This window comes from Bidens hawaiensis, unplaced genomic scaffold (genome assembly GCF_021521415.1).
Source record: "Bidens hawaiensis isolate Kalapana, Puna unplaced genomic scaffold, B.hawaiensis_p1.1 tig00020887_1, whole genome shotgun sequence".
Classification (NCBI taxonomy): Eukaryota; Viridiplantae; Streptophyta; class Magnoliopsida; order Asterales; family Asteraceae; genus Bidens; species Bidens hawaiensis.
In genome coordinates this window covers 59-71672 of record NW_027493214.1, presented here as the reverse complement: position 1 = coordinate 71672, position 71614 = coordinate 59, and the positions used below count along the sequence as shown (strand labels likewise).

The following is a 71614-nucleotide window of genomic DNA, read 5'->3' as shown; positions in this document are numbered from 1 at the left end:
GCTCACGGTGTCTGTTTTGCAGGTCATCAGAAGAACCATCTTTGCCGGACTTAACCCTCGTGGGAAACATCTATTTAACCCCCAGATTATCCGTAATCTGCCCGGGGTCGCTTAGTGTTTCTTCATTGACGCCATCCGTGGGACCCGAACCCACGACCATGCTACGGGTTGTCACATGACCCGGAGCTGCCACGGCTTCACCACCCGACCGCGGTGAAGGCGAACCCGGTTTTGGTGTTCCACTGTGACTATCCGATCCGAAACCAGTTATACTTTGTTGACATAATAAGATTGTGAGAAAGATATCTACACCATTTTGTGGTGCCATTCCAGAGTTTAATGTTGTGGGCTCTTGCAATGGGTTGTTGTGTTTGTCGGATTCGTTATACGGTGAACCAGTTTACGTGTTTAACCCCTTTACTAGGAACCATCTTGAGCTTCCGAAATGTAGGCAGTTTAAAGACCAGGAGTTGGTGTTTGGGTTCGGGTTTCATCCGGGTACGAATGAGTACAAGGTTGTTAGGATTGTGTATTACCGAACCACGGTTAGGTTGACTCGAAATAATCGGAGTTACCCACGGTCTGAGGTTCATGTGTTAACCATTGGCAACCCAAATAATGTTGGAGATGCCTTGGGAAAGTGCCGTACCAGCTCGACCGACAAGCGAAAGAAGTGGTGGTGGTGAATGGGAGATTGCATTGGGTGAGCCGCCCTGGGCGGCTCAATGGGCTTCCAGGTCGAACGATTGTGTCGTTCGACCTGGAAGACGAGCAGTTTAAGCTGGTTTCCAAGCCGGTTAACCGGAGTAACTACCACCTGGCGGTGATCGATGGGTGTCTGGCCGCAGCGGTGTCGTGTGGATACGGGAAGTTGGAGATTTGGGTGATGAAGGAGTACGACGTGAAAGAGTCGTGGACGAAGCTTTTCAACATTCATGGCGCGTATTTGGCTAAGGTTTTAAGTCATGATTATCGGATATGGCGGAAGGCGGTTCATGGGAAGATGGTTAGGGTTTTGTGTGTGTTGAAGAGTGGGGAGATTTTGATGGAATACAGAGGTGGAAATTTGGTGAAGTATGATCCTAAATGGAAGGAGTTTAAGGATGTTGTGTTTCATGGGATGCCTGAGTTGTTTCAAACAATTATACATGTTGGTAGCCTTAATTGGACTCATACACCAATTTAGCAAGTCATTGAATCTTGCTTAAAGTAATGTCTGCATTATGCATATAAATCTTTATACATTCATGTAATATCAAAAAAAAGTTTGTGCCTTTACTATATATGGTAACTTAAGTACTAAGCATTTGCTATTTACAAACATATATGCATATTAATTACACTCTACATGTGGTAACCTAAGTCTTCAGACAAGCTGATGATTTCTTGATCCCATGCTCCTCATTACTGAAAGTTTAAGAAAAAAAAAACAAGCTTTTAACTGCGAAATATCAAGATTTTTTAAACCCGTATACGAAACGAATGATTATATAGAAAAGTAGCAATCTTTATTGAAAAAAATATATACCATGACAAGAACAGCAATGTGCACGATGATGCGTCTAGCCGGCAATATGGTTGGCTAGGTGTGCGCCTGTGCGGTGCAACCCATTATGCTGGACAATGGTCATGCTGCCGGTTCTGAGGAGAATCAACCCGTGGGTTAAGCTAGTTAGCCGGTGTGAGCGGCTATACTTGACCATTGGACCGTCAACCAGACTCAAAAATACAAGCTGCAGCCGAGTGCAGCTGTTCTTCCTCAAACGGCTTTGAAACAAGCCCGTCCATCCCACACTTCATGCATTCTTCATCCGTAGCCTGAATCACATCGGCTGTCATTGCTAAAATAGGCGTATGCCAGTGACACCTTGTCCCATACAATTCCATTAACACTTCACCAGATTTAATCTGTTCATTAACCAAACTCTCTACCCTGCGAATTTGTCTAGTAGCTTCAAAACTAAAAGCAAACAACAAAATCATTATATTAGCGTATTGAAGGGTATTTTAGACATTTGAGAAATTTGACAAAGATTTTACCCATCCATTTCTGGCATTTGGAGATCCATGAAACAAGCATTAAAAGAGTGAGGTGGTTTAAGCCTCTGTAAAGCCGCCTTGCCACTATCTACACAAGTGACAATAGCTCCATACTTCTTTAACGTGCCTTCCACCACTCGCCTATTTACAATATTATCATCAACCACCAAGATTTGTTTATCACGTAATAGATTCCCGAGAGTCGATTGTTTTCTTAATGTTGCGACTCTATTGGTTCCTAATGGAAGTGTTTCTTGAAAGCAAGAAATCAAGACACTTAATCTTAGAGGCTTTTCCACAAAAGTTGCCACCAAGTTAGCCGATTGTAACTCATCTATTGTAGGATTTATAGAGTTAACCAATAGAAATAGTTTGGTGCTACTTTTAAGGCCGCGAAGAAATTCAAGACCGTTTTCGTTATCCCACACTTCTTGCTCAACAAGAATCACTTCAAAACCAGACGAATCACTACAAAAAAATAAAACTAAAACCGTTAATGATGTCAAAAATGAAACAACCGTTACTTATTTTGGGGGGGGGGGGGTGTTCGGTTCAGGTTATGTTTTATCTCCAATGGGTAAAGTTCAAGAAACATTAGCTAAAAAAAGAAAAAAAAGGTTCAATTGGGTTGACCTGGTCAAACGGGTCGAAAGTCACCCAAAATGTAATTTTAACGTATAAAACCTCAAAATCATTTAAATCTGAAAAACTAGATTATTATTGAAAAAATGCAATTTTTAATGATATTTTAAACGGTTAATTGGAATCAGTGGTGTGCATGAAACCGAATAAACCAATCCGAAACTGAAATAACCGAAACCAACCAAAAACCGACGGTTTGGCTTTAAGTTTTTCTGAAAAGCCGATCCAAACTGAATTTATAGATTTTCATTTTTTCTAATTTTGAAGTTTAAATAATTTATAAGAATTTAATGTATAGTGTAACCCAAATATTTTAGCCCAAATAACAATCAATTAATTATTAATTAACAAAAGGACTTAGGCCAAAAATCATATTCTGGGCCAACTTTTTTTGGCCCGAAAATTCAAAGCCCAAATGGCAAAATCAGAAAAATCGAACCAAACCCGAACCCAAACTGGGCGATTTTCAAGAATAACCTAAATTCCGGTTTTTTGGTGCAATTTTAGCCCAACCCCGACTCATGCACACCCTTAAATGGAACACAGTTTGACCTGTTACCCAACTCGCCCAATCCGCCCACTTAACCACCTATTTAACTAACCTACCTTTCTGACAGGTAAGACTGTGCAGAATCAAAACTAGATGTGATCTCGACTGATATTCCCATTCTTTGAAGACGGTATTTTGTGACTTCTGCTCTTATATCTTTCTGATCAATAACCAACGCCTTTAGTCCCCTAAACTCTGATACAGTTGGATGATACTGTTGCAGCACGTTATCAACCGAGCATGCTTCCTTTTTCAAAAAAACAGCTGTGAACGAGAAAGTGCTTCCAGTACCCGGTTCACTAACAAAACCTATCTCACCGTCCATTAAACCAACCAACCGCTTGCTAATGCTCAAACCGATCCCAGCCCCACCATAATTTCTTGATGGTGAGCTGTCAGCCTGCATAAAAGGCATGAAGATTCGGTTTTGTGCGTTTATAGGGATTCCCACACCTGTATCTTCAACAGTGACTAATATTTTGATCTTTTCAGATCCGTTTATCAAATCTTTGCAGCTCAAATTTTCAAAAAGTTCCCAGCTTTTCTTCCTATTGACCACTGGAAGCCCGCTTAGAGTGTCGCACGCTAAGTTTAACTTTGACCTGTTCAAGATTTTTCTTAGCATGTCATCCTTCATGTCGGTTGTCCGTGACACATCAGCTGCTAGATGCACTGACACAAATATGTGTCCTCTATCATGTGTAAACTGCAAATTAAAACATATGTGAATGAAAGAGCATAAGTCACATTATTGTGTGTTAAATGTAATAAAGATGAGAAAAGATGCTAACTTTATGTGAATTAGCAACCAGATTTGTGATAATTTTCTTGAAACGAACGGGGTCTCCAACGACAACTTCAGGAAGTTGATCAGAAACATAAACTGCAAGCTTCTCATCCACAAGAAGAAAGTTTTAGTTTTTAATTATAAAAAAACATATTATACCAATAAACTAATAATAAATAGTATAAATAAAATAAATGGACTGTTTAACATCTACCTCGATTCCTTTTTCTTGACATTTGGTTGAAAAAGATAATATAACATCATCAAGAATCGTGTGCAACTCAAAAGGGACAGCTTCAAGCTCAAACCTTCTGGATTCAATCTTTGCTTGATCAAGAACCTCATTAATCAACTTTATTAAATCTTTTCCACTAGCATGTGCAGTTTGTGCAAAATCCAACTGTTTTGCGTCAAGATTTGTGTCCATAAGCATTTGCAGCATGCCTAAAACACCGTTCATTGGAGTCCTGATTTCATGTGAAACCGTTGCAAGAAACTACAAAAAGAGATTATTTATATAATTATGGTCAAAAGTCAAAAGTCAAAACCAAAAGCAAATATGAAAACTGTTGTAAAATGTATATGCACCTGAGATTTTGCCACATCAGCAGCTTCAGCACGATGTTTGAGCTCCATCATTTTCCTATAATCACGCTCTACTGTTGCAATTCGGTTAATAGCTGCATAGAAGATGTGACCAAGAAGAAAAGTGATTATAAGCACTCCACCGGATGCCAGTATGGCGTTCCACGGTGGAGAAGGCTTCTGCTTGAACCTGTTAGAAAACAAAATCCCATAAAGATGAGAAGTTGATTCAAGAAAGCAGGGCATAAAAGTACGGGTGCATATGAGCCGAGCCGAGCCGAGCTCGAGCATTCCTAAGTCAATAGGAGCTGAGATCGAGCATAGTCAAGCTCAGGCTTGGCACGTTTGCACCCCTACAGAAAAGGCCTAAATTAAAAAACGCATAACTTGGGCTAAGGGTAGAATTACATAGTCCATTACCAGTCGACGGAGTGTTCTCAACGAGCTGGTCCATGTGACAGCCCAGCTGTCAGGCCCATATTCCACCATTTAGGGTTCAATTTCACCAATAAAGCTTTTCCCTAAATTTTACAAGCTTCAACTCTTTCCTTATTTAGCCTTTTTCACTGATTAGCATAATTTACATTTTATTTTATCTTAATTTTAGTATTTAATAGTTGATTTGGAAATTCAAAAATTTGGCAAGCCTGCCAAATTTAGAATTTCTTTTATATGCCACCTTATGTAATTGTTTTAATGATTCAGAAATTTGGGCAAAGTTAAAATATAAAGGGAGACAAAAATGAGAAGTGTGAGAAGGATTTGTGGCCACACAAAAAACCCATCAAAAAAGGATTCAAAAAAATAGTAATAAAATCATAACTCAATATATAAACAAATAAAAAAAACATCAAAAAGTCAAAAATGTTTCCACCGTCATTCCCGTTCCTAAAAAAACGACAAGAAGACACAATGCCGAAAATGAACAAACAACACATTGATAAACAAAAAAAGACATAATAGATCGCAAAATATAGCATAATGCCGAACAAAATATGACACAATGTTGAGTAATATAACACAATATCAAGAAAAAAAGGCACAATCAACAACGAAAATAAGCACAAAACACAATGATAAATAAAAAGACACAATGGTCTTTTTCACTCAACATTGTGTCTTTTTCGAGGTTTTTTTTTTCTTTTTTTTAGAACGAGGAAGACGGTGGAAACGTTTTTGTGTTTTTAAATTTTTCGTTTTTGTATTAAAATTTGAGTTATAATTTTTTTTATTAATTTTTCATTTTTTCTTTTAGAGCTGAGGGTCTCTCTGAAAACCACCTCTCTATTCTATTGGATAGAGGTACGGTGTGCCTACATCCCACCCTCTCAGACCCTACTTATAGCTTTGCTATTGGCGGGATCCATTGGGTATGATTGATTGATTGATTTTTTCTTTTGAGGGTTTTTTTTTTGTGGTTATAAATCCTTCTCATCCTTCTCATTTTTGTCCCCCATTATAGAATAACTTGACCCTCATAAATTTATCAATTTTGATTTGAGAATACTTCTCTGTGTTTCTTTATAACTTGCTTCCGCTCTGCGTCACATTAAAAGGAATTGTAGTAGGCCCGGACTTGGCGGTGGTGTCCTTTTGAAATTAAAAAAAAAAGGTCAAAGAAGTTAGTAAAATATATAACCTGCAATGCATTTCATGCTTCCTAGCAGGATCACCAAAATCAAGATTATTAATACGAAGTAAACCCGTATCAATCTCATCAGGACCATACATTCTAATGGCTGCAGAAACATTTGTTGTGTCATAAACATTGACAACTATAGTCTGTTTGCTTGCTAGCTGGTGTAGAAGCTTATCAACGAGTGATGGGACATCATAAGATGCACCTAGGTACCTGTTACATTAAAAAGTTCTCATTTTTATGATATAAGGTAAATCTTTAATCAATTATATGATGTATTAACATCAAACCTACCCCACAGTTGCCGTGATTCGTTGTTCGGGTGTAGCATCTTGAAGAAGATGAGTGTTGTAAACAGAAAAAGTAAGCACAACTCCTAAGTGGTTTGATTTTAATAGCTTAAAAGGAGATGTCAAGACTCCTTTTCCGGATGCCCTTGCTCGCAAGATATTTTCGCGGTCTTCCTAAAAGATGGTGAAAAGGAAAATAAAGACAACAAGTTATAGAATTTGCCATATATTTTTTGTTTTCAAAGTATAACTTGATGAGTGATCCTGGCCAAGAATGAAGCAAGTAAGAAGACCAAAGGTGGAAAGTTTGGCAGGTTGGGCATGTAACTAGAGGTGTTAAACGGGTCGTGTTCGTGGGTTGGCGGGTCCAACGCGACACGTCCCGAACCCGAAAATCATGCCAGAGTGAATATCGTGGGTTGACCAAACGCGACCCGTTTGACCCTAAAGATTTTATTTTTTATTGTTTTCACATATTAATACTTTTTACAACAAAAAAATACAAATTAATGTAAAACAATTACACTTAAGTTATAAAATCTTATGTCAATTTTCTTTTTTTGTTTTGAGTTTTGGCATAAGCTACCCAACCAATTTAACTTATTTCATAAAAACATTTTTAAAAAACAAAACAAAAAACAAACAAGTTAACCCACAAGCCCGTCAAATTGACCCAAACACGACCCATTTAGCTAAGCGGGTTCGACCCGAAACTGGCTTGAAGTAGTTTATACCAAATCCAAACCCGCGAATTTCGTGTTAGACTTGTGTCGTGTCAGAAATTCACACAAATGTAACGGGTTAAAATGGATTCACCATTTTGTTCAAGCTTAATAAATTTCTCATAATTAACTACTGTGTAAAAATATGATTACAAAAATCACTTAATTTCAACAGAACCTAGTTTTTTTTTTTTTTTTTTGAATAATTTGATTTAGAAGGTATCATGCATCTAAAGGAGACTTTGAGCAACTTTTGACCCGGTTCGCTTAAAGCTGCTTCTTTTACCCATTTTATATAAAACAAGACATGTCGACCCATCATATGTAAAGGGGTCAAGAATTTGCCACCTATAAAGGATACCCTTCTGAGCTTGATAAAAAATGATACCTTTCCAGACATCATATCAATAGAGACAATATGAGAAACGGTATCCTGAGATAAGATAACCAGAGCATATTCATCATGAACAGGGGAAGGATCAAGATTCGCAGGATCACAATCTTGAGCCAATGTTTGGTCTTGATCTTCAGTTTCCATTTTCTTTATTGTCCATCCATGTTCTTTCTCAAACTTATCTCTTTCAAAATGGCGCACTCTCAGAGCATACGCAACACCAGTAGTTAACGGCCTCTCAAAAGACGTTCTTTCTGTGTATTCCCCAAAAGTTTTCTACAAAAGCATAACATAAACTTATAAAGTTTCTTAATTTAGAATGTTTTGACAAAAGACAACATTAGATAGATGGAATGATTACTTGATCGATAGCGGGAGGTTGTTTCCCATGATAGAAAGTGGATACAAGAAGAGAAAGTGCATGAACATGGTTCATGCTCACATTGAATTGATCTTGCAGCATTCGTGCACGCGCATCACACATGCTTGCTAAAGTTTCTTTTCTTCTTAATTGAATACCTTCGTTTAAGTACCAAAATAACCAAATTGATAGAGTAACTCCAAATAACACGAATAGTACTAGAAGCTTCTTCATCCACTTTCCAGAACTTCTCGTATGCTCCTTCGTCTTCATTTTATCTTTACGATTCGTCCACAAACAAAGAATCGAGGAACAAATTGCAATTATGAAAAGAGCCAATATGCATACTTTCTGGATATCATTATCCTCACTTGCATGTCCCATAGAAGCTTTATTATCATGCATAGGGCATTGACCCCACATTTCCACATTTTGTTCATGATATGACACTTTTAGAGAACAAGAAATTTCATGCTTTGTTGACATATCATTTCCCAATTGTTTGGTACATTTCAAAGTGGTTATCTGAAAAACACCAATAATTAATAGTACAATTTTGTCATGACATGTTTCTAAAGTCTCTTGTAGATTACATGTGTTAGATGACACAAATTAAATGGATTTCACCTATTAAAAGGCATTAATGAGACATTCTAAATCCATGCTTATTAAATTAATAATAACTATTCATTGTCACGTGTCACAATTCTGTGAATCGAACCTACTTTTTTCGCTTCTCTTATTTCACATTTCACCCCTTCGTAATATATAACTTTACAATTTCAAAACTAAAGAAAATTTTCATTATTTAATATTAGCTTTATTCAACCAATGTGATACACAGGCTTATAACCTAGTGAGCATATAAAACTAAATTCTAGCACCATTTATGGATTATAAGTGTTTCAATCATCCTAAACAAGTAAATTTGTTAAAAATTGTTTGAAAACCTCATCATCATCGTACTCAGTATATCCCACCAATAGCATAGCTATGGTAGGGTCTGAGGAGGGTAAAATGTAGATAGCCTTGCCTCTACCCCGTAGGAATAGAGAGGCTGCTTCCAGTGAGACCCCCGGCTCGATAGTTGCATCAAGCCTTGGACATAAAGCACATAACACTCAACCATCAACACACCGGCCGATTGGTGCATGTACCCTTGTCTTTCGGCTATCAACGCCACCACATGATGCCTGATTAACCTTCCGCCACTTTTAACGTTATTTTCACGAGTTAGTAAAATAACGTCAAAGTTAGTGCAATTTCGCTTTTGCCCACTTGAGTGTTCACACATATATACATTATATGCGCGCACCGCAAGCAGGGAAATTGTTTGAAATGCATAAATCAAAAGGTGAAAAATATAGCAAAACTGAAAAAACCTGATCTGATTCAAAGAATGATGAAGCTAGTTCATGAAGAAGGTCTTTGCTGGCATTAAACTGTTCAACCAAGACCAAAGAATCATCTTCACATATCCCATTTACCTCCATCTTCTTCACAAAAACACCACTAAACAAATATAAACCAAACCCAATTGCAGCAACAAGAACCCACACAAAAAGCAGCAATCTTTTCCACTTCCACCCACAATTAGAACCTCTCAGAGGCTCTTTAGCCTTCCTCATCTTTAACCCAGAAATCTTGCAATTTAAAGACATTATCACAAACACCCACTTGGGTTTCTTGATAAAAGCCTTGAAAATCAAGAACAGCGGGAAAGATGATGTAAAGTTGGAATCTTTATGAGGTAAAGATGAATCTTGAAGCTAACCATGGTCACAGTTGAATGATATAAGCCTATTGCAACCAAAGATGATTGGTGAATATCAAGAAACAGAGTATTGCAGTGTCTGAAGCTGCAAAGATCAATAAAAATCACATCTTGTGAGTGGAATTGGGTAAAAACAGGAACAAATTGTGAAGAATAAAGACAAGAAATGAAAAGAATGAAGTAATTTTGGTGATATGAGGTGTCTAAGAACAAACCTTTTTTTTCTAACAGAGAGAAGAGTGTATGATTAGTAAGTGAAAACTGAAAAAAAAAAGTCAGTTGGTTTGTGGTAGTGAGTTAAAGCTTAAATATAATAATATTTATGTTTTTTTTTTAATTCAACTAACCTGCTTAATAAATAAATCATGGCTAACAGGGGTGAGGGTTTACAAATTTCATTATGCTCTTACGCATTAGGGGTACGGTCTTACAGCGGTTGAGAAGTCGACGTTAGACATAGCCCTGAAATGATAGATTTACACTTGAGATTCTTTGTCGTTCAAAAAATAAAGTAGTATTTGAAGTCTTCACTTTCAAAGAAGGAGAGTAGCTATTTAATTTTATTAACTTTTCATTGTGAGGGTTTGTGTCGTCTTGTTTTGACGCTTTTCATATACGTTTGGGTTGCGGCTTCTTGTGATGTTCTTGGTTTTATTTTTTTAATAATATTTTATCTTCCCAAAAAAAATCTATTTAACACTAAGTACTAACTTAAAATAGTAACAAAATCTAATGATTAAAATAGTATGTTTCTGATTTTAAGTTTTGCTAGATTCAACTTATAACAGGAAACATACTGTTTTAAAGTCACTCTTTTAAGTTTTGTTAGACGAATAATACAACTTAAAAATTAAAATAATTAAAACCAAATCTGAGAATTGAAGTCACGCTAGATTCAGTTCATCTACAACTAGATTCAAGATTTAATTCAATGACAAAGTGTTTTGTGATTAAAGCTTTTTTACTCTCTCGGTCTCTGTCTGTACCTACATGCCTACATCTACGTGTCTTTCTCTCTCTCTAGAAATTAAAACAGAAATAGGACTGGTTGGGGACTTATGATTATCTCATCATCCTGTGGAAGATATATTTTTATTTAATTTTTAAAAACAAATAATGCTCCAAAAACAAATAAATTATGAGTTTGGATCCAAGTTTATTTGAAAATTTAAACACATGTTTATGATTTATGAATCATGTTATTTCAATAAACATTTAATATTAATACTAATTAAATAGGTTTGTTTCTGGTTAGGTCAACATGACGAGTAATTTTATTAAAAAAATAGTTCACATTGCTTTAATTATTCGTCTCAATAATTTGTTAGGAAAACTCCAAAAGACCTTTTTTTAAATATTTTTACGGATTTTCTAAAGACACCACCCCAATTGCTAAAACACCGGCCTATACGCCGCGTATATACGCGGCGTATAGGCCGGTGTTTCTAGAAAACCCCACCAATTTTGTCTTATTATGTTTTTTTTTATTTTATTTCTTTGTTATTTTGTTATTATTATTATTATTATTATTATTATTATCATCATCATCATATGTTGATTATCTATTTAATATTTAATATTATTTCGGTTAAAGATAGTTAACACATATATATACCAAAAATCACTGTTATATTGATAATCTATACAAATAAAAGAAAATACGACAACTCATCATCGTACTCAGTATATCCCACCAATAGCAAAGCTATGGTAGGGTCTGAGGAGGGTAAGATGTAGACAGCCTTACCTCTACCCCGTAGGAATAGAGAGGTTGCTTCCGGTGAGACCCCCAGCTCGATGGTAGTTTTGCATCAAGCCTTGGACATAAGGCACATAACACTCAACCATTGGGACACCGGCCGATTGGTGCATGTACCCTTGTCTTTCGGCTATCAACGCTACCACATGATGCCTGATTAACCTTCCGCCACTTTTAACGTTATTTTCACGAGATTAGTAAAATAACGTCAAAATTAGTGCAATTTCACTTTAGCCCACCTGAGGGTTCACACATATACACATTATATGCGCGCACCAAAGCAGGGCATATGTTAATACGACAACTAAAACATAAAAATCTATAGGAAGTCCTCCATGTTCATGCACATGCCCTTGTCGTGGCCCCCAAGGCCCCGGAACGCGTCGGCAACGTCGGCGTTGTCCTATCCCCTGCGCCTCGGCCTCGAACCGTCCGCGACATCCACGTCGTTGCCCCGTCCGAGTCTCACGCCAGACGTGCTCGCCTCGTGGTCAAAACTGGGAAGGGGTGGCGGTGGCACGCTGTAGGGCTGTCCAGACAGCTCCGCTACCCGACTGCTAATAAGCCAGTCGATCTGGCGCGACATCTGCCACATCGCCAACTCAAGGGCCCGCAACCTGGCGTCGGTGGCGGGACCCAGACGCACCGCGCGATATGTGCGTGGAACGTGCTGCGTCGGCCCCTAACAACAAAACAATATAAATACGTTTAATACGTTTGGACGAATTAAAAGAAACGATAAAACGATAATATATTAAAACGTACCTGAGATGCGCCCGGATCCTTACGTCCGTCACCACCGTCGTCTGAATCCCCGTCGGCCCCCTCCCCCGCTTCGACAGGTTGATGGACAAGCTCCACCTCCGGTGCCGCGAGCGGGGGAGGCTCGACTAAAGGCACCGGGACGTAAGGCGCACGTGCCCCCGGCCCGGCCACCAGTCGCTCCTGCGGGCCATTGGGCCCAAGGAATGAACGCACAATGTGCATGCCACCGCAACGGAGGCGGTCCAGCTCGCTCGGAGGGGTCGGAGCGATACGCAGGCCGTCCACCAGGGCTCCATGGCCCAGAGATATCGCAAGCTGGGTGACGTACCCGCCACCCATCAAGGACCCTCGTCCCTGCCTGAACAGGTAGCCGACAAAATAGTCTGCAAACCCCCTAGCTAGGTTGCAGGGCGTGTGAGTCAGCAGACACCTAAAAAAAAACAGGTCGTGCAGGCTGCAGTGCTCCGCTCCCTGGTTGCGACCCGCGATGGACATCACAATCAGCCTGTGAAGGTACCTGTGTAATATAAGATAATATAATTTATTAACAATAATATAATATAATATAATATAATATAATATAATATAATATAATATAATATAATATAATATAATATAATATAATATAATATAATATAATATAATATATATTACGTTATACTAAACAATACAATACATTTTTAAGAACGTACCTGTGCAGCGGGTCCCTAATAGCCGAGACCTTGGACTTGGTGTCCAAGGGCCTATCTCCGAAGTCGTGATCGCTGATGGACCGCCACCATACCCGCAGGGCGTCCTCCGGCATCTGGTGGATGCTCTCCGTGTATATCAGGCTGCGTACCTCCTGCTCGGTGTATAAGCCTAGAGCAACCGCGAACTCCTCCATCGAGAGATGGACGTCCTGCCCGAACATGCGGAAGTAAACCTCCGACTGTGTCGTATCGGCGCCTGGCACCCTCATCTGAATCTCTGGCGTACCAGACGCGCAGGGCATAATATAATATAATATAATATTGTAAGGCCCCGTTCCCACTTCCATTCTAGTATCTCCAACGGCTGCATCTTTCCATAAGGTTTTTAGTGTTCGGCCTTAACCTGTAGGCAAGTTAAACACTTACCTACATAATCTACTACTTCATTCTTCATACCCGGCCACCAGTAGTCCTTCTTCAAGTCTTGATACATCTTGGTAGATCCTTGATGAATCGAGTACCGAGACTTATGGGCCTCGTCTAGAATTCGACCTCTAAGTTTCCCATGTCGTGGGATCCACATTCGGTCAAACCTGGTCTTTAAACCATGAGTATTATCTATCAACTCGTTCTGCTGGCCAAAAATCCTTTCTTCATCAACCCTTCATCTACCAACACTTTTGACTGAACCTTGCTGATCTCTTCGAAGAAATCTGAGTTGATTATCAGCTTATAAGACTTTACTATCGTGATAACTTCTGTGTTCTTCCGGCTCAAGGCGTCAACAACCACATTAGCCTTTCCCGGGTAATACTTGATATCACAATCATAATCCTTTATCAGCTCTAACCACCTTCTCTGCCTCATGTTCAGCTCTTTCTGCTCAAAGAAGTATTTCAAACTCTTGTGGTCCGTGTATATATTACACTTGGTACCATACAAGTAGTGTCTCCAAATCTTAAGAGCATGTACTACAGCGGCTAGCTCTAGGTCACGCGTCGGGTACGTACATTCGTGAACTTTCAATTGCCTAGACGCGTAAGCTATGACCTTCCCTCGTTGCATCAACACGCAACCTAACCCCTGATATGAAGCATCAGTGCAAACTACCAAATCTTCTTCTCCATCTGGCAGAATAAGGATTGGAGCTTGCGTGAGCCTCTTCTTTAGTTCTTTAAATGCCTCTTTTTGCCACCTACCCCAATCGAACACCACAGTCCTTCGGGTCATACCTGTCAACGGTGCGGCTATCTTAGAGAAGCCCGGAATGAATCTCCTATAATAGCCAGCTAACCCTAGGAAACTGCGTATCTCGGTCGGGTTTCGCGGAGTCTTCCAATTCTTTATCGCTTCGATCTTGGCTGGGTCCACAGTAATCCCCTCTGAATTGATTATATAACCTAGAAACTGCACCTCTCGCAACCAAAATGCGCACTTTGAGAACTTTGCATACAATTTCTCCTTCTTTAAAACCTCCAATACTTCCCTCAGGTGCTCAGCATGGCCAGACTCGGTCTTTGAATAAATTAATATATCGTCAATGAAAACGATAACCGTCTTGTGTAACATCGGCCGACATACCCTGTTCATCATGTCCATAAACGCCGCGGGAGCGTTGGTTAGACCAAACGACATCACAAGGAACTCGTAGTGTCCGTATCGCGTCCGAAATGTTGTCTTAGGGATGTCCGCCTCTTTCACCTTCAGTTGATGGTAACCCGATCTAAGGTCTATTCGCGAGAACCAACTAGCACCTTGCAACTGATCAAACAAATCATCAATCCGGGGCAACGGATATCTATTATTCACGGTAAGCTTATTCAACTCCCTGTAGTCGATGCACATTCTCATACTCCCATCCTTCTTTTTAACGAATAACACCGGCGCGCCCCACGGGGAAACACTCGGCCTTATGAAACCCTTGTCGAGTAGTTCTTGCAGTTGGGACATCAATTCCTTTATCTCCGACGGCGCCAAACGGTAAGGTGCATTCGCAACGGGCTATGCTCCTGGTATCAATTCTATCTGGAATTCCACTTCTCGCTCCGGTGGTAACCTCGGAAGGTCCTCGGGAAATACTTCCGGGTAGTCACACACTACAGGAATGTCTTTCACTTCCCTCGTCTCGGCCGTAGCTTTGACTACATACGCCAGGTAGGCACTGCACCATCGCCTTAACAAACCTTCGGCTTTTATCATCGAAATGACGTTAAGCCCTCTACTTTCTCTATCACCATAAACCGTTACTGAACCACCATCCGAAGACTTCAGTCTTACCAATCTACTCCTGCACACTATCTGAGCTTCAAATTCAGACAGCCAATCCATCCCCAATACCACATCAAATCCTCCTAAGGTTAAAACATACAGGGTAGCAGGGAATTCGTGTCCTTCCAATTCTATATTACAATTCTTAACCGTTATCATAATTCTAACTGAGGTCTCGTTAGCGGTTTCGACCATAAAAGTTTCAGGCACACGACAACATTTCATCTTAGCTGTCTTACAAAACTGGGTAGCTATGAAACTCCTAGTCGCACCTGAGTCAAACAATAAGGAAGCGGGAATACCGTTTACTAGAAATGTACCTGTCATGACGTCTGGGTTCCGTTTGGCTTGCTCTTGCGTCAACATGTAGGCTCTGGTCCTTGGCCTAAACTGCTCAGCATCCTTCTTACCGCTTCCCCCAGCGTCACCTCAGTACACTCTCTTGCCATATGACCCGTCTTGCCGCACTTGTTGCAAGCGGGCTTGGCATTACAATCTGGAGCATAATGCCCCACCTTCCCACATCTGTAACACGCATTTGATCCCAACCTACACTCACCGCCATAGACTTTCCCACACTTGCGACAAACGTCGGCACCCTTTCCCCACTTGCAATCACCACCGTGCATCTTCCCACAAGTATTGCATGCCTGCATGGCTTTTTCTCCCACACCTTCTGTTTCTTATCCTTGGGGTTCCACATTTGAGTACCAGGACGCTTGGAAGGAGCGACCCACTTCTTCTCCTTCTGCTCTTCCACCACCACATCATCCACAGCCAGGTCATCATAAACCATTTCTGCAAGTTCGACAGCATAATCAAAAGTAGCGGGTTTACTAGCCCGGACAAAGGTGCGGACAGTTTGTGGTAGTCCCCTCAAATAGCACTTGATCCTTTTCGTCTCAGTTTTCACCATGTCAGGGACAAGTCGGGACATGCGATTGAACTCAGTGGTGTACTCACGGTGTGTCATCCTTCCTGCCTTCAGATTCAGGAACTTCATCTCCGCCCTTTCGACTTCAGCATCAGCACAGAACTTCTTCATGACCATTTCCTTCAAATCTTCCCACTTCATGGCCTTGATCTCAGCAGCAGTCTTCCTTTGCTCCACTGTCTCCCACCAAAACATAGCTTCATCCCCAAACGACTAGGTAGCAAAACCCACTGCTTGGTCGGGGCTACACTCGCTAATTCGGATAACCTTGTCCATTGTGGTTATCCATTGGAGGGTAGCGATTGCATCCCCTGTACCAGAAAATTTTGGCGGGTCACAACCCTTAAACAACCTGTAGCTGCACCCACCACGGCCTTTCCTACCATCATTGGCCTTCACAGACCCACCTTCACTTGATCCCTCTTTCTCAGCCTCTTCGTCCTTTTTACTACCCTCTCCAAACTCCTCAACAGTTCCCACACGACTCCCAGTTGGCTTTTCCTGTTGGAGATGCTACAGTGCAGCAGCTACTGCTTGAGTAATAGCAGCTTGAATCGCCGGGTCAAGCCGATTCCCTTCGTCTCGCACCGTCACGCTTTTGTCTTCGTTAGACTCGATAATCGGTTGCTCGGGGGCTACTTGGGTAGCACGTGATCTACCACGGCGTCTCGAACTTTCTCCTTGCCCAACAGTCTTCTTAGTACCAGCCATTCGTATTCTATAGGAAAACACAAACGTCGTCACTACAGGAAATATTTAGTACGAGGATAGTAAGGGTAACAGGTAATAACAGTGGCCAGTTGTGATTAGCTGATCACGTTACTCTCCATGTCCTTTACACTTCCCTTTGTGACTCCACTTGTGCTAGGTTCTATTTATAACAATTAGACAATCGTACATTTCACATCGTCGCATAACCAGCATTTCTATATCTAGTTATTTAGTTAGCTTTCTTACTCATTCTTTACCGTACACAAGATCATGATCAACATGCACAAGATGATTACTTTCTAAGCTTTCTTGGGAGACACATGGCATTATTGGACTGGCATCTTCTTTCTTTTCTTCCTTAAGTCTCATTCTCTGTTCGAGTCTAAGCATGTAGGATGCTTATTCTCTCGAACTTATGCTCTGATACCAACTTGTAAGGCCCTGTTCCCGGTAACCCTACTTTGGTGTTGGATTTACTCATAAACACAGTTCTAAAATCAGAGTAAATTAAAAACTTCGCGGAATAATTAAAAACTTCAAACATCACATTACAAAACATTCATTCTTGTCTTAACATACAAATTGTCTTTTCATAAATAATTAATTAAAACAGTCATAACACTTCATTATGGATGCCAGTCTCTTCAGTCCATGCCCTGTGTCCATCCTTAAGCCAGCTGCCTCAACCTATTTGTCTGCGTGCATACTAAAAGTCAGCTACGCTGAGTGAGTTCTAGTTAATCATTTAACATACAATACATTCATACCCTTACTCATACGCATCTGAAGATACGTATTCATACCTTATTTACTCTTACTTCTTTCATACCAACTTTATATACATGCACATGCGCTTACATACTTTCTTTCATAAGGCCTTGTAATTTTACCATAGGCTATTCTATCTTTACCATCACAGATATTATTAGGGTCTGGTCCCTTCTGTCTTAGATATTATCAGGGTCTGGTCCCTTCTGTCTCAGATATTATCAGGGTCTAGTCCCTTTGTCTCCAATAACCATACCTGTCACGTCACTCGATCATACATTCATTTTCATTCATGCATACTTACATATCTTCTGGTCATGTATATACGTATATGTACATATTCATTCGTATAAACATTCCATAATAACATTCAATACTCAGTCATACATATAACATACACTTACCACTTAAGTTAAGTGTATTAACAACTATCACAAAGGAGTATGCACACAGCCCCAAAAACATAACGGATAAAAGGGCTAGAAACTCACGTGAAGTCGGTTTCTCTCGCCGTTAATAGTAATGCCCTTCTTTAGCTGTGCACGGCTAACTGTATAACGCATTATGAGTGTCAAATATCCATTACTACTACTTCTTACATCTAAGTCAATGACACCCTCAACTAACGGGGGTCCGGGGGCAGCGCCCCTGGTAGCGGGGTCTAGGGGCGGCAGCCCCTAGCAGGGTCCAAGAGGCAGCGCCCCTGGCTGGGGTTGAGCTCGAAAAAATTTTATTTTCATTAACAGTCCTTTAACAAAAATGCATCAGAAAATGAATTTTATAAAATTTTGCATGGGAGAATTTCGCTTCGCATGAAACTGTTTCGCTTCGCATGGAGCTGTTTCACTTCGCATGGAGCTGTTTCGCTTCGCATGATTGTATGATGCGAAATTACCTTTTTCGCTTCGCATGGCTTATGCGATGCGAAATTCTTCTTTTTCTTCGTTTTTATCATTTAATGGCCATTTTACTTCATGACTCTTCCTTAGGACCTGATTTTTACTCTTTTCCAACTTTCGACACATTCTTACCCCATATACCTGGTCCTGAACCCATATCTCTCATAATCCAACGCCACATTTTCATCTTAAAGTGCACCCAAGAGGTTATAGCTTACCAAGTTTATATTTTTCTTACATTTTACAACCCGATCTATCATTATATCTGTTTGCATGATTATTCTAACCATAAAACTTAACCATTTAAACCGAAACCCACCTTTTGCTTCGGGTTCGAATCTCAGATCTGGACAATACGTAGATCTGGACGTGATTCTTGTTGCTTGACGATGTTAAACACGATATTCCACCCTTCCTTGGCTTGGATTTTAAATCTGAGTGCTAGAGAGAGAGAGTATGTGTGTGTTTCTTGAGTGTGTGTGTGTTTGGATGAGAAAAGAAAAGAAAGAAAGAAGTGGGTGGGTTATATAAAGGGGGGTTTCATGGGTCCCACCACCCATTCCCAATTCCTACTCCAAATATTATCCAAGCATTTAACACACGACTAACTTAACGACACACAGTTAATAACAAAACTTTTCGTCATTTATTATATAACAAAAATTTGGATGTTACAAATATAATATAATATAATATAATATAATAAAAACGTAACAATGTGGAGTAAACTTACGTAACGCGTATCGTGCAGTAAACCTCCAGTGTCAGCTCTCGGTGGGCTGATAGTGGCATACTGAAGCATCGACTCCAGGGCGTATCCTGTCTAATGTACTCAGCCGCCCGGTGGTGAGCGTCACAAGACTCCAAAAACGACCAGGATATAATCGTGCTAGGAAACGGGTGCATCTGGCGTAGGCGAAGGTATCGTGTGTGGGCGGGAGAACCCTCATCAAACTGCACATGAGGGTAGGTGGCCAACACGTCGTCACCCTCAGGGGGTCCGCGGCCCCGCCCACAGCCCTAGCCCCGGCCACGGACATAGCCCTAGCCCCGGCCACGGACATAGCCCTGGCCCCACCCCATCTGCTCGAGCTCGTCCTCAATCTCGTCGTCCACAAAGTATAATAATAACAAATAATAATAATAATTATAACAATAACAATTACAATAATAACAACAACAACAATAATAATAATAAATACTAATAATAAATATTAATAATAATATTTATAATAATATTAATAATAATATTTATAATAATATTAATAATAATATACGTATATATATAAGCCGATAATTCTTTAATATACGCAATATGAACAACTTAGAATACCCCCAACTAAAAATAAAACTAATAAGAAGCCTAAGCTTAAGCTTAGTGATGACTGATATGTGTTCGAGTGAACACAACTACGGTTGTCAGTGGTGACCGGCGGTCAAGACCGTTGGAGTTCAAAGAAATCGAAGAGCCAGATTTGAGATGTCGATAACGAAAGCAGCCAAGAAATTGAAAGTTCGTTTGGAAATGCCAGTTTTCCCAAGTAAGCCACTGTAACTGATTGAATATGCCCATAACGAAACCAGCCAATAATTTAAAAGTTCGTTTCGCACTGTCAATTTTCCCAAATAAGTCATGCTACCGAACGCCCTTTATCGAATTTCCAATAATAATATGTTATTGATAATTAAATAATATTAATATTAATAATAATCATAAATAACATTAATAATAACAAAAGAAAAGAAATAAAAAAAAAGGAAAAAAAACCATAATAAGACAACACTAGTGGGTTTTTCTAGAAAAACTCACTAACATAACCAGCACCCGTTTGATATAATACAATATAACATAATACAATATAACATAATATAATAAAATAATATTATATTATATTATACAATACAGTATACGAACGTACCTCCGAACGTCTTGCGTCGCCGCCTAACCCCGGCATCTGAATCTCTGGCGTACATCACGTACCTAATAATAATAATAATATTTTAGTACTAATAATAATATAAAAATTAATACTTTAATACTAACAACTATATGTTTAGAATAAAAATAATAATAATAATATAATAATTAATATTATAATAGTATTTTAATATTATTATTTTAATAATAATAATAATATAATAATTAATATTTAAATAGTATTTTCAAATTATTATTTTAATAATAATAATATTTTAATAGATACAATAATAGTATTTTATTTTATTAACAATAATATTTTCATAGCAACATTATCTTAATCATAATATTAATATTTTAATAGTAATAATATAATAAAAATTTTAACAACACCGGTAACAGTACGGGATATTTATTTTAAGTTTCGGAGGCCCTGCGAACTTGGGTTACCGTAAAACGGTCGGTGCCTAGACAAATTTAAAAGTAAACCATTCACCAAATCTCTGTCCTAATATCTACAATTATGTCCTAACATGTACTAAATAAAGATAAAACGAAACCTGGTTTAACTCCGACTGACCGTTAGCACCGTCCGGCATCTCCTCGTCTGACTCCAGAAACATATATGGTTGTTGGTGTTGGTTGAATGAAGAGGGTGAGGGTGAGGGTGAGGGTGAGGGTGAGGGTGAGGAAAAAAAAAAGAGGAAAAGTAATGGTGGAGAGGGAGGGGAGGGAGCCGGGCTCCAATAATAAACAAAATACAATACGCGGCGTATTAGGGTACGATCCGACAACTCTATGACAGAGCCAGGCTAGGACGTCAAATCGTACCATAATATGCCGCGTATAGGCCTATACGCAGCGTATTCATGGGTGTGAAGGGTGTCCCTAATAGGACCCTATTTTTATTGACCTCTTAAGCACATGTTAGAATTGAAATCTTTTTTGAAATTTCTTTTACCATAAGTAATGTAAAATGTATAAAAAGTAAATAAACATTTTTTATGATATCAGAATAACTAGATGTTGCATCAAACACATATAATGAAACAATCAAAGACACTTCACGAATTAACAGATTGGAAAAATCCATTAAGAAATGAAAGTGTCAAACAAACCTGAAATGGAAGTCTAGATTATCAAAGAAACTAGAAATCAATGTCTCGAACTCAAAAACAAATTTAAGATTGTATACATAAGATTATCATTAAGTCAAAGTGTATGGTTGCCATAAATCAAAGTAAGATTGCCTGGAGAAATTGACCAAACAAATATCCCCTCACAAGTAGAGTTGTCCAAAACCGACAAGTGGAATTCAGGACATATTACCTGCAGATGTACGGGGTCGAACGCACCCCATTAAAAATTAATAATAATTTAGTGTCATATATGCAACGGTGATACATGAGGTTGAAAATGTAGTTGCACCATTTTTATCACTCCGACGACATTAGGCTTAAACATTTTGTTTATGATCAGACATTATCATGGTATGTTAAGTTAATAATGTGTGCACGAATGCACGATAATATGGTTGCGATAATTTAGCGACCGGTGTTAGCAACTATATACAATCTTGACAACACTAACGCGGTTTGGTTGTATATGTTTTCCGAAAAACACTACTATGAAAAGTAAATATCATCGACGACACACTACCACTGATGAATCCCACTAGAAACAAAAAGTAAAGAACAAAAATACCTATAGTTAATTACCAACAGATCTGAAGAAACACTAGATCAAACTGGATAGTCAGATCGGGTATTTCCCCAAGTGTGATTATACTGAAGTGCTATGAGAACAGATCCAAGTTAACGCCTGCAAAACAAAACACCGTTGAGTCTCTTTACGAGAAGGACAGAGTGGGGGGTCTTCCCGTAACCACCCTCCGGCGTGAGAATCAGTATTATATCTTAATCGGAAATAATACGAGTACCGGTATATTGCGTAAGGCGTGAGAGTGTGAATGGATACCTCGAAGAGATGATCTTCGTATTTATAGCCGAAGGTAGAGGGAAGGTGATTGGTGGAGTTGTCACTATCAAGTTATTCCTTCTCTGCCTGAATGGACACGTGTCGGGCCTTTATTGGATGTGACAGACTGGACCCGTTTATGGTGTAGCCATTATCTGTGCACGTCATGGGATGGCTATTACGTGTCCAGGTGTCTTCTTTCCATTGGCCGATGTCGCTATCAGGAGGTTTTGAGGGAATCTTCTAGAAGTAGTTTGTTACAACTGCTCTTCCATATCACGATGAGTCCCTTGAGTTATTTGTGGATTCCTTCTGCGGATGCTCGTGTGACCGTCCGCGGGTTATGATGGAGTTCCACGAAGTGTCTTGGGTTGTGGATGGCTTTACCAATCCACTTGTTCTTCGCTCAGATGTCTTTTGATGATCCGCGGGTTGGTTGATAGATCCGTGGGTGGCGGATGTCTTTGACGATTCGCAGGTCGGATAAGGGATCCGTAGGTAGCTTTGCTACCATCCCTCTATAAGATCAATAACATATATCGTCAACTATAGGATCAAAGATTTTCACCCATGACATATGACTAAGGCTGTCACTTTTACCCGAAACCTGAAAAAACCGGTACTCGAACTAACCCGACCCGAAAAACCCGAACCCGAGAAAAGACTAACCCGAACCTGAACCGAAGTAATTCGGGTTGGTTCTCAGGTTTGATTTATAAGTTTCGGGTCAACCCGAATAAACTTTTAATTTTGAAATTAAATATATTTTTAGGTACAATGGGCTTAGTCTTAATCACTAAAGTTATCAGAATCTGATCCTAATTGACATGTCGTTCCGACTATTATGGATCAATTGTTTATTGTTAATTCATGTTTTCCGTTTATTATAAATAGCAACCGTAATCGAGCAACCAAATCACGTCTGATTGAAGACGATTAAAGTTCGAGTTAGTTACTTAGTTTTACTCTTCTTTTGAATTGTTTTATGACTTTTTCAAGTTATGTTGACTTATTATTTGATTATTTGTGTTACAAGCAAAGAAGAATATGCTGTTTTAATTTAGCATTGAAGTTTTTTTAAAATTTTCTGTTTTTTGTTTCATTTTCTAGGATACTCGAAACCCGATTAACCCAACCCGAATTACCCGAACCCGAAAAACCCGTGAGAGATTTGGGTTGGGTTTCGGGTTAAGATTTAAAACTTTGAAACCCGAAGAACCCGACCCGAAAAACTCGAAACCCGAAAAACGAACCCGAAGAACACCCCTACATATGACGTTAGTTGTTTTCAAATGAATATTTTGGTGGCTAGTGATGACGAAGGATGTATGAGGAGATGCCGAGGATAGCAGACGCCAGTTGGTGTGCTTGTGTAAGTGGTGGTGGCGACCCAATGATTTTGGTGGCCTAAAGCAAAATAATATGTATGGGGCCTTTTTTCCAAAATATATATAACTATTTTCCTTACTATCCTAACATGCCAAAATATGATGAGATTAATAAGATTTAGCATGAGATGCTATGTTAGCAACCCCAGTTCAAACTCGACGTCATTATCAAACAAATAAAAAGAACTATAGCATAAACCAACTAATTAACTTAGTAAAATTTTCTAAGGATAAAAAATACGGCAATAATCAACAAAGCACAAACCAAATGTAATCGAACGAAAATCATGCATGACTTTAGCAACAACCGAAATAAATGAGATGAAAATTGATAATAGAAAAATAAACCAACTTTTAAAACCTTGACTCATTAATATTCATTGATTGTGAATTGTGATGGTCGATAGGTTCTGAAAACAGGTAGGTGATTTCTCGTCTCTTCTCCAACAATGAAAAAGGTAATGCATATCATAAAAAAATAATATAACATTCTTAGAACAATCATAACGGCTAAGTCTATTTTTCTAATCAAATAGGGAACAAGTAATTCATTAGTCATCATGTATACAATATATATATTATTTTCTTTGCTACTCTACTAGTATAGTAAAATATATATATTCTTTGCTACTCTACTAGTATAGTAAAAAAAAAATGCTCAGTATGATTCGAACACAGGCCTCTAAGAGAAGGAAAGAAAGGAGCATGCATACCATTGCGATGCACAACACTAATTTGATTAAGCTGCAAAGTATTTCTTAATATGAAAGGTAAAAGTAAATTTTTTTTTTTCAAAAAATAAGGCCTTAAATTTTGGGGGCCTAAAGCTAGGGCTTTAGTTTCCTATACTATTGGGCCGGCCCTGGTGGTGTGGGTGACAAAGAGTAGGTGGCTGAAACAAACAATGATCATAGTTTAAGTTATGAAGTTTTGTAATAGGTGTTGTCTATTATAATAGAACAAAATTAGTTTGTTGTCTAAGTTGAGGTGATCCAAATGGGTAATACCACACACATATATATAGTTAATATTTCATGTCACTCACCCTTCCAAAGTTATGGACTTGCAATCTACTAAATCTTGTTCACTCCACATTGCTTATTTCATGACATCAATTCATTTTTATCCTCTTATTCCTCGTTGGCTTTTGCTATGACTTACACTAAAAAGTAACACTATAAATTAAGATAACAAACAGAAAAAGAAGGCCTTTTAATTTCTACAAACGAAGAGAAGTATCGACATCAAGTTCGTCAACATTAATATTACGTGATGTGCTGACTGCTACTGAATCTGGACAAGAAGTCTCTGAATGGTAGAGTGATATTTGATGGTTGGCATTCTGTTTTCTTTCCATATAATTCAAGTCCAAGAGAAAGTGAATCTTGAAAAGATGGTCTTGTTGTCATAGTCGTTTTGTGATGGACCATTTCAGGGTGCAACAACAAGTTTGATCGAATATAATACTCGGTTTGGCTCATTGTTTCCAACTCAGAAGACAACTTTAACAGCTCCATTTCTTCTCTCTTCTTTCTCATTTTCTAAATCTTTCTTGTAGGAGCGCAATGGAGCAAGTTGCACCGTCACCACTTACCGCCACTGGATCACCATGTTGCCGCCCCATGGAATGAAGGGCCATCATAAATATTTAAAAGAGTATGAATATGATGAAATGTCTTGTTCAAAATATGAGAATGAGCCTGGTTTATTTAGGTGACTTATTAGTTATTATATATATACCATTTGTTTGTTTTGTAGCAACCTTTTGTAGATTCTTGGCGGTCCTGGATCGGCAACAGTTGCACAAGATCCAACGAGAACGAGCTAGGAAGATCGTGTAAGTTAAAGTGATTTGGTGTATATGAAAGAGTGTTAAGCATTTGGAAGGGTGTTTGTAAAAGAATATATATGAGGTAAGGTTTGATGTAGAAGATGGTAAAATGTCACAATCTACCAAAAACATGCATTTTGTTTGACCACCGCGTCTAGATCAGTATATCATCCATGAACACAATGATCGATTCTTCGAGCACCACGTCTAGATCAATCAGTATGCCATCCATGAACACAATAGCCGATTCTCTAGCATCTTTTGGCACTTTTGGTTCTTAAGATTCATTTTAACATGAACTAAATTGATACATTTTTAAATTAAAACAACATGTTTTGACCCTCACCCAGTTTAACTGACCGCTAATATTTTGCTAGTAAAGAAATATAATTCAAGATGGTGTTTTCTTGATTTTGTTTTCTATTTTGGGCAGGTGATGTCTTGTTCCGTATGGTCGAAGATAAGCACAAGTGCTAAGATGACAAAAGTTTTTGGTGAATCCTATGCTGAAATTAAGATGAACCCAAACGCTTGTTACGTCTTGGTTCCATAGTGTTCTCCAAAGCTAATTTGTCTGGATGCACTTGTACATGTACCAAAGATTTGACTCTTCATTCTTTTTCTGCCGTTCAAAAAAACGGTTTAAACCTTCATTGGAAGTATCAAATGTGTTCTACTAGCCGTAATTAGCAAGTTGTTTCCATATTTTTATTGAATGTACAAGTGGAATGTTCATTTCATTTTTATTTTGTGAAATCAAAGTTAATTTTATAACGGCCAACAAACATAGAATGTCTAGGTACTACGTTGAAAAGGACTGAATTGACTTGACCCGATCTAAACTTTATAGCATCCCATTGTTAGAAACTTAGAGTATCAAAAAATACCGAGAGCCTAAGAAAAAAAATCAGGACACCGCTAATGAGCAAGATATTAAATGCAAGTGAGATTACATCAACAGTAACTAAATTTATTTACCGTTTAAAGTATGAGTTGCAAAAAGGCCCAGCCAAATTACGTAATGGGTCGTATTTAGTTCTAGTCAAAACAAAAGAAAATAAATATAATCCAGATCGATCAACCCGTATCTTAAACAAAAGCTAATCCCTTTAAAGTTTATACTACACAGAAACCTCCATAACCTATTCTCTCTCTCTCTCTCTCTCTCTTATGGTTTTATTTAATTAAAATTAATGAATATGGTTTTTTGGTTTACTACAAATTAAGATTTTTTTGTCTTTTTGGAACGAATTTAGGGCCAAAATCAAACCTTACTTGGGCCATATAGCCCGTAGTACACCCATGAGTCCATGACCAAATCTTAAATTTTTTATTAAAACATAAGCCCACATAATAAATGGGCTTTAAACTCATTTCACTCGCACAAAATCTAGCTAACATAAATAGAGCTGAAAAAAAAAAACCCGAATCCGGAACTGCATCCCAAAAAACAAAATCGAAACCAGATTTTTTTATACCTGGGTTTTTATTATCCGAACTTGTACCCAACCCTACCCTTAGGGTACGAATAGGGTATGCGTTTTAGTATCAGGACCCGTACCCTGAACCGAACCCGATTTGTACCCGCTAATACCCAAAAACCAGAACCGATTTCATACCTGAATCCGGAATTTTCCAAAACCCGAAATTACCATAGAAGTACCTGAAAAATACCATAAAAAATGCAGTTCTTTAAAAAAACGCAATTTTTGGGTTTTTTCAATTCTTGAAAACTGGGTACCTAACCCGGTCTATTAACTTTCCCGAACCTGGTTTCATACCCGTCCAAGAAAAACACTATTTTTTGTGCACCTCTAAATAGGGATAGCAAAAATCGGTATAATAACGATTGGTACCGGTATCGAAATCGGTACCGATTTGGTCCCGTCGATACCGAATCGATATCAAGGGTTTAAGATTTTGGAACCAGTACGGTACGGTACCGGTATTTCCTGAATTTAAAAATTTGCTATTTTCGGCATCTGGATTTTCAGCACCTTACCGAGCTCATCCATACCTCCAAACATAAACAAACCTGACTGAGCTCCAACGACATCACTGCTCGACGTTTGCCATGGTAACTTATCTTTCTTTAATCTGTCATTCGTTAGACCTTTCATCTGCTTGTCTCGTCTTATCGAATTCAAATAACCCTTTTAGTTGTCCCGGAGATGTAATTGAAGCTTTATGTCTAGGGTTTGATTCAGTTTTGTCATATCATTGATCTATTATAGGGGTTTAATTTATTAGCTAATAATTTCTGCTGATAGTTAGTTGCTTTCGTTTGCTTCGTTCGAGTTTTTAGGCGTTTCCAGAGGTCTATTTGATCTAGGACTGGCAAACGGGTCGGGTCAGAACGGGTTACGGTTGGAGCGATTCAATTTTAAAAAGGGTTATCTTGGTACGGGTCAAAATGGGTTGGTTTAAAAAATGATTCTTTTTATATTACCGTACGTTTTAGCTTTGCTTATGGTTTTCGGCAGCGGTCCATATGTGCGTTCAGGCCTCGGTCGAGGTGCACAAAACAACCGGTTCCAGACCCAACCCGGCGGTTCCTACCCGGAACCGGACCCGACCCTACCCTACCCTACCCGCGGGGTATGGACCGGGCTTTGGGAACCGACCCAGACCCGGTGGAACAGGTTCCGCCAATACCCGGTCAAAACCCGACCCTACCCTACCTGAAACCCAGAAAAAACCAGATGGAACCGGTCAAAACCCAGTCAAATACCCGACTATACCCGGACCCGGTTTTGACTTTTGTTGACTATACCCGGTTCCGGTTCCTGAGAATACCCGGTTTGTGCACCTCTAGGCCTCGGTTACGCGAGTTTAAACGGCCGTTACATGCTTTTCGGTGTTTTGGTGATCTAGGGTGTTTTACTGGCATCTTCATAAAGTTTGTTATAGCATAGCTGCATAGTTGTCAATAGCGACAAGCTACCTATACGCTATACGTAGCGATAGTGATGTCGCTATATCATGTTTAGCGATAAACTAGTAGCAATTTTTTTAAGCAGTAAATAAGGTTTTCATTCACGAAACTTTTTTTACAGCGGGATTGGTGGAGTTTGCTCGAAAAAATGTCTAAAAACTCTGTTCAGGCTTTTCAGTTACTATTTATCAGATTGCGGGGAACTCCCGCTTCGCAACATAGCGCGCTATGGCTGTTGTTAGTTAGCGCTTAGCCGCTTAACATTTGTGTTGTTTTTAAATTTGTTCTTGTTTTACCAGAAGCTCATTGTGTTTTGATGATTTGATTCATTGTTATGTTTATATGTTGTTTGCAGCCGTCACACAAGACATTCATGATCAAGAAGAAGCTGGCGAAGAAGATGAGGCAGAACAGTCCTATTCCTCACTGGATTCGCATGAGGACCGACAATACCATAAGGTAAAACACACACACACTTTAACTGAATTCAATTTACGATGGTTTCATACTTTTAGTTGTTTTTGACATTAGTTTTCATTTCGTACAGGTATAACGCTAAGCGCAGGCATTGGCGTAGAACCAAGCTTGGATTCTAAGGTGATTTTGCTATTAATCGTTTTAGATCTTCGGTTGGTCAACTATGACTTTTCTTTTATTGCTATTTATGAATTATTGAATTATGATGATTATAGTTAAACTTTAGCTAAAATATTGTATGCTTGTCAAATGAGCATGTTAATGTGACAGGCTGGTGTGCTCATGGGTTAATAATGACACTCATTCTTGTCTGAAATGCTTTTACATGTTTACTTTTATTAGTGCATCTCCCATGAAATACTCAAATCTTTGGTCACATGTTTACTTTTAGAGTTTTAGGTGTACCTGTCAAATTCTGAACACTTTTATTTTGTACACAAATCAATACACATATTGTCGAATATTATATGGCTAAATGAGTAATTTGATTCTTATAGGTATAACCCTGCCAGGAAAATGATTTTCTCGTAATGAATCGGTGAGTGTCTGCAACAAAGCTGCACGTTTATCTTGTGTTCGTATCGTTCCATTTATATAGACCATGCAGCGTCTCCTACTATACTTTTCCTTGATAATTCGAAGGTATAGCTCACTTGATACAAGAAAGATTACTGAAAAAAATTTGTTCAAAGGAAAAAAACATGAACTTTAGAGTCTAGTGTCGATCACGAGTCTCGGATCAACAAGTTTTTTCTTGACCCCTTAAAATCCCATCTCGTCTCAGCTTCTCTTCCTTCGATTTTCTACAGAAAACCACCCACGAATTCACTTCTAACGCGATACAAACTCCGCTTAACGTAGATAAACACAAACAATACATCAACTTAGCATACGACCCGCCTTCTCCCAGAACTTCAAAACCCTGAAACACATTCACAACTCCTATGATCACACACGCGTACCCGACAAAATGATGGTATGATTTCCAATACTTCCTAAACTTATTAGTAGTCTTAGGCCTAAACAACAATGCCAGTGTTTGTAGACTACCCAAAAAGAATGCTGCAAAGCCTAACTTTCGGTGCAGCCCGTAAACCCGGCCCGGTGACATTTGGCCCAGATGGATCCCAATGGCAAAACCAGCGGTCCCAAGGAGAAAAGCTGATAACTGAATCCCGGCATGCACGTAAAACCATGTGGGCCCGAGAGATTGTATGTGTCGTAGGTAACGGGCTGTGACCGCTCCGGTTGGTAAGAATATGCCCCATGAAATGGCGTTTAATATACCGTGAACGAGTTTTAGGGTTCTGGCGTTGGTGTTTGGGCCTGGTGCGGATAGGCCCGATAAGATGTCGATGGTGGTGACTGACGAAAGGTCGTTAATGGTGGTGGGATGGATGGTTGGAGAGTAGCCTTGTACGTATAAGCCTCGGTTCCACACGTTGTGAATCTTGGTCTTGTTCGGTTTAAGTTTTAACGTGGCGAATATTTGAATGGTTGCACCGTTGTGGACCGTACCCATTTGTCCACCGTATAATGCAGCCGAAGAAGATAAGAGGTGGATGTCGAGGGGCCGAGATAGCAACGGGCTCTTTTGTAATTTCACTGTCGGGTCCAAGATATACGGTAGTAAAACGAGTTGGCCCGAGTTTGGGTCCGGGAAGGTGATTAACGCTCGGGTTCCGGTCATTTCGGGTGAGTTCGGGTTTATACCCCACGCAACCCAACCCGAAGGTGATATAAACGAGCCCGAGAAAACCAAGTCTAGGGTCAAGTTATGTTTATGAAAGGTCCATGCGATTGAAGCTTCTTGAGATGGCAACGACATGCATTTTTCGAAAGTTTTGGTGGCCGTCGTGGCGGTGCAATGGGCGGCGAAAGCGCGGTGAGGGTGGAATGAGAGTAGGAAGAGGAGAAAAATAAAGGGGGCCATTGTTTTGGATAGAAGGAAACAAATAAGGTTTGGATATTGGAAAACATAAGTTTGTGGTGTTTTTTTGTAAGGATATATGGGGGTTATGATAGAGTAGTCATGATCACAAAGGTGTGGTGGTTATGATATGTTTGATTGCTCTTTTGGGCTGGCTTTGTCTTAACTTTGAAGTGAGGCAATGGGAGATTATAGTGGGGTTGGTGAGTGGGTTATTGAGTAATAGATACAAAGGGGTGTTTTTTTGGTTATTGATTTCATCATTTTTGCCATGTTTTTTTTGTTATGGATTATGGGTTTCTTTGTTGGACTTTATGGTCATGTTTTCACATTATGAATAGGATTAGATGTTAACATTACTCCTAAATGTAATCAAGGTTTTAAAAACTAGACTAGGTTTTAAACCGAATGTCTTACTGGTTCACAGTTGATTTTTAAGTCTTAAGAAACAAAAGATTAGCCAAGTTGTTATAGTTCAACATGTTTAAATTTGCATTATTATGCATACAACCTTTAGATTTATAGAATAAAAAAAATTCAAGAAATTGTTTACATCGAAATAGAAGTGAAACTGATAACAAGTTCCAGTGCTAGCTTTTTTTTTTTACAGCAAAACTAAGTTTTTTAAAATTTAAATATTAATAAATTCTTATACATTAAGTTTAAATATCTTATAGGGCATCAAATTGTGGGTAAGGTTAGAATATAAAGGAAGACAAAAATAAGAAGTGTGAGAAAAATTTGTGATCAAACAAAAACCTTTTAAAAATAAATTCAAAAAAGATAATTAAAAAAATCATAACTCAAAATATAAATAAAAAATGAAAAGTTAAAAAACTAAAATGTTTTCCCTGAGTTCAAAAAAAAAATAAAAAAAAAAACTGACGAAAAGACATAATGAGGAGATCAAAGACACAATTACAAAATAAAACTAAATGTTTTCCAAAGCACAAATTGTATCAAAAGTTAGAAATGATAAGTGTCCATGAATATAATTTATACAACATACTAGCTTAGTTACCCGTATAGCACACGGATTGAAATAAATAAATTTATTTAAATAATAACACAATGTTAAATAAAAAGTTTCCTCTTACCACATGTCATTCCCTTATGTATCTATACTATATAATAATAACAGATATATTGTATCTATACTATATAATAAATAAAAGTTTCCTCTTGTCACATGTCATTCCCTTATGTATTCTTATTATTTTTTCTCACCCTCTCTCCTATTAATTATACATTAATTATACATTTTTAAAGTTCTTTTTTATATATTTTTGTTTAATGATTTTCTCTAATTGTTTTTACAAAAAATATTTTATTTTTTAAAAACGTTAGGTTTGCTTATAAAACATTTTTATAAACTGAATATTTTCATTATTTAATTTATCTGATATAAATTATATCATTTTTATATGTTAGAAAACATTTACATGTATATGAAACATCTTAGCTCCTAAAACTTACTTAGCGGGTTCGTTGTTAAAAATACGTGGATCTTTAACTGAACCCAGCCCGCCTTCTTTTCCCCTATAACCGTAATCTCTTTCTTTCTATCCATATATTGTCAATCAAAACCTTATTGATTCTCTTTTACTGCACATTTTGACTGACTGAAACCCTTCTTCTATTGATGACTGGTTCGTATTGTTCCGATTGTACCGTTTATGCTCTCATAATTCTATTTTACTTTAGTTTTTACCATATTTTTAGTGTATCGTCTACTGTTGTATCGAAATAAGTATTTAGAGATTTATGATTTATTTTTAAGATTGTGAATAGTAGTTGTAATCTTCATACTTGTTAATGTATTACTCAATTTTATTTATCAAAAGTTATCACTTATAGAATTAAGTTGTCAAGCCCATATATGACATATGTATTTAACCTAGTCTATACTATATAATAAACAGATATATTATATCTATACTAAAAAAAATATTCTCGTTTTATTAGTTCTTTCATGATTTAAAAAAACTAATCCCAACATAAATATATTATTTTCTTTTATATAAATATATTGTATTAGTTATTAATATAATGTTTTTATAAGTAGACAATTTTCACGTTCATTTTGAATAATGATTCCAAAAATTAAGATTTTAAACATTTTATATTAGTTAATTAATATTAAAGTTGTCTCGTCCACCTGAAAAACCAAAACATGTAGTCTATTGTTTATATGTTTGTGGATTTTTAAGCCAACTAAAAAAAGATTTTGTAATGTCTACTTTTTTTTAAAAAACCAACCCCTGAACCGGAACTCATTTTAATCAATACCAAAACCCGTCCCCGAACCGAACCCGATTTGTACCCGGTAATACCCGAAAACCGGAACCAGTTCCATACCCAGAACTGTGTTTTTCCAATACCCGATCTATACCCGAAATTACCCGAAATATACATGAAAAATACACCTAAAAGGTGCAACCCCTTAAAAATCCAATCTATACTCGAAAAATACCTGTGAAAAAACCCAAGAAAACCCAAAAAGTAGGGTTTTTCCAATACCCAAAAACAGGGTATTTAAATACCCGGTTCTATACTCGACCCGAGCCCGACCCGGGTATTGCCGATACCCGATTTTCCAATACTTGGTTATACCTGAACCCGGTTCTATACCGGAACCTGGTATTTGAAAAACCGCATCCGTGCATCTCTACGTCCAGTCCTCCTGTATGTTAGGGCCAAAGCCCAACAGTTAAAACCATGGGCCAACCTTCTAACATTTTCTTCTTCCTAACTCACTCACACCACCATCGTTGCGTCTGCGTGCGTTTGAGGCTAACAATGGGTGTAAGCTTAGAGGGTTCGAAGGCAATACTGGTCCCCTACATGAACCAACACGTCCTCACTTACCATCAATGGATGCAGGATCCATTTCTACTCCAAACCACCGGGTCGGATCCTCTCACGCTAGAAGAGGAGTACCAGATGCAGCTTTCTTGGACCCAAGACCCACTCAGTACAATACTATTATTATTATTATTATTATTATTATTATTATTATTATTATTATTACTATTATTATTATTATTATTATTATTATTATTATTATTATAAGTGTTTGGGTTTTGTTGATTTTGCTTGCAGAGTGTACTTTTATTATCTTGGATAAAGACCTCATTTCTGGCAAGTTTAATCATGGTGATCCTCATGTTGAAGGTAAAAGTTTTAATTTTTAACATTTTACACTCTAATTTTATGTTAAATTTGTTGATTTAGAGTTAGGTTTGTGTATTGCTTGTATGCCTGAAATTGAGAAACCAATCAGAAACCGAAACCAACGGCTTGGTTTTATGTTTTTGTAAGTTCGGTTCGGTTTTGATTTTGTATGTGACAAAACCATGTTAGCCACAAATTCATTATTTTGAGGCAAACTAATTTTTGGCCCAAAATTCTTAAGCCCAGCCGAATGGCAAAACTGAAAAAACCAAAACCGAAAACCGTAAAAATTGATACTGTGGTTTTAGGCGAAAACTTACACGAGCCGAACCGTGCACAACCCTAATTTCTTGTACAGGTGCGCACGATGTGGTCTGGGTTGGTTTTGGGCTAAAGCCAAATTTTTTAAAACCGTTCAGTTTCGGTTTTGTCATTTGAGTTTGAAAAATTTGGGTTTTAAAATTTATTTGGGCTCAAAGGAATGAATTTGGGCCTAAATCATTTTATTAATTTATACTAATAGATTATACTATACTATATCTGGGGCTAAAATATTTGAGTTACGTATTTATTCAATTTTTATAAATTTCTTAAAGTAAAAATCTATAAGTTGGGTTCGGTTTTTCGGTGTTTATTATATGCAGAAAACCAAAGCATTGGTTTTTGTTTCGGTTTGGTTCGTTTTTTATTTCTTTGGTTTTTATTGCATGCAAAGCCAAAACCGTAAGTTCGGTTTTGACCTAAACATAAGAACCAAACCGTCGGTTTTTGTTTTGGTTTCAGGCACACCCCTAATTGCTTGTTATCTGGCAAACGTTTACAGTGATGGTTATTTGATTTTGCAGCCATGGTAGGTGATGTGAACTTATACATGAACGACTCCGAAGATTCCCAACTAGCCGAGATTGAAATCATGATAGCCGAGCCTAAAAGGTATTGAACCTGCAAATTATGATCAAGTTTCTATTTCCTTTTGTTCAAATGTTTAGTTCATCGATGCCGTTGTTGCTAGTAAAGTCGCGGCAAAGGACTCGGGATGGAATCGGTGTTAATGATGTTCGTGTACGCCATTGAAAACCACAAAATCAACACCTTTCGTGCCAAAATTGGAGATTCAAATGAAGCTTCTTTGAATATGTTTCGTAAACTGGTTAATATCCCCCCATAGATTTATTAAACATACATTTTTACTATTTTTACTTATTATATGTTATCATGTAGGGGTTCAAGGAGGTCTCTCATAGTGAAATCTTTAAAGAGGTGAGGTTATTTTAATGGGAAATAATAAAAAAAAATTAAGAAAATTGGCCATAAATTTATAAAAAAAAAATGTTTTTGTGAATGCAGGTGACTCTTGAGCTACTGGTGACAGCAGAAAAGAGTAAGGAGTTTCTTCAGTTGGTTGGGAATATGGTTAAGTATTCATAGGCCTCAATACGGCAATCACTTTTAAGGTTAAAACTTTAAAGTCTTTGGTTATGTTGCCACAAACTTAGGAGTTGATTTCAAATTCCATGTTTTGTGGCATGTTACTGTATATATGACGCTCTAGTATTGATCATGCATAACTTGTTGTAAGCTGTTAGTGTTGGTTTTGAATGGTTCAGGTTGTTAGAACATACGGCTCGTTGATGTTGAATATGTCGCCTTTTATCTTTTCTTTTGGTAGTATTTAACTTCCTTTTCATGCTCTATGGCTTGCTCATCTTGTTTATCCTAACGTAGACGGAATAGACCGAATGTAGACCTTTTCAATTAGTAGATAATCTTGTGAATATCCATTTGCATGCGCGTTTTGTATGATCATAAATTGATTACTTGAAATTGATATCGTAATATCCCGCTACTCAAACCAACCAATATAGTATGTTTTGTCTTCAAGGAGATCACAAATTTGCTTTTTATTTCCCGAGTAGAGTAGGCGCTTCTTCTAGGATTGTTCTCATCCGAGTATGCTACTTGTGGAGTTCTTTTATTTACAACCAATGTGTCTAATATACGTTGGTGATATTTGAGGTCGAACATTTGTTCATTTCTAGCTTCCACAATTGATGTGAGATTTACTTAGGATGTTACAATCACCTCGTTATGGCCTTGACCTTGGTTGATGTGGTGGCAGAAACGTGTCAGTGCAATTTGATTGGAGTTTTCCAAATCTAATTGAACGAATCTACCATTGATTGCGATGGTTCATAGTCTTTCAAATCTGATTGAATGAATCTACCATTGATTGAAAAGCTGAGTTTTGCAAGTCGGATTAAACAAACTTGAACATCGACCGATCTGAGTGTTCCAAGTCGGATTAAACAAACTTGAACATTGACCGAGTAACGGGCTTTGATTATTTGAACAAATTAGAGCGTCCATTGAACAAATCTAATCAAAGATGATAATATCTTATATATTAGTGTTCAAATGTTAACCAAGGACTCCATGAGGTTTCACCCCAACCAGGGACGTGCGATTCGCTTTCGGTGTGTGTTACAAATATTCTTGTGGGCTTATTGTTCTTCATGTGATTTGTTGAATGATGATACCGTTTGTAGCATCCCCCCCCCCCCCCCCTTACCGACTTTAGTTGTCTTTTTTGCCAGTTTTACAAGCTTTTTTTAAAGGCTCAATTGGAGAATCACCATACTATGATTGCTCTCACTCAATGACTCAAGCATGATTAATATGAGATTTAACATGCCACTAATATTTCAATACATTATATAATATGATATTTAATTTCACTACATAATTTTTTTTTCATTCCTCTTTGAAAGCATATACCTATAATTCAAGCAAGAATCAAAATTTTAACAAACTAATATTTAGACCCGCCGCGTTGCGGCGGGTTTTGAAGAGGCTATTTTCAAGATCAAAACACAAAGTCAAATAATGTTGTTAATAACAATAATAACATTAGTATTTTGATTAAATGCTTTTCACACAAACAAACAAAAGGTGGAAGCTGAAGGTGCAAGCTCAAATCCACATAAGCATGAGTAAACACTACAAAAGCCAACAAAAGCAAACTAAGTCAAGTATCTTGCAATAATAAAAAAACCAAAAGTGCTTCAAGGATATATTTTTTTTAAAGGTAAATTTCTTTACTGGTATTGGGACTTGAACCCAAGACCTTGGTGTTAAGAGACTGTCTCTACCATTGGCCACCACCCCAATGACTTAAGAGACTTTGTCTCTACCGTTGGGCCACCACCCCAATGACGATGATCTACCACCACATTGTGTCAGATAATGTAGCTCAAATAGATCAGCAATTGCAGCATTTCATGGATTAGACTCAGTATGTATCATGACTGCATGTCACTTTTACTAAAAACTCATTATATAACACTTGCAGCATACAGATTTCATCCCACCTATATAAGTATATATAGTTTAATACCTTTAATGGCATGTCCTTCCACACATAAACAGTTAAGACTCAAATGAGCAATATACCTTGAGCATTCTAAGACCACAAATAATAAAGGCTCCATCATTTACTACCAGATGCCAACATACAGCTTGCCTAAGTGCAATCAACAAAACCAAAAATTGCGTTACCATATGCTCGTAAAACATCTAATTAAACAATAAATGTCCTATATGAAAGTGACATTCTCATTGCTTCAATGGTATTTGCAATGGTATTGTTTGGTTTATCAGTTATAAAACCGCTTACTTATTTTCAATAAATTTGTAACTAAACCGAAGTAGATTTAAAAGATAATATAATCTTAATATCTGAAAATTATCAGAATAAAATGGATGTTAGAGAATTCAGAAGCCAACACGTAAACAGAGACCACGTGTATGAACATAACATTAACAGATCTAGTAACAAACCTCAAAGCAAAAGTTACAATTCAGTCAAGCATAATTTTCAAGTAACAGTAGATATGTGAGAGAGACCGAAGTTGAAAGTTAATATTTAATTTAATATATATAATATAATATAATAATTAAAGTGCATGCAGTTCCTATAGTACTAGCAACATGGTGTTGTCTCTCAGGTATTGATGCGTTATGGAGAGAGAATTTGTTGATCGCTAAAGAGTATGGGTTAACCAAACATATTATACCAACCTTGATTTTAAAAAATAAAAAAAACACCCAACACCAAACTGTACTTTAGATACTTGAGCAAACAAGACAGTATGGGTTATATAAGTCAAATCCCCTTTCAAGATCTTGTCTAGGTTAATTATTCATCAAGGTGTTCACTGGGGCGATGAGCCGGATATTGGTTGCAATGATACGAAAGTAAGTGGTCGATGAAAGCATACCACAGGTATCATATAGCAATGCATGTTTTAGCCAATGGCTGGCGGACTCATGAAATTTTATACAAGGCCAATATTTTCTGATACCCAAATATCTCTTAACCTGACATCCAGATAGGTCTTGGTCGGGTCTAGTCACATAAATAATAACAACAACAACAACATGCTATTGCACCGTACAACTAAGACCTTAATTGTTTTTTAGGTAATGAAAAGTAAAACACTATTCAAATGTAACACAATGTAACAAGAGTGTCTTTTTTCTCAGTAAATTAAAATTTCTTAAGGCTCGGCGTCAGTTGAAAAACCGTGATATACATTAGATATAGAAAAACAGCTAAATCGGCTGACCATGCTATATTATACACTAAAGTATGTCGGTGAAAGTAGTAGGTTTCGATGAATCGACTTAAAGAGACTTGGATGTTAATTTTAATTTTAATAATAATATATTAAAGTGCGTTATGGTTAGAGAGGAGAGATGTTAAATCAAATGAGAAGAAAATACGTAAAACAAGAGAAAATATGTTTCTCGTTACCTGTCTCCGACAGGTTTGGTTCTTGGTAAAAAAAAAGTTGACCCTTCTATTATAAAAATATTTAAAAAAAATAGTTTTGTATTCTTTCATAGGTTTATTTACAGTTTGACCCCCAAGATTCTAATATATTTAATTCCGTTCTCTATTTTTCTCAACCATTTTTTTAACTATTATAAAGGCAAACATACATATTTTAATATCTATTATAATAGATCCAACAATATATTATACGTCTCATTTCTATTGGCATTCTTTACAAATATATAACAAAATTCAGAAAAGTCAAAAGTTTTAGCTTATCCTAAGTGTCTAGTTTAACGCCAGGAATCTATGTTTTCATCTACATGTGAGCATGTATAAGCCGATTAAATATCTTTATAAGGTAAAAATAAATAAAAAAAATTCTTATTTGTAAATACTAATTTTTTTTGCTATAATATATAGAACATATCTAAGGTAAAACATACATTTTTTTCCAAACTGATTATAACAAAGTAATCACAATAAGTTAGGGTACATTGACCCTGAGTACAAATGGAGAATTTGCCTTTTTTAAGGTTCAAAACCAAGTTTAAGGAAAATAAAATAAAATAGTTAAAGATAAGGTCAGAATTGTAAATTGCTAAAAGCTTGAGGACTTGTAGACAATAGTTTTTGTCTCGAGTCTTGACAGCATTTGTAAGGTGTGAGGGAATTTCATGTTTGTGCCAAATCTATGGATTTATAATTAAACCCTAGTTTTTTGGAATGTTATACATAGAGGTTTTTGCTGGTGAGACTTCATTAAAATCTTTTAAAGGGGTTTGTTAAAGAGATAAAGAGTATATATGCTAAAGTGCATGATTGTATTTTAAGCATAATAATCTCACAATGGTTGTTGATAAACGGGTCGAATGCAATAATAACTATACATGGATTGGTACATACAATCCTCGGTTTTTATGCATATATTTTTGTTGGTATATATGAAACACATAACCTTAAGATATCAGGTAATGAAAGTATAAACATGGAGGACATGTCTTGATTTGCCTCCAACTTGAGAATTAATAACCTTTTGCATTAATAAATCCCGTGGTTGTCGGCGAGAGAGAGTTTATATATTTTTAGTATACGTTTTTTCTTCTTCCTTTTTTCTTTTTGTAACATCAGGGCCAATTTCTCTTTGACACGGACATGCAGTTGACAAACATATGAATAATTGAATAACGAGCAAAATGTTATAGACTTACAATTTTTTATAGTCCAGTCCCACTTTGGCCCATAATCCTTCGTTTATGACCCCAAAAGCAACATTTTTAAAATTTTGTATAACTTTTATTTTTGGTTATAACATTATGCTAACTATGTTTTATCTTAGAAATCTAAACTTCGGTTATCATATGTTTTGTTTCATGTAAACACTTGTGTGACTGACTAACTCACCATTGTTCTGCGTCGGACCATATGACTATATGAGGACTGATGGTCCTTACATCGCCTAAATTTCTTATGTGCATCTTAACAAATGAGAAAAAAAGAACTATCCTATATAATATGATGTATTTCAACTATTCACAAATCACAATCCACCAATAAAATTTGGCAAATTATAATATTTAAAGCCGGTGCGAAAGTATCCGTTAACCCATAGTTTTTCAGTTGTTAGTTCATCCATCTTTTCATAATTAATGTTTAACACATGCTTATCACATTAAATATACCTATTGACACTAATTAATCAAGGTCTTATTGGTAAATTTTCTATTGCATGTGTGGAAAAAAATGTAATTTAGCCAATGTTAGAGGACTAATTTTGTTAATATTCCCAAAGAAAAGCAAAAATGAAAAACACATTCCACCTCCCTGAGAGAGAAACTTGAAGATTTTGTGATGGTGGTAGGGTAGAGTGCAAGGTTGGACACTATAAAAACTATTTGTTTTGTTTCCATTTTAATAAGTAAATAATTGGTTGAGTGAGAGAATTTTGCTTGATTAAGAAATCTCACCTTGAGCCTTGACTCCTTGAGGGCAATCCAATATGTTAAAAGAGTAAATACTCTTCATAATTGAAACAATTAAATTCAATAAATATTAGGTTGTACACAAACATTAAGATTCAGTAATAATGTTATTAAATTTTATTATATTATAAAACAAAAATAATGAACCATGCCCTCTAATATATTTGAGTGAGCTTGATTTATTTTTCTTAAATTTTGTTTCTTGTGCAAAGTTCAAAAGATCAAACTAAGAATTTACTATATATGTTAAGAAATTGCAAACTTGTGAAGTACGTTTCACACGTAACAATAGTATCAATGCATCATGACAAATGAAATAAAAAATAATTATGCAAATAATAAAAAGTTGCCTTACGAATCTTCACTCCTTTTAAAAGTCATGTACGCAAGACTCGACATTCGACAATGAGACTCGTGTTAACATGTTTGCACCCTTGAAAACTTCATATTTCATTAACATAAAGGACTCTACAACTCAACATTAATGTATTTCTAATGATTTACATCAAATTTCTCAATTTTAATCCAATTCTTAATTTTTTGAGTTCCTCAAACTTCACAAACAAGTCTTGCTTGCTCCTTTTTGACAAATAAGACTTATTCTATTAGTAATTAACACTAAACCACACTTTAATGAAATCTGAGATATCAATGTCATAGAGAAAATTATACATTTTTAATCTCCATTCAATATTCAACCCTAACCACAGTATCTTTTGCTTGCACTTTTGACTTGCACCAACTTTTACCCTGCTACACACCAGCCACCATCTTAAAATATTCTAATTTTAATATTTTATCACCCAAATCCTCTTATTTATACTCTCCCACACATTCTACTCTCCATTGCAGTCTCTCACTCATCCCTTCCAAAAGGTAGCTCTTTATCTCTCCAACTCAATAATATATATTATCAATTTCATAATTAATAACATTGCATTCTTTTTTTGAATAATTGAAATGGGCTTTTGTTTCACTTACTAATTATTACTTTTCTTGATTCATAGATCTAGATCTGTTAATGTACATTAGCTTTATGAATCACATTTCAAGATTCTGATAGCTCAAGCTTTAATCTTGAAATTCATACTAAATTCTTGAAATTTATTGACTTTTTTTTTCGGTATCAAATTGGTGGATTTAATTCAAGATTTTGATGTAATTTCCAAATGGGTTTTATGTTATCTTTATAAATCACATTTTAAGATTTAGATTAGTCAATCTTTAATCTTGAATTTCAAACCAAACTCTTCAACTTTCTTGACCTATTTTGCATTTGATGGATTAAATTAGAGGTGCACAAATCGGTATAAAACTCAAAAACCGGTTTGGTTTGGTCAACACAAATCAAAACCGGTTTATGATCAGTCTGGGTTCGGGTTTTGACCGGCTTTTGCTGGTTTTAGCCGGTTTCGGTTTGGTTAACCGGCTTGGAACCAGTTTTGGTGGAGAAACTTACAAACTGGTTCCGAACCTATGGTTTCAATAGGTTTTTGACCAGTTTTTGCATAATCATTTTTAAACCGGTTCGGTTTCGGTTCAATTTTCGGGTCGGGTCGGTTAACCGGTTTATTTGCCCACTTGTAGATTAAATAAAGATTTTGATGTAATTTCAAAATGGGTTTTATTCTTTTATGTAACTTTATGAATAATATTTCAAGACTTTGAAAAATTTAAGATTTTGATGATAAAGATTGAATTTTGGATCTAATTCCCAAATGGGTTTTGCAGGATTTAGAATCTTGAACATGGGTTCCATCAAGATTCTCATATTATTCATCACAATCTTATTCACATACTCACAAGCAGCCACATCACCACCATCACCACCCACCATCTTACCCCCAACTCCATCTCCAGCACCAGCTCCTGCACCAGACTATGTCAACCTCACCGACCTCCTCTCCGTCGCCGGTCCATTCTCCACATTCCTTAAATACCTCGAAACAACGAAAGTAATCGAAACATTACAAAACCAAGCCAATAACACTGAAGAAGGCATCACTCTTTTTGTACCAAAAGATAAAGCCTTTAGTTCATTAAAGAAACCATCTTTATCAAACCTCACATCTGATCAACTCAAACAATTGTGTTTATTCCACGCGTTGCCGCATTATTACTCGCTTTCAGATTTCAAGAACCTAAGCGATGCGGGACCTGTTACCACACTGGCAGGCGGGTCCTACACTTTAAACTTTACTGATGTGACAGGAACCGTGCACATCGGGTCAGGTTGGACGAACACTGAAGTGAGTAGCAGTGTTCATTCAACTGACCCGGTGGCGATATATCAGGTCAACAAAGTATTGCTTCCAGAAACAATCTTTGGAACTGATATTCCACTTCCGGCACAGGCGCCAGCGCCAGTGCCGGATATTGCTCCAGTGGCTGATGCACCGGACGCAGATGGTGGAAAAGGTAAAGCCGCAAAGGCATCAGCGCCTTCGGGGTCTTACCGGGTTGGTAGGTGGAGCGTGTGGCGTGGTTTGATGGTTGTGGTGGTTTCTTGTGGATTGATGGTGGTGTTGTAAATTGAAAAGATTATTCTTTTGGTGTTGTATTTATGTATTTGATTGATTGATATTGAATTGTGTATGGCAATTTGAGGTATTTTTTGTTGTGTAAAATTATTTTGTATTAATATAAGAATTCTTGTTTATTTTTGGTTATGCTTCATAGATTATTTTACTATAAGATCACTTGACAAATACACATGTTTGTTGAATGCTTAAATACAAATGTGCATATTTGCATTCATGTTTGTTGAATGTCTAAATATGAATGTGCATATATTTGCTTTCAAACTTCCCATACAAACAAATAACCTAAGATCAATGTTACGGAACGGCCATGGGCCGGGTGCCAAGCCACGGCCTCAAATCCATGGCAAGCTGAAAAGTGATCTTTACGGTTGAGGTTGACACTACGGTCAAGCTGTGAATCAATCACCCTATAAAGCAAAGATTCAAGACGGGTCTTCAGTAGAAAAGAACCACTATAGCCGATATCGGTATCAACCTTACAACCGGAAAAATTTGTAGTGACAGGGAAGACGCAGCGCCCAAATGTTTACCTTGAAATTAAAGAATGAAAAAGATGAAGTGCAGAGCAATTGATGGAGATTGCCAAGGGTTTTGCAAGTGTTGTAGGTGAATTAGTGTTCTTTTCATTTAAAGGATAAATGACCACTTAGAATTTTCAACTAAGCAGTTTTGTCAAGAATTAAACGAAAAATAAATAGCATTGGACGTTTTCAATGCATTTTATTCTGTTTAAAAGGTCTGGCCAGAAACTGTTATCCATTTAAGCTCAAGTAGTTGTAAATTGATGAACAATTGCGAGTTTAGGTTCACACCTTATAAGGTCTCCACTAGTGTTTGTCTTGTCTTAAGGGAACAATATCTTTAAAGTGCTCCCACTTATAAACTTATAAGTTTTGTTTCCCCACCAATGTGGAACAAGCTCTCACTTCTTAGTTTTTCATTCTTAATTTTTTGTAACATCAGTATTTCATTCATTTTAGAGCGGCTTTGAAATGGGTTTGAATTGTTGTGAAGCCTCACAAAAGTGAAATTGCACTAATTTTGACGTTATTTTACTAATCTCGTGAAAATAACGTTAAAAGTGACGGACGGTTAATCAGGCATCATGTAGTGGCGTTGATAGCTGAAAGATAAGGGTACATGCACCGATCAGCCGGTGTCCCGATGATTGAGTGCTATGTGCCTTATGTCCAAGGCTTGATGCAAAACTACTATCGAGCCGGGGGTCTCACCGGAAGCAGCCTCTCTATCCCTATGGGGTAGAGGTAAGGCTGCCTACATCTTACCCTCCTCAGACCCTACCATAGCTTTGCTATTGGTGGGATATATTGAGTACGATGATGATGATGATGATGATGATGATTAACTAAAGTATAATATAAATATACATGTCCAAACTTGACAAAAAATCGCTTTAACACCAAGTGAAAAATACTTTTTCACACACTTTTATCTTGCAAAACATGTTCAAAACAATATACATTCTTCACAAAATATCACACTAGTTGTACATGCATTTAATGTTAAACAATATTATTTGAATTCATACCTCAAAATATCAAACATTAATACATTATCTATCACCTTGTCTTCGGTAGGCAATGCGATTTTCTCTCCATTCTCCATGCACTCACCCTCCTCCATTCACAAAACACAAAATCAAATTCAACAATATCATCAACCCTACGTCAATTCTTCGCCTTTCCGCATACATCATTGATCCATGATCAATTTCTTAAGGTTTTCTTATCTTTTTTCATAATCCCATCTCAGTTTTTTCTGAATTCTTTGATTCTTGATCAAAAGATTCAATCTTGCAATGTTATTTTCTTGAATATTATTACATGCATGAATCTTTTTCGATATATCGATTGTTTGATTGTGATTATTATATTTCAAGAATTGTTGGATTGGAGCAAAAACAAATCAAAGATGTCTACATTTGAGGGTGTCTTTGTTAGTGATCCATGGCTCCAAAGCCAATTCACTCAAGTGGAGCTTCGTAAACTTCGAACCAAAGTATGCGATTTCATTTTTATATCTTTTCCAATTGATTTAAAATATGTAAAACATTACTCATGGAATTTGTTTATATAGTTTGTTTTAGCTAGAAACCAGTCTGGCATAGTCACAATACAGGATTTGCCGCCGGTCTTGGCAAAACTAAAGCCCTTTAATGAGGTATCAACACAGGATGAGGTTACAAGTATATTAGGCGACTCTTATTCTAACTTGGCAAAAGAGTTGGATTTTGAGGGCTTCCTTCGGGTGAGTGGATGATCTAGTTCGTTTAAGTGGCGCTTGCCGTTGTGTTTTGGAACTACTTATCTAATTATTGTGACTAAAATTGTTATTGATCATCGTATTATCTATACAAACACCACTGATGTGTTATCCAGACACTACTGACATGTCATATGGCCTGCATGGTCATATGAGCTAGGGCGAAAAGGGGTCAAATGTTTCGTTTTGACTATCTAACAGGTAGTATGGTAGGGCGTAAATAGGTCATGCGGGTGGTGCAAGGGCCAAATCATATAGCTCCTATGACTCTTTTGACCGAAAAAGAAATGACTGTTGACCATTGACAAAGCCATATAGGGTGTACGACCTTTTTTCGTCCTATCATACAGCCTGTATGACATCATACGGCCCGCTTGGTTACAAAATGCAATGCCAAATACCTCCATATTCATTGAGTAATAAAAAGTCAAGTGTGATTCTTTTAAACATGTAAAATATTACAGGTATATCTGAATTTACAGTCTCGGGCAAGTGCGAAAATGGGTGCAACATCAAAAACATTTAGAACAACCTCGTCATTTGTCAAATCGTCCACGACTTTGCTTCGTCACAGCATTAGTGAGACGGAGAAGGCTTCATATGTTAATCATATTAACAATTATCTTGGAGAAGATAAGTTTTTGAAGAACTTTCTTCCTTTAGACCCGTCCACCAACGCAATATTTGATCTTGCTAAAGATGGAGTTCTTCTATGGTATTAATAATAATGTTTTTTTTTTCTTTTTTGTTAATTTACTTATTTGTTTCATTAAAGATAAGCATGTTAACTAATTCCTTTTGAGTACTGTTTTGTAGTAAGATGATTAATTTAGCTGTCCCTGGTACAATAGATGAACGCGCCATTAATACTAAAAAGGTTCTTAATCCATGGGAGAGAAACGAGAATCACACGCTTTGTCTTAACTCTGCAAAAGCTATAGGCTGCACTGTTGTTAACATTGGCACACAAGATTTAGCTGAAGGAAGAGTAAGTTGACAACATGTCATGTCACCTTTAAATGGTCAGGGGTTTCGGGTCAAAACGGGCTAAGTCGAGTTGACCCAAAACATTGACTAATTATCTAAACTTAAGTGTATGCTAACTTTTTTTTTTTTTTTTTTTTTGCAGCCACACCTATTACTCGGGTTGATCTCTCAGATCGTTAAGGTAATTTATTGGATTATTTTTTGTAAATGAATACAAGATGTGTGTTTATATTTGTTGCTAACTTACTGTTTGGCTTTTGTTAGATACAACTTCTAGCAAGTGTTGATTTCAAGAAAACTCCTGAGTTGGCAGCAATGGTTGAAGATAGCAAGGTTTAAAGGCTTGTTTGGTTTCTTAAGGATTCACTTTTTTATTTAAATTTTTATACAATTTATTCACATGCGAAAACGATGTTAAATAATTGCAGGAAGCCGAAGAGATCATGGGTTTGGCTCCGGAAAAGGTTCTTCTAAAATGGATGAACTTTCAGTTGAAGAAATCGGGCTACAAAAAAGAAGTTACAAACTTTTCTTCCGATCTAAAGGTATGTTTACTTTCCTTTTGGGATTAATGCGAAAAATGTTATATTACATTATTATATAAGTGACTTATATCTAATGTATATGACTATAGGACGGAGAGGCGTATGCACATTTACTTAATGTTCTTGCCCCTGAACACGGTAGCACTAAAACTTTGGAGACGAAAGATCCCACGGAAAGAGCAAAATTAATCATTGAACAAGCCGAGAAATTGGACTGCAAAAGATATGTTACATCTAAGGACATTGTTGAGGGGTCCACGAATTTAAATCTTGCATTCGTGGCGCAAATATTTCAGCATAGGTGAGTCTTGTTGCTTGCTTTGAAGTGTATGCAAGCTAGAAAATTTTTAATTATGAACTATATGATATGATATGTGTGTTTGAATAACAGGAATGGGCTTACTATAGATAAATCAAAGACTTCGTTTGCTGAGATCATGACCGACGATGAAAGCACGTCAAGGGAAGAAAGATGTTTTAGAATGTGGATCAACAGTCTTGGAGTTGAAACACATGTTAATAATGTGTGGGAGGATGTTAGAAACGGGTGAGTCGAAAAAAAATGGTGGGGTTCAGTAAGTTTTCCAGTAACAGGTTCTCATGCTTACCAAAGAAAAAAATGGTAAGCAGTTTATGATTCAATCACTTGATACTTTTTTTTTTTTTTTTTTGCATTTAGATGGGTTCTTCTTGAGGTTCTTGATAAACTTGCCCCGGGGTCGGTTGTGTGGAAGCAAGCATCGAAGCCTCCGATTAAAATGCCGTTTAGAAAAGTTGAGAATTGTAACCAAGTTGTAACGATTGGGAAGGAACTAAACTTCTCGCTTGTAAATGTTGCTGGCGATGACATTGTTTCGGGAAACAAGAAACTCATAATAGGTTTGTTACTATTTAAGCATGATTATATGTGTTTTAAACTATGAAAAGATTTGTTAACATTTTTTGCATTTGCTTCCAGCTTTTTTGTGGCAGTTAATGAGATTTAGCATGCTTCAACTTCTTAGAAACTTAAGAACTCATGGTCAAGGAAAAGAAATAACTGATGCTGATATCCTACAATGGGCAAACATGAAAGTCAAACAGTCAGGCAAAACACAAATGGATAGCTTCAAGGTAATAATCAAAAGTCAATAATCGGTAAGTTTGACCATGTTGACCTTTTCTGATTACCTCAAGTCAAATTGTGGTAAGTTTGACCAATATATGATTAATCAAAATTAGGGGTGGCAAAGATGACCCATGGGTTGAATGAGTTGTAATAAAATGTATATAATGGGTCAAATTAAAAAAAGAAAATGATTGAAACTGGTCAAAACGGGTTGACATTATATATATATATATATATGTGGAACGCGAAAAACGGAGAAAACTTTTTAGTTTTTTATTTATATTTCGAGTTATGATTTTTTAATTTTTTTAGAGTGGTTTTTGAAATGGGTCAAAATGGGTTGAGATTTCAGTAACCCCTCACTAAAATATTCAAAAAAATTAATTAAAAAATCATAACTCGAAATATAAATCAAAAACTAAAAAAGTAAAAAAAATTAAAAAGTTTTCTCCGTTTTTCTCGTTCCATTAAAAAAAAAACTCAAGAGATGTCAACCCGTTTTGACTCGTTTCAATCATTTTCTTTTTTTAGTTTGACCCATTCTGATCCATTATATACATTTTATTACAACCTATGGGTCACATTTGTCACTCCTACTCAAAATATAAATCAAAGTAAAGTGCTAACTTCAATCTTGCATCTGCATTATAAATTTTGTCTGTCGTTTATGGATTTTTTAATAATTTAGGATAAACGCCTATCGGATGGTGTTTTCTTCCTTGAGCTTCTTAGCGCGGTGAAAAAGAGGGTTGTAAACTGGGGTCTTGTTACGAAAGGCGCGACTGGTAATTTTGAAACGTTTATCATCTTGAGTTCATAAATGTTAATCATTCGACTTTTTAAAAGGTAACGGGCCTTTTTTTTTCTTGAAATTGTAGAGGAGGATAAGAAGTTAAATGCAACTTATATTATTAGTGTTGCAAGAAAGCTTGGATGCTCCATCTTCTTATTACCTGAGGACATTCTTGAGGTAAAGTTTATTACTTCATTGCATATTATTGAAAAAAAAATATTGGCTTTTTAAAACATTTATAAAATGAATATGAATTTGGTGCAGGTTAACCTGAAGATGATATTGATCCTAACAGCAAGCATCATGTACTGGAGCTTGTTACAGAAGGCTGAAGGTGATGAAGACAATAGCCCGGCTGAACAAGATAGCAGTGAACCTGAACAAGATAGCGGTGTACCCAAAGAAGAAGGAAGTGCAGCCATGGGAGAAGATAGTAATGCCCAAGTGCCAGAAGAAACCATTGAAGAAAAAAATGAATGATTACAAAAATGTAAGTGTAACATTAATATATCCATGATAATAAGTAAATTTTGTTAATTTTCTGTTACATAGAGAGCAACATTTTTTGGTATTAGAGTTGTATATGATCCCTTTGAATCTCTTCATTCCTGCATGTAAACTTTACTTTTTCTTTCTTTCTTTTTTTTTTCTTTTTTTTTTTTGGTATTAGATGTATGATACAAAGGTATGGTGGAAACTGGAAAGGTTTTTTCACCAATAAGTTAAAAGGTGTGTCCAATAGATTCAGTTAAGGTCAGGGGCGAAGCTTGGACGAGTTCGCGGGCGGAGGGGGGGGGGTGAAAATGTATTAGAAAATTCATACACACGGGGGGCAGACTCATATTTTAAGTCGAAAACGGGTAAATTTACACTATATATAAAAATTTTCAGGCAAAAATAGGTAATTTTACACCGCTGCGCAAAAAAACAGGGGGCCTGGGCCCTCACTAAACTTCGCCCCTGGTTAAGGTCTAAGGTTATAGTCTTAGGAGTCAACATAGAGAGGAACTACGTGCGAGTCAAGAGCGCGTTATTGTAGAAATGAAGCTAAAAACCCGAAACCTAATGGTTTTGAAAAAACAACCGAAACTTTGGTTTTCGGTTCGGTTTTAGCCCAAAACTGCACCTAATCGCACCGTGCAGCCTTTGGGCTTTTATGATATTGTTCTACAAGACTGATAATAATTGGCTTCTTGTGTATGGGAATTAAGTGATTTAGTGAATGTTGAATCATATTCATAACAGGTGGAAGCTGAAAATAATTGCAGGAATCAAATGTGGCTATTAATCGGTCAAATTGGCACTCAACAAGAATATCTTGTTGGTTTGGATTTTGGAAGGTACAAGGTTGTAAACGAACCTTGCGAATACGAACAGGGCATGTTGTGCTTGTTCGTTTAAATTTAACCGAACAAATTATCAAACGTGAGCATTTAAATGAATGAGGTTTTCTTGCTCATGTTTGTTAGTTAAGAAAATGAGTGTATTCATGTTTGTTTGTTTATAGTATAAACGAACGGTTCACGAACATAAACGAGCGGACGGTGCTGAACATAGATGAACAAACTTAACCGTGTGAACGCCAACGAAAATTAAACGTGAATATCATGGCCGCCTCCAAGATGTGTTAAAATTTTTGGGTCTTAAGTAAGAAGTTTTTTTTTTTTGTTGTTGGTTTAAACATTTAAAATTTTAAATGAGCTTACTTGGTTATGAATATTTGAGTTATGCAAAAAATATTTTATGTCAATGGGCTTACTTGGTTATGAATATTTGAGTTATGCAAAAAATATTTTATGTCTAACGTCTAAAGTGAGACTAGAACCCACTAACCTTTGGTTGGGAGTTATATATACATTTGCCACTACATCAAGCTAACAATTCTATAATTGAGTTTAAATATTTAAATTACATATTTGTTTACATAAAAATATATATATTTTAAAAAAAAAGTTCGGGCTAGCAGGGTGTCGGGCCGGAGGCCTGGTGAACATCTACTAAAGCTGTTGGGCCTATAAAATTCATAAAACTAGATGAAGTTGTAATGAGTGGTATTCTAATTTAGAGTAGATTGTAATTAGTGGTATCCTGTTTTTATAAAATAAGATTATTCCGAACCAAGCAAACGCTCCAATACCATAAAATGGATACGGCTATGAGGAGTAGACCAAGTCAAAGGGAGGAATCTCGTCAACTCCAGTCGTTTCTTTTTTAAAAGAAAAAAACCCATCGACTCAACGGTATGGCATAACCTCGTTGGTTAAAATTCCCATCAAACTAATGATTAAAAGGAGTCGGGTTCTCAGGATTTGACATGGACGTGTTGGGAAAAACTTGATGATCGAGGTGGACATTTTGTTGGCGTTCAGTAAAATGGCATTGTAGTCATTAATTTTCTTGTTAAAAATCTTAGTTATATATATTCATAAAAAGTTAGTTTTTTTACTTTGATTACTATCACCGGTAGTTGCCAGTTTGCCTTTGTCAGTTAATATAATGTCCAAAAAAAATGTCTGTGTGAAATAATCTTTTTCAACATTTTGTAAGAAACCAACATGCATTAGATTAATCATTTCCATTAATCAAAATAAACAACTTGTATATATACTATGATTTGTGAAATAAAAATACAAAACCAACATGCATGTATATCCCATACTTGTGGTCTAGTATATATACAACAAGTTGTTTCACAAATCATAGTATATATACAAGTTGTTTACCTATCCCATACTTGTGGTCTAGTGGTGAGAGGCTTAGGTTTTTCAATGAAGACTCAAGTTCGAATCCCACTTGTGTCATATTTGGGTAGATATTGACAATGAAGGAATTGAGCTAGGCCTTGTGCAAAGGTTGTCAGTTCGAATCCTAAGCCCACCTGGATTTTCATCCCACTGTGTGTTACGCTAGAGAGAAGCCAAACTCTAAAGCCAGCGTGGGCCCGGTTAAGACAACATAGCCTGGCCAAAGTGGGGCATCGGAGCTCTCCAAATTTGAAGAGTGCGGTAACCTAAATATAAGAAAGTCGTCGTTCTAAAAAAAGAATCTTTACCTCGAATTATTCTCATTGAAACTTTTATAACATTTTGTAAGAAACCAACATGCATTAGATTAATCATTTCCATAATCAACATAAACAACTTGTATATATACTATGATTTGTGAAATAAAAGTACAAACCCCTTCGATCCGCCGCCTGCCATCGTCAATGGCCTTCGCTGGAGACAACTTCGACCGTAAAGCTGAGCTCAAGGCATTCGACGAAGCAAAAACAGGCTTCAAAGGTCTAGTAGACGCCGGTATCACAAAAGTCCCTCGAATATTCATTCAACCACCTGATAATGACTTCCCACAATGTAATACTAATACTAATAATAATACTAATGTTCATTTTGATTTACCTATCATAAATCTGCATGGGTTCAACTCTGTCGAAGCACGAAATGAATCTTACCTGATCCATGACGATGTTTCCACGGATTTTCGAGATGAACGAACCACGTCTTGATCTTCTTCTTCAGCGGCTGCGCCTGGTGACCTGCAATGTTGAGACCTGCAATGGTTTCGGGGGTGTGGAGGTGACTGCTAAGATATCCTGAGGATCTCTTGTTCACAGACACAAAAATATGGTGGTGGCTCTTATTGAGCTGTTTTTTTCCAAAAACCCTGATAAGGAGGTGGAGACCTCCTTATATAGGGAGCCTCATGGCCACCATCATGGTACCCTAATGGGCCTAGCCCAGTTAGGGTTACCTCCACAAAACCCCCTCAGCCCAATAACAAATGTATTAGCCCATATAATAAAATAAGCCCAAAACATAATAAATTAGGGTTCTTAGTACCATACCCCGACAAGCCCCCCAAGTCCAGTGTTGCTCCTAGGCGTGCAAGCGTTTAGGTGGAGCACTGGACTTTATAAGGTGTGCTAGATCGTGAGGCGGTTTCTTCCCTTTCCTTCGGCCTTGTCTTTGAGTTTTGGGAGGTTTTCTCCATGATGGTGACATGTTGTGATCCTTATGATGATGATGGTGCACTAGTATGAATAAGATATAGCACGCATCATAATAATAGTGGCGCGGGGCCTGATAATAAAGCTTGCGCGCGAGGCGACTTATGAGCTATAATAATAACAAAAGCCTGCGCGCGAAGCGACTTACGAGCTGAGAATAATAAAAGCCTGCGCGCGAGGCGACTTACGAGCTGAGTAATAAAGCTGGCGCGTGCGGCGACGTACGAGCTAAGAATAATAAAGCTGGCGCGCGCGGCGACTTACGAGCTGAAGAATAATGAAGCTTGCGCGCGAGGCGGCTTACGAGCTGTAAAATAATAAAGCTTGGCGCGTGAGGCGACTTACGAGCTGTAAAATAATAAAGCTGGCGCTTGAGGCGACTTACGAGCTTGTAGAATAATGAGAGCCTGCGCGCATGGCGACTTACGAGCTGTAATAATAAAAGAAGCTAGCGCGCGAGGCGACTTACGAGCTTGTAGAATAATGAAGCTGGCGCGCAAGGCGACTTACGAGCTTGTAGAATAATGAAGCTGGCGCGCAAGGCGGCTTACGAGCTGTAAAATAATAAAGCTGGCGCGTGAGGCGACTTACGAGCTTGTAGAATAATGAGAGCCTGCGCGTATTGCGACTTACGAGCTGTAATAATAAAGAAGCTGGCGCACGAGGCGACTTACAGGCTTGTAGAATAATGAAGCTGGCGCGCAAGGCGACTTACGAGCTTGTAGAATAATTAAGCTGGCGCGCAAGGCGACTTACGAGCTTGTAGAATAATGAAGCTGGCGCGCAAGGCGGCTTACGAGCTGTAAAATAATAAAGCTGGCGCGTGAGGCGACTTACGGGCTTGTATAATAATGAGAGCCTGCGCGTATTGCGACTTACGAGCTGTAATAATAAAGAAGCTGGCGCACGAGGCGACTTACGGGCTTGTAGAATAATGAAGCTGGCGCGCAAGGCGACTTACGAGCTATAATAATAGAGCCTGCGCGAGTGGCGACTTACGAGCTAAGAATAATAAAGCCTGCGCGCGAGAGGCGTCTTACGAGCTGAGAATAATAAAAGCCTGCGCGCGAGGGGCGTCTTACAAGCTGTAGCATAATAAAGCCTGCGCATGAGGCGTCTTACGGGCTGTAAGAATAACAGCTTGCGCGCGAGGCGTCTTATGAGCTGTGAATAATAAAGCCAGCGCGTGAGGCGACTTACGGGCTGTAAGAATAACAGCTTGCGCGCGAGGCGTCTTATGAGCTGTGAATAATAAAGCCTGCGCGTGAGGCGACTTACGGGCTGTAAGAATAACAACAGCTTGCGCGCGAGGCGTCTTATGAGCTGTGTGAATAATAAAAGCCTGCGCGTGAGGCGACTTACGGGCTGTAAGAATAATAACAGCTTGCGCGCGAGGCGTCTTATGAGCTGTGAATAATAAAGCCAGCGCGTGAGGCGACTTACGGGCTGTAAGAATAACAGCTTGCGCGCGAGGCGTCTTATGAGCTGTGAATAATAAAAGCCTGCGCGTGAGGCGACTTACGGGCTGTAAGAATAATAACAGCTTGCGCGCGAGGCGTCTTATGAGCTGTGAATAATAAAGCCAGCGCGTGAGGCGACTTACGGGCTGTAAGAATAACAGCTTGCGCGCGAGGCGTCTTATGAGCTGTGAATAATAAAGCCAGCGCGTGAGGCGACTTACGGGCTGTAAGAATAACAGCTTGAGCGCGAGGCGTCTTATGAGCTGTGAATAATAAAGCCTGCGCGTGAGGCGACTTACGGGCTACTTTATGTCACGCGCCACGTGCAGATGTTGCATGCACGTGCGCGTAGACTTTGGTTTTGTGTTATGCGCCACGCGCAGATGTTGCGTGCGCGTGCGTGTAGACTGTGACATGTGCGAGCATGTGATGCGTAAGCATGTGTAATATGCGTGAGCATATGTGATGCGTGAACATATGGTATGAGGATTCCCAACCCCTAAGTTTGGCGTGTAGCCATATGGGATCTTAGGAGGATTCCCAACCTTGCAGTTTTGGCGCGTAGCCATATGGGATATTAGGAGGATTCCCAACCTTGAAGTTTGGCGCGTAGCCATATGGGATATTAGGAGGATTCCCAACCTTGGCGCGTAGCCATATGAGATATTAGGAGGATTCCCAACCTTGAAGTTTGGCGCGTAGCCATATGGGATATTAGGAGGATTCCCAACTTGAAGTTTGGCGCGTAGCCATATGGGGTATTAGGAGGATTCCCAACCTTGAAGTTTGGCGCGTAGCCATATGGGATATTAGGAGGATTCCCAACCTTGGCGCGTAGCCATATGGGATATTAGGAGGATTCCCGACCTTGAAGTTTGGTGCGTAAGGTTGGGAATCCTTACGGATGGCGCCAATGTCGAAGCACGAAATGAATCTTACCTGATCCATGACGATGTTTCCACGGATTTTCGAGATGAACGAACCACGTCTTGATCTTCTTCTTCAGCGGATGCGCCTGGTGACCTGCAATGTTGAGACCTGCAATGGTTTCGGGGGTGTGGAGGTGACTGCTAAGATATCCTGAGGATCTCTTGTTCACAGACACAAAAATATGGTGGTGGCTCTTATTGAGCTGTTTTTTTCCAAAAACCCTGATAAGGAGGTGGAGACCTCCTTATATAGGGAGCCTCATGGCCACCATCATGGTACCCTAATGGGCCTAGCCCAGTTAGGGTTACCTCCACAAAACCCCCTCAGCCCAATAACAAATGTATTAGCCCATATAATAAAATAAGCCCAAAACATAATAAATTAGGGTTCTTAGTACCATACCCCGACAAACTCCGACACAGTTCGACGAAAAGATATTGTGACACAAATCAGAGAAGCATCCAGGATATGGGGGTTCTTTCAGGTTATTAACCATGGGATTCCGGAGAGTGTTATGAAGGCGATGAGGGATGGTGTACTTAGATTCTTTGATCAGGATTATGAGGTGAAGAAAGAATGGTATGTAACTGATAGTACTAAGAAGATGTTTTATAATAGTAATGTTGATCTTTCAAGCACATTGCCTGTTAGATGGAGAGATTCATTTCATTGTAGAATGGCTCCTGATCCTCCAAGTCCACAAGAATTGCCTCCACCTTGCAGGTATTTAATCATGTTTAACGTTCAGTGAACTGTTTGTTTATTTAATAGATGAACAAGTAAATTGTCAAAACATGAAATGAATCTGACCTGATCCATGACGATGTTCCCACGGATTTCGAGATGAACGAACCACGACTCGATCTTCTTCTCCGGTTGCTTGAGATCTGCAATGGCCTTTTGGGGGGTGTGGAGGTGACTGCTAAGAAATCTCGAGGATCTCTTGTTTACAGACACAAAAATGGTTATGGTGGTGGCTCTTATTGAGCATGACCAACCCATGATAAGGAGGTGGAGACCTCCTTATATAGGGAGCCTCATGGCCACCATCATGATACCCTAATGGGCCTAGCCCAGTTAGGGTTACCTCCACAAAACCCCCTCAGCCCAATAACATTGTATTAGTCCATATAATAAAATAAGCCAAACATAATAAATTTAGGGTCGTAAAACCGGGTTTAGTACCATACACCTACAAGCCCCCTAAGTCCAGTGTTGCTCCTAGGCGTGCAAGCGTTTAGGTGGAGCGTTGGACTTTATAAGGTGTGTTAGGACATGAGGCGGTTTTTTCCCTTTTCTTCGGCCTTGTCTTTATTGTCTTTGAGTTTTGAGAGGTTTTCTCCATGATGGTGACATGTTGTGATTCTTATGATAATGATGGTGCACTGGCATGAATAAGATATAGCACGCATCATAACAATAGTGGCGCGGGGCCTGATAAAAGATAAAGTGCGCGTCTCGATAATAATGTAATATAACTTGCGCGCGAGGCAGCTTACGAGCTATAAAAATAATAAAGCTTGTGCGCGAGGCGACTTACGAGCTATAAAAATAATGAAGCATGCGCGAGTTGCGGCTTACGAGCTATAAAAATAATGAAGCATGCGCGAGTTGCGGCTTACGAGCTATAAAAATAATGAAGCATGCGCGAGTTGCGGCTTACGAGCTGTAAAATAATGAAGCATGCGCGAGTTGCGGCTTACGAGCTGTAAAAATAATAAAGCTTGCGCGCGAGGCGACTTACGAGCTATAAAAATAATTAAGCTTGCGCGCGAGGCGACTTACGAGCTATAAAAATAATTAAGCTTGCGCGCGAGGCGACTTACGAGCTATAATATGATGATAATGACTGGCCCACAAGGGCCTCTTCTGCGCAGGATGACTATCCCGGCTTGTCTCCAAAATAATAATGGGGGCACAAACGGCCAGAATAATAATGATGTCATAGGTGCTTGTGCGACTCGTAGCCGAACTTGAGGAATTTGTAACCAAGCATGTGCTATTGTTAGTGTTCTGGTATTTGGCTACAAGTATTCCACGTCTCTGACACGAGCATCTTTTCTGATTGAGGGAGGTTTCCTTGTTATACTTGTCGGAGCAGAATAAGACCTCCGCTCCAGTTTGTTGATTTAAAAAGTTGCGCTGCGAAGATGCATGCGTTCTTTAGTGATCAGTGTTGGTCTAATCGGAGTGTTGATCTGCAGTGCGCTCATGCATGGAGGTGGAGTGGTGATCCAAGGTCGCGTATGCATGGCGGCTGAAAGTTGAGCGTGCATGCACGGCGGAGAGTTGAGCGCGCATGCATGGCGGGAGTTGAGCGCGCATGCACGGCGGAGAGTTGAGCGCGCATGCATGGCGGGAGTTGAGCGCGCATGCATAGCGGAGGGTTGAGCGCGCATGCATAGCGGAGGGTTGCGTGCGCATGCATGGCATTAGAGTCTTGACCCTCAGCACTGTGCATGCATGGCGCCGGGGTGTTCCTCCGATGCGGCGCATGCATGGCCAGGAGAGTTCGTCCGCAACGCACTTGCTATGACGTCGGATTGGTGATCCGTGAGTGCGCATTCATGGCGGCGGAGTGTTGATCCAAGGTCGCGTATGCATGGCGGCGGAGTGGTGATCCGCGGGCGCGCATGCATAGCGGCTGAAAGTTGAGCGCGTGTGCATGGTGGAGGGTTGAGCGCGCGTGCATGGTGGAGGGTTGAGCGCGCGTGCATGGCGAAGGATTGAGCGCGCATGCATGGCGGGAGCTGAGCGCGCATGCATGGCGAAGGATTGAGCGCGCATGCATGGCGGGAGCTGAGCGCGCATGCATGGCGAAGGATTGAGCGCGCATGCATGGCGGGAGCTGAGCGCGCGTGCATGGCGAAGGGTTGATCTGCGACTGCGGTGGCAGAATGTTGATCCGCGGTAGCGCGCATGCAACGTGGCTTGTATTCCACCTTGCTATAGTGGTGCTGTTGCGCTACAATGGCGCTGTTGGTATGCTAGTTTGTATGTGATCCGTGGTGGCGTGTGTTATTCCGTCGTGCCTGTTTTTGTCCGCCTACACGCATGGGAAAGCGGTTGACACGCCGTGAACGGATTATAGAAGCATGGTGGTCTTCATAATGACGCGGTGTTGTTAAGCGACGGCGCCCACGCATGTGGCGCAGTGTTCTTTTGTGACGTGATTGCGTAGTGGTGATCCGCAAGCATGATGACGGTGATATATTTTCCTTCCTGCCTCCACCTGTGGAGGTGTTGTGTTATTTATAGTATTAGGGTTTCCAATGATTGGGCACAGACCCAATTAGGGCCTTTTTGGCCTCCTCCTATTGCTTCGCGCCACGTGTACTTAGGACACCTGGTGCTTTTTCATTGATTATTCTCTGACCAAGGTATTTCACCTGACCCATGTGCCATCACGTGGTGGCACATGGGCATTGCTAAGTTGTCCACCCTTCATTGGCAGCTGTCAACATTAGCATATTCTTTATTCCTTAAAAGATACATTCTGGAAGGTTGTCTGATGAGCACAATCATGGTTGTCCTTATCCTGATTTGGTTTAGACTATTCTCATTTGTTGTGTCGCTTGCGCGCGGCCTGCGCAAGGTCTTCTCTTTATTCTCACGCGCTGATGTGATATGCGTGAGCATGTGATATGCGCCATGCGCATATGTGATATGCGTGAGCATACGTGATGCGTGAGCATACGTGATGCGTGAGCATACGTGATGCGTGAGCATACGTGATGCGTGAGCACATGTGATGCGTGAGCACATGTGATATGCGCGAGCATATGTGATGCGTGAGCATTTGTGATATGCGCCACGCGCATAGGTTTTGGCTGTGTCTTCATGACATCCTGATTTTAAGCCTCGTCTATATCTTGTGGGTTGACCCACCCCGCTCGATGTTAAGGCGGGTGCATACCCCTTCAAGCCCCCCCCAGTCTAATGTGTGTCTTGTCTCGCGCGAGCGAGGTAAGATAGATATTAGACTTAATAGTTTGCTTTTTCAATAGGGCTTGTTTTTTCTCTCTTTTCTTGCACGCGCGTTGCGCGAAATTCCATCCCTTTGGTTAAAAACGAATCGTCAATGCACGTGGTTGGTTGGTGTTGGATCGCGGTGGTGCGGTGCTCGGCGCCAGCGCGCATGTGTGATGGCGCGCTGCTGCTTTATAGCGGTGGCACTCATGCATGGTGGGATGCACCATGGCGGCCAGATGGTTATCCGCGGTGGCGTGTACGCGTGGTGTCGCAATGACCTTACGCGGTGGCGAGGTTCACTTGTCGTGGCGCGAATGAATGTTGACGGAATGTTAATCCGTGACTGTACGCATGTATGGTGGCGGAGTATTGACCCGTGACGGTGCATCGTGATCCGCGGCGACGCGCTGCTGCTTCATGGCGATGTACTGAACCGCGGTGGCTCATGCGTGGTGGCGATGTACTGAACCGCGGTGGCGCATGCGTGGTGGCGATGTATTGAATCGCGGTGGCACATGCGTGATGGCGGTACATCGAACCATGGTGGCGCATGCGTGATGGCGGTATATCGAACCATGGTGGCGTATGCGTGATGGTGGTATATCGAACCGCGGTGGCGCATGCGTGATGGCGGTGTATCGAACCGCGGTTGCGCATGGGTGATGGCGCATGCGTGTGCTTGTTGAATATAAGGTATGCTTACACATTGAAATTTGAACAAGGTTGTAAGGAAATTATTTTTACTTACTCCTTAACAGTTGTCATATTTCAAGTTATTTTGCGATATTTTGAATATGCTGACACGTGCCTTGGCATTTCATTATTCCTCTTTTGCGCGACGTTATCGTGCATTTATTATAGGGAATTATGAATGAGTTTTTTAGCCTTTACGTGTCAGTATGTGTTACTCTGCCTATATCCATTATAATCCCATGCGCGGCCCCGACCTGAAACCTCAACAACTATGCTTTGGCATGTGCTTTGCCTTAGTTGTGCTTAGGTATTTTATGGTCCAGCTGCGCAATACGTGGGATGGATGCTATGAGTAATTTGAGCTAAGGCTCATATTATTGGGCTAAGGCCCTGACGTTTTAGAGTTAAAACTCGTCAACGCGTCTGAGCTTGAAGCTCGCGCATGTATGTTTTACTTCGTTTTATTTTTAGTTTGATGTCAATATAATGTTGTCATATTGCTCAAATTAATAAAGGGAAGTGTGAAACATGTATGCAAAAATCAAAATCAGGCTCACACATGCATGTCGGCGGAGTCGTGACTCGCGGGCGTGCATGCATGGTGGCGAAGCTTGATCCTTGGCAGTGCGCATGCACGGCGGCGGAGTGGTGACTCGCGGGCGCGCATGCATGGCGAAGAGTTGCGTGCGCATGCATGGCGGCGAGTTGCGCACAAGCATGGTAGAGGGTTGCGCGCACATGCATGGCGTTGGAGTCTTCTACGTAAAACCAAGAGCATGGAGTCGTCTTTCGAACTCACATGGTGGTTTCCGCGGGGCGCGCATGTATGGCTGAGGAGTGAGGATCCGCGAGCGCGCGTGCATGGCGGCGGAATGGTGACCCGCTGGCGAACATGCACGGTGGCAGTCTTTTGCGCAAAACCCACATGGTGGTTTCCGCGGTGGTTTTCGCGGGCGCTCACGCATGTCGGCGGAATGGTGACCCGCTGGCGAGCATGCATGGTGGCAGTCTTCTGCGCAAAACCCACATGGTGGCAGTCTTTTGCGCAAAACCCACATGGTGGTTTCCGCGATGGCGGAGTTTTTCCGACTGTTAACTTTAGTTGCTCTAGTGGTGATGGAGGAGCACCGATGTACACAGCCTGTTATTCTTCTGTGCATTCCTTTTTGCACCCAATTTTTTGCTTTGTGGCCATAGATCTAGAACTTATTCCAGCATTGAACACTGAAAAATCAGATCTGGATCCGGCACCCATTGCGTGTGAACGCAGATCTGCGTCACTCCAGAAACACAGATCTGGAAGCATCTTTTATATCTATGGATCTTTTTGAGCTTTAATAGAACAAATCTTGAAGCATCTTTCTGTAAACTTCCAGATCTGGATTTTTCTGGGGAGAAAATGGATGAACATATCTGAATAATGGATGAACAGATCCGAGAACCGAGACGAAAATCGAAGGGTAGCTCGTTGCCGTCCCACGGATGGCGCCAATGTCAAAACATGAAATGAATCTGACCTGATCCATGACGATGTTCCCACGGATTTCGAGATGAACGAACCACGACTCGATCTTCTTCTCCGGTTGCTTGAGATCTGCAATGACCTTTTGGGGGGTGTGGAGGTGACTGCTAAGAAATCTCGAGGATCTCTTGTTTACAGACACAAAAATGGTTATGGTGGTGGCTCTTATTGAGCATGACCAACCCTTGATAAGGAGGTGGAGACCTCCTTATATAGGGAGCCTCATGGCCACCATCATGATACCCTAATGGGCATAGCCCAGTTAGGGTTACCTCCACAAAACCCCCTCAGCCCAATAACATTGTATTAGTCCATATAATAAAATAAGCCAAACATAATAAATTTAGTTGTTTATTTAATAGATGAACAAGTAAATCTTTCATTCGTTTATTCAGTTTTGATTGTGTACGATCGTTCATCTATGTTTATTTATGTTTTTGTTTGTTTGTTTAATGCATGTTCATTTTAAATTTTAGACCAGTTATATGTTAGTCTGGTTTTATGAAATTAAAATCATAAATTGTCGTTCAATACAATTTAGTCTGGTTTTATTAAATTCTTAGGTCTAAAAGATTGATATTCACGTCTACTTTTGAGCTCGGGCTTGACAACCCGTTTGCAGCCCCAAAATAAGTATTTTAGTTGTTTTGAAAATAAAAAAAATAATATCAAGAAGAAGAAGTTGAAGAAAAATATGTGACTAAAATAAACGAACGAAAATAAATATAAAATAAAATATTAATCTTTATTAAAAGTTATATTTTTAATTAAAAGAGAAAAAAAGCGGATTTACTAATTAATTAGTTATAGAATAATTTCAAAACGTGATGAAAATAATAAAAGAAATGGAATATAGAAAGAAAATTATTAAAAGGAAAATAATTGTGAAAATTATAAATTTGGTCCCTTAGGGCTAAGGGTAAAATTGTCATTTTCAAAAAGTAAACCGAAGTTTTTTTATGGCAATTAAGGTAAATGACATAATCTGTTAGAAATAACTTAAAGAAAGTTGAGTGTGAAATCTGCAACTTTATATAAACTTAAATGAAGTTTTCTGTAATTTTCGCTAATATAAATATTTGAATGTGAAAGTTTTGATGAAATTTAGTATACACAATGGTATTTTAAAGTTACTTAAGAATTTGAAAATTTGTTAATTCTACTATTAATAATACTCTCCTACTGTATTGTGTCACATGTTAGCATTATCCATCTTTTGATGTTACACTTTTTTGTAATGACTATGGGTTTCTTTATAGGGATATACTGATTGAGTACTCAAAACAAGTGACCAAATTAGGGTGTTCTTTGTTCGAGTTGTTGTCCGAGGCTCTTGGGCTTGGTTCGAGTCACCTAAAAGACATTGGATGTGTCGATGGACTCGCTACCATACGCCATTATTATCCTGCATCCCCACAGCCAGAACTAACAATCGGGGCTCGAAAGCATGCAGATAATGACTTTATAACACTACTCCTACAAGACCATATCGGCGGCCTCCAATTCCTTCACATGAATCAATGGGTTAACGTTCCATTTGTTCCCGAAGCCCTTGTGGTCAATATCGGTGATCTTCTACAGGTACGAAAGCATATTAATCAACTATATATAGAGTTACAATAAAGATAGTTATAAAGTAATATTGGTACAAATAATTATAAAAAACTCTAGAGTAAACTACGGTTTCGTCCATGTGGTTTATCAAAATCTGCGGTTTTAGTCAAATAGTTTCACATATGCGATTTTCGTCCCTAAGGTTTCCTTTCGCTTGCAATTAAACCCGAATTAACTAATCCTGTTAAATCTGGTCGTTAAACCCATCAGCGCGTCCTTCACGTGAGGGGCAGTTTTGTCCTTTTTCTCCCTAAATAAACCTCAGTCCTAATTCGCAAGCCCCCTCACGTGAGGGGTTGGGCCGTATTTTGGGGGGGAAAGGAAAAAAATTGCCCCTCACGTGAAGGACACGCTGACGGGTTTAAAGACCAGACTTAACGGGATTAGTGAATCCGGGATTTAATTACAAGTGAAATGAAATCGCAGGGACAAAAATTGCAAATTTGAAACTATTGAACTAAAACCGTAGATTTGAACGAACCACATGGACGAAAACCGCAGTTCACTCTAAACTCTAACAAATATATTCTATCTAGTAATACGTTAATTTTATAAACTTTTGTATGGGTCTGAAATGATTAATGCTTGTTGCAATGAATGTACAAATTGCAGCTGATATCGAACGGTGAGTTCGTGAGTGCAGAACACAGGGTGGTGTCAAGCAGTTTCGGGCCACGGGTATCAGTGGCATGTTTCTTTAATACAGGAATGGTTGACACGGGGAAGATTTTTGAACCCATTAAGGAGTTGTTATCGGAGCAAAATCCAGCCAAGTATTGGGCTACAACGATGAAGGAATTTGTTCGGCATTCGCATTCTAAGGTGTTTGATAAATCCTCTATGTTGCATTTTAGAATCTGATTTAAGTTGATATTTTTGTGTTCTTAATTTGTGATGCAAGGAAGTGTTGAATTTAATAATAAAGTGTTCGTACATTTATTTTCACATGATGATATATATGATTTTTTGAAATTCACATAAATAGAAATTTGACTAGTCATTTTTGGTTTTTCACTGAACCTAATGATAACTGGGGTTGGTGTTAAGTCCGAGCCCATTTAAAAATTTAATTATTTAAAACTAGTAAAAAAATTATTTTACTTAATGTTCAATTTTTTTCTCGCGTTTGTTTTAAAAAAATTTAGTGATTCACGAGGACGATCCTGCCACTCATATAAACCACTTGCAAACGAGCCACATAGAATTCCTGATGGCACATTGTCACTTCAACCATAACTTTGTGTTGAATAATGCTCAATATTGTTGTTAACCAAGATTAGGGTGTCCAAACCACACGCTGCTCAAACTTGCTTGTCGATTGCTCGGAAAATGCTCGCTCGTTTTTTGCTTAATTGTAAACGAGACGTTCTGCTTGGTTCGGTTTGTAAACAAGCCAAGCAACGAGCAAAGGTCTGCTCGGTTCGGTTCAGCTCGGATCGAATACTTTTAATTTATTTTTTATATAATTATATATGAACAAATATATAAATATATAGACAACACACGCAAACTATAAGTAGCAGTTTTTTAAATCCTTTTAAATTGCTCCTATTCCGTCAATTTTATAGTTTTATTAATTTGATTCAAGTTTTCAGAATATTAGAAGTTTGTTTACATATTCATTATATCTCACTTTAAGCTTAATTCTCCTAAAAATTTACAACCTATTATACGTTTATCTAAAAACTACTAATATGTTTACAAAATATATATTATTTACAGCATTCAAACTTGTTTTTTATTGAAATTTTCAGAGTGAAAAAGAAATAAAAAATGTTTGAAAATCGCTCGATTCAATTTTGGCTCGTTTCAGTTTTCGCTCGGTTTGAATTTTAGTCGTTTAGTTCGGTTCAATTGTAAACAAGTCAAGCAACAAGCAAGCCTTCGCTCAGTTCGGTTCGGCTCGTAAACAGCCTAACCAAGATCGGAGGCCTAGTAAAGTAATGAACTAATGGGCTAGTGGTAGTGGACTAGTATGGTTTAACCAAGTTTAAAAGCTACACTACCAAACAGACTGGTGAGTTAGCTAGTGGGTTTGCTTCTGGATCCAATAAGAATTATGATATTTCACTTTCTTTGTCAACAACCATTAATTAGTCAATAGATTAGTAACAGTAAATCTAGAAGAAACAAGAAAATAAGAAACAATGGTGCCAAGTCCGTAGGACCTACATAAACTAGACAATTACAACCCACCATGTTAAAAATATGTCAATGGACCCGTGACTTGTCCCCATACTTTGTTAACAATAATTGTCTCCATGCGATCATGCATGTGTATGATATATATGTGTATATGCGTGTGTTAATGTTAATTAAGATGAACTTGACTTGCGTCACTTTAATTAGACACAATATTTGCAACAATTATAGGGAGTTGTCATTAGTTTATTATGATGCATGGGCGGATCTGTTAAGGAGTCAGGGGTAGCCTGGACAACACTTTAACTTTGTTGGGGAAGTGCGAATATTTAAGGTTTTTAGCACTGTAATGAAACCATATCGCGGTATGTATATTATATTAAACAAACAATCTTGTGAAACTGGCGGAGTGGCAATTGGGTATGGCAATAAAACAATTGTGTTCTCCCTGTGCAAAATTAGCCCTCATCTATCATTTGCATCCATTTCCAACATTTCAAAAACCAGATTGATCCATTAACTATAAAAATTTTTTCAATATTAGGATACCTTAGGTTCAAATTTTTTTGGGGATACCCGTAAATATTTTTCTAGATCCGCCATTGTTATGATGCAATTACATTAATTTATGAAAGGTTTTCAATCCTTCGGTAATAGATTCAAAAATCGTTAAGTGTATTCGTATTGTTAGAAATTCAATGTTGTAAAAGTTGGTTTACAAGGCCGAGTACTCCCCGAGTACTCACTACAAGTGTGTCGCCGAGACGGGTTTCTTTAATTCCATTTAGTTACTAAGAATCGATCAAATATGGTTAACCTTAGCCAAAATCACATCTAGTCGGTGAACTTTGGTTGATTTTAATTTAAAACAATAAAATACAATTCATATTTCTCCAATATTAAAGAACAAATATTATTTCTTTAATAATTATTAAAAATGTATGTCTCTTGTTTATATTGATATTAACATATTTTGTTATAAATGTTAGAAAACTTATGATATTTGACATATATATAATATCTAAAACTTAGTTTTCTTTGTATTTACCATATCTGAGTACTCTCTGAGTACTCCATGAGTACTTCGAGTACACTAATTCCCCATTCGTCTGCTTAGGGTTCGCTTAGAGACTTTTACAACCTTGATTAGAATTAGTGTTTCTCGTAGTTTTATTTGGCATCTAAAACTCCGAACGCTTCTAAAAAGATAAAATAATAGAAAAAGATTCTTTTACGTGACACGAACCACTATAATGTGTTAGATCATATGTTGTTATGTGCATGTGCATTAGAACACGCTATAAACAACGGATCAGGCCTTGAATGCGTACACACATACTAATTGCAAACAAGCTTGGAAAGTAGACACACCACTAGCAGATCACAACTCTATTGTATCGCAATTTTTGCATTGATCTTTGCAGAGCTAATGTTTTTTGTTGTGTAATGGCTACAAACGCATTATATACATTTGCATCAAAATTCATTACAATAACAGCAAATCATACGTACAAAGTGTTTGTAGTTTTGTAGTTAGAGGTGCAAAAAAAAATCCCGGAACCGGTTTTTTATACCCGGGTTTTTAATAACTGAACCCGAACCCGTACCCGTACCTGACCCTACCCGTAGGGTACTGATAGGGTATGCATTTCAGTACCAAAACCCGTACCTGGAGCAGAACCCGATTTGTACCCGGTAATACTTGAAATCGGACCGATTCTATACCCAGAACCGGGTTTTTCCAATATCCGAAACCGGGTTTATCATATACCCGATCTATACCCGAAATTATTCGAAAAATACATGGAAAGACCCAAAAATACCCCTAAAAAGTGCAACCCTCCTAAAATACACAATCTATACCCGAAAAAAAGCCCGGAAAAACCCACAAATAGGTTTTTTAAATACCCAGAAATATGGTATTCAACTACCCAGTTTTAGAATACCCGGTTCTACACCCGACCTGAACCCGATACATAGGGATTGGTTTTTAGAGACAATACCTGGACCCGAACCCGACCTGGGTATTGCCAATACCCGATTTTTCAATACCCAGGCGTACCCGAACCTGGTTTCATACCCGGTATGAAACCAAGTATCTGAAAAACCCAATTTGTGCACCTCTAGTTATAGAAAATTAGACGCATCGTTGCATTACGTGCATAAAAACTTTAACAACAAACCCAAGCTAAAGAAGTGGACCCTAAAAGTTAAAATATCAGTCGGTGTATATTGAAACAACTTTTAGACGGATAACTAAAATGACCAGACATTACTCTTTGCTTAAATATAAACATTTAAAACTTGGCTTGAATTTTTCTCTGTAATTAGGTATGACACATGACAACATATTTGGAGGCAAGTGGTACTTGAGTAACGTAACCTTATTTGATATCTTTGAAATTGACTTAACTAGACATGAGAATCCTCATCTAACTTGATGGATATCTATTGATTTGACCTTATCTCCCAGTTGTTACTGGTTAATTAGACGTCAGTTTTAACCAAACAAGGCTTTAAATGACTTTTATTTGTTTTATTTCATTTATAATATTTTGGATTTTCTATCAAATTTTTATTGTTTTTATTTTGTTTTAACATAACTTTTAAGTAAATACTCAAGTTACAAGAAAAAAATTGTATTTCTGTCAAATTTTTAATTATATCCGCCATCTTATCGAGTATAATTAATATATGTAAAATTTGTAAAATATAAATACGTTTAGTGGTCTATTTGTTTAAAGATATAAACTTTACCCCTTTAGCGTTTAGGTAAAAGAGAATAACAAACAAACAAACGTGCACATTAAAATCACATGTAACAACTGTGATTCCGCTAAGACCCTCGACTTACGTAAAAGTGAATATTATCTGTAATATTTTTTTTCTCTTATTTTTTCAAAAATCCCTTAAAAACTCAACATGTTTGAATGTATTTCCAACTAATAATATTCTTTTTGTTTTCATCTTCACAGCTTTTTGGTTGTATTCATTCACCTATTCTATCAACATATACCAACATATACCATGTGGTGACATATCACAGTCCCTGAAAAGAAAAGTACCTTAAAATCTATATACTTATGATCACTTGTACGGTATGCAATAAGGATTGTACAATGACTCAAGAAAAATCTATATGCTCAAAGAAAAGCTGATAAAAGAAAAAGGAAAAGGGAAAAAAAGTAGTCAAATGTAATAGATAACCTATGAAAATGTGGTTAAAGTGAGAGGATCCTATCTATCTAACCCTTCATCCAAACATCCACATCTATGGCTAGTGTCATGTGCACATCCATGGGTCAATTGATACTTGCTTTGTGCCATGGTCAAGTCCATTTGGCACGAACTTCTAAATTTGGCCTAAGATAACTAAATGCTAAAGAAACAAATATTTAATTCTTAATACCCGAGTAAATCTTTTAAAGACGAGATGACAACCGTTCATACTGACTCATCAATAAACACCATCAAGAAGAAAACATACCATTGTAGAAAAATCATCTTAAGTCAGGTTTTGAACCCGAGACTTTAAAGATCAAAACCTTGACCATCACCATAATGTCATTGGATTCGAAGACCAATTCATTTTTACATAGTTTATACATGAACAATCAAGTGATTTTTTTAAAACACTTGATTAATAATAGTTAAACCTTGTTTAGTTTCATACATTTTTTTTATATATGCCTTATGCATAGTCAATTTTACAAATCTATAAAATTCTTGAATTAGAAAAATTAAATTGAGAAAAAACTATCATAAGATAAAGTAAGAAAGTGTTTCTAAAAATGTATGTAAAATAGTCACTCATCCCATGTTAATAAAAGAAAATGACGGCAAATAAAACGGTAGTCAAAAGAGGTTTTCCAATTAAAACCTTCCACCTAATTCATTAACGAATCATTTCAAGTTTTACTATTTTAGAGATCTTTTAAATAAAAAAAAATAATTCTTTATTAGGTATGCGGGTATATCAAGTATACTCGTTTATATCTTACTAGTTTTAGAACCCGAGTAATACACGGGATCTCTCAAATTTTAAAATTAATAAGATGAATTATTTGAAAGAAAGAAACAACATTAATTAAAGATAAAAGATAAATCTAATATATAGATAAGGTGTAAAATATAAAATTTATAAATTCGAGAAATCTCTACATAAAATTTTTTTATTTACTTATTTGTGAAGATGAACAAATGAATATGGATTGTGTTATATAGATGTATGGATGTAATGTATCCGGATCCGGAATTTGCATAGAATCAGAGATGAAATTATTGATTGAAGTTAACTAATGTTGATTGATGGATAATTTTGGTATGAACTCAAATTTCAAGAATGATTTATAAATTTATTTTGATTGATTTACAAATAATTTAAGCAAACCTACAAAATCGTCCACCAACGACAACAAATCAAATTCTTCATCAAGATGATTTTTTTATTTAATAAATTAGTTCCGTTATTAAGTTACAAATATTATTCATCATTAAAAATAATATTGAAATCACCCAATAATTACAGGAAATTTTGTTGTGTTTTTGATTTAGATAAGTTTCTTTATTTTTTTTTACTTAGACGAAAATGCAAATTTATTGACAAGAAAGAAATTAGTGTGTTTCAAAAAAATATCTTACTTTTGATATAATTTTAAGCTCATTTTAGAACAAACGTTGGAAATTTTTCTATAATGAAGTATTTTATATATATTTGTAAACAAAATGTAATAAAAAATGAAGAATATAAACTTTTTTCTTGTTTATTTATATTTCTACTCAATTAATTGTTCTGATTACTTTATATATACGTATAATTAAACACATAGATTGAGTTTTTATCGATTTAATTAAGTTTTGTGGTTTGACTATTAGTAGTAGTTCCCAAATATTGTTTTATTCAATTGGTGTATGATATGTAAAATTTTAAAACCCTTTATATTTGTTTTTTTTAACAATGTCTTAAAATAAAGGGAAAATTCCCAAAATAACCCTTTTTAGACAGAAGATTCCCAAAATAGCCATTTTTTTCTCAAAATAATTTAAGATTTTGACTGGCAAGACGCATTGGGAAAAGATAAAAATAATGAGGGAGCAGTCCAAATTTTGAAGGAAAGTAAGGTAGGAGACGGGATTTGAGAAAATAATGAAGGTAAAGTCCAAATTATTTTGTAATCTTGGAGCAAAAGTCCAAATTTTTTCAAAACTTTTTCTTTCAAAAAACCGTATTGAGAGACTGTTTTTTTATGTTTCCTACCTTTCCCGTCCATATTTTCAAATTCTTGAAAAAATATATTTTTTATAATTATACCCCTGAACCACCACCACCACCACCACCTGAACCACCACCATCAACGACGCCATCGGCCCCACCCCATCACCACCACCGTCACTATCACCATAACCGCCTCCACCGTCAATTTCCGTCGCCGGAGAAAACCACCACCACCATACCCGTGAAGGCTTGTGGTTCACCCATGGTGTTCTGATTATGGTCAACCCAATAGCATATATTAGTGGTGAGGAGCAACAGAAAGAAAACGAAACCATGGCTGAGGAGCAACAGAAATGGCAGCAACCCTCCAACCACGTCCTCTGCGCCAACAACTGCGACTTCTTCGGCAGCCCCACCACCCTCAACCTCTGCTCAAATGCTACAAACACCACCACCCGATGACGTCATCTTCCAATTCCAATTCCAATTCCGTTGCGATTCCGCCTTCCGTGTTTCTGGGTCCGTCGACTTTCGTCACGGCCGACGTGGGTCTGCCGGACTTTTGCTTCAAGATTACAAAATAATTTGGACTTTACCTTCATTATTTTCTCAAATCTCGTTTCCTACCTTACATTCCTTCAAATTTGGACTACTCTCTCATTATTTTTATCTTTTCCCAATGCGTCTTGCCAGTCCAAATCTTAAATTATTTTGAGGAAAAAAGGGCTATTTTGGGAATCTTCTCTAAAAAAAAAACTATTTTGAGAATTTT

At 37.9% G+C, this 71614-nt stretch overlaps 6 protein-coding genes and 2 pseudogenes across 7 annotated transcripts; 6 read left to right on the top strand and 2 right to left on the bottom strand.

The window, feature by feature from the left end:
* The window catches only part of LOC143561926 (F-box protein At3g07870-like), a 2281-nt pseudogene extending 1095 nt beyond the window's left edge, over window positions 1-1186 (top strand).
* A 415-nt stretch (window positions 1187-1601) lies between these two features.
* LOC143561954 (histidine kinase 2-like) lies at window positions 1602-9981 on the bottom strand. Its single transcript, XM_077049903.1, has 11 exons — window positions 9393-9981; window positions 8011-8535; window positions 7644-7925; window positions 6538-6707; window positions 6244-6456; window positions 4608-4794; window positions 4234-4515; window positions 4024-4122; window positions 3289-3938; window positions 2041-2508; window positions 1602-1960 (listed from the first exon to the last, which is right to left on the bottom strand). The coding sequence occupies exons 1-11, from the start codon at window positions 9669-9671 to the stop codon at window positions 1711-1713; spliced, it is 3405 nt and encodes a 1134-aa protein (XP_076906018.1). The 5' UTR covers window positions 9672-9981; the 3' UTR covers window positions 1602-1710.
* A 17768-nt stretch (window positions 9982-27749) lies between these two features.
* On the top strand, window positions 27750-29272 carry LOC143561925 (large ribosomal subunit protein eL39x-like). Its single transcript, XM_077049881.1, has 3 exons — window positions 27750-27771; window positions 28985-29088; window positions 29177-29272. The coding sequence occupies exons 1-3, from the start codon at window positions 27769-27771 to the stop codon at window positions 29223-29225; spliced, it is 156 nt and encodes a 51-aa protein (XP_076905996.1). The 5' UTR covers window positions 27750-27768; the 3' UTR covers window positions 29226-29272.
* Window positions 29273-29754: 482 nt separating this feature from the next.
* LOC143561924 (cytochrome b561 and DOMON domain-containing protein At2g04850-like) lies at window positions 29755-31214 on the bottom strand. Its single transcript, XM_077049880.1, has one exon. It carries the CDS (start codon window positions 31037-31039, stop codon window positions 29846-29848), a length of 1194 nt encoding a protein of 397 aa, XP_076905995.1. The 5' UTR covers window positions 31040-31214; the 3' UTR covers window positions 29755-29845.
* Window positions 31215-33814: 2600 nt separating this feature from the next.
* Window positions 33815-35772, top strand: LOC143561923 (GCN5-related N-acetyltransferase 9-like). Its single transcript, XM_077049879.1, has 6 exons — window positions 33815-34010; window positions 34139-34210; window positions 35056-35143; window positions 35228-35360; window positions 35432-35470; window positions 35558-35772. Exons 1-6 carry the CDS (start codon window positions 33836-33838, stop codon window positions 35636-35638), a joined length of 588 nt encoding a protein of 195 aa, XP_076905994.1. The 5' UTR covers window positions 33815-33835; the 3' UTR covers window positions 35639-35772.
* A 6084-nt stretch (window positions 35773-41856) lies between these two features.
* LOC143561922 (fasciclin-like arabinogalactan protein 7 pseudogene) lies at window positions 41857-43636 on the top strand (annotated as a pseudogene). The gene is made up of 2 exons (XR_013140391.1): window positions 41857-41902; window positions 42758-43636. The product of XR_013140391.1 is annotated as a fasciclin-like arabinogalactan protein 7 pseudogene (transcript).
* Window positions 43637-45246: 1610 nt separating this feature from the next.
* LOC143561921 (fimbrin-5-like) lies at window positions 45247-49765 on the top strand. The gene is made up of 15 exons (XM_077049878.1): window positions 45247-45309; window positions 45470-45588; window positions 45667-45837; window positions 46317-46567; window positions 46669-46840; window positions 46982-47020; window positions 47104-47172; window positions 47268-47384; window positions 47474-47685; window positions 47776-47931; window positions 48064-48263; window positions 48343-48497; window positions 49181-49277; window positions 49371-49462; window positions 49550-49765. Exons 2-15 carry the CDS (start codon window positions 45502-45504, stop codon window positions 49763-49765), a joined length of 2034 nt encoding a protein of 677 aa, XP_076905993.1. The 5' UTR covers window positions 45247-45309; window positions 45470-45501.
* Window positions 49766-56101: 6336 nt separating this feature from the next.
* On the top strand, window positions 56102-64346 carry LOC143561953 (1-aminocyclopropane-1-carboxylate oxidase homolog 1-like). The gene is made up of 3 exons (XM_077049902.1): window positions 56102-56407; window positions 63131-63452; window positions 64098-64346. The coding sequence occupies exons 1-3, from the start codon at window positions 56199-56201 to the stop codon at window positions 64344-64346; spliced, it is 780 nt and encodes a 259-aa protein (XP_076906017.1). The 5' UTR covers window positions 56102-56198.
* The last annotated feature ends 7268 nt before the right edge of the window (window positions 64347-71614 follow it).

Bases quoted from the DNA above. Each gene is read 5' to 3' on its own strand.
- LOC143561954 (XM_077049903.1), bottom strand. From the start codon at position 9,671: ATGTCTTTAAATTGCAAGATTTCTGGGTTAAAGATGAGGAAGGCTAAA. The intron at 6,457-6,537 runs GTAGGTTTGATG...TTAATGTAACAG, and splicing joins CGAATCACGGCAACTGTGGG to GTACCTAGGTGCATCTTATG. The intron at 4,516-4,607 runs GTGCATATACAT...CTCTTTTTGTAG, and splicing joins CTGATGTGGCAAAATCTCAG to TTTCTTGCAACGGTTTCACA.
- LOC143561925 (XM_077049881.1), top strand. The intron at 29,089-29,176 runs GTAAAACACACA...CATTTCGTACAG, and splicing joins AGGACCGACAATACCATAAG to GTATAACGCTAAGCGCAGGC.
- LOC143561924 (XM_077049880.1), bottom strand. From the start codon at position 31,039: ATGGCCCCCTTTATTTTTCTCCTCTTCCTACTCTCATTCCACCCTCAC.
- LOC143561923 (XM_077049879.1), top strand. From the start codon at position 33,836: ATGGGTGTAAGCTTAGAGGGTTCGAAGGCAATACTGGTCCCCTACATG. The intron at 34,211-35,055 runs GTAAAAGTTTTA...TTGATTTTGCAG, and splicing joins TGGTGATCCTCATGTTGAAG to CCATGGTAGGTGATGTGAAC. The intron at 35,144-35,227 runs GTATTGAACCTG...TTGCTAGTAAAG, and splicing joins ATGATAGCCGAGCCTAAAAG to TCGCGGCAAAGGACTCGGGA.
- LOC143561921 (XM_077049878.1), top strand. From the start codon at position 45,502: ATGTCTACATTTGAGGGTGTCTTTGTTAGTGATCCATGGCTCCAAAGC. The intron at 47,021-47,103 runs GTAATTTATTGG...GGCTTTTGTTAG, and splicing joins TGATCTCTCAGATCGTTAAG to ATACAACTTCTAGCAAGTGT. The intron at 49,463-49,549 runs GTAAAGTTTATT...AATTTGGTGCAG, and splicing joins TACCTGAGGACATTCTTGAG to GTTAACCTGAAGATGATATT.
- LOC143561953 (XM_077049902.1), top strand. From the start codon at position 56,199: ATGAAGGCGATGAGGGATGGTGTACTTAGATTCTTTGATCAGGATTAT. The intron at 56,408-63,130 runs GTATTTAATCAT...GTTTCTTTATAG, and splicing joins GAATTGCCTCCACCTTGCAG to GGATATACTGATTGAGTACT. The intron at 63,453-64,097 runs GTACGAAAGCAT...TACAAATTGCAG, and splicing joins ATATCGGTGATCTTCTACAG to CTGATATCGAACGGTGAGTT.